This window comes from Corvus moneduloides, chromosome 3 (genome assembly GCF_009650955.1).
Source record: "Corvus moneduloides isolate bCorMon1 chromosome 3, bCorMon1.pri, whole genome shotgun sequence".
Classification (NCBI taxonomy): Eukaryota; Metazoa; Chordata; class Aves; order Passeriformes; family Corvidae; genus Corvus; species Corvus moneduloides.
In genome coordinates this window covers 87,450,433-87,505,194 of record NC_045478.1, presented here as the reverse complement: position 1 = coordinate 87,505,194, position 54,762 = coordinate 87,450,433, and the positions used below count along the sequence as shown (strand labels likewise).

At 42.1% G+C, this 54,762-nt stretch overlaps 1 protein-coding gene across 1 annotated transcript; it reads right to left on the bottom strand.

Moving 5' to 3' along the window:
• Nucleotides 1-4,865: 4,865 nt before the first annotated feature.
• On the bottom strand, nt 4,866-46,336 carry LOC116441081 (protein ELYS-like). Its single transcript, XM_032102619.1, has 36 exons — nt 46,234-46,336; nt 41,096-41,222; nt 39,695-39,948; nt 35,954-36,134; nt 34,946-35,153; nt 33,991-34,107; nt 33,190-33,274; nt 28,643-28,793; nt 27,785-27,917; nt 27,516-27,697; nt 26,988-27,049; nt 26,101-26,229; nt 24,737-24,827; nt 24,561-24,650; nt 24,234-24,374; nt 23,357-23,461; nt 22,804-22,897; nt 22,381-22,504; nt 22,213-22,269; nt 21,056-21,202; nt 20,138-20,325; nt 19,807-19,951; nt 19,580-19,711; nt 18,909-19,056; nt 18,673-18,823; nt 18,008-18,115; nt 17,348-17,543; nt 16,278-16,472; nt 14,662-15,091; nt 14,030-14,132; nt 13,000-13,106; nt 11,662-11,822; nt 8,831-10,631; nt 7,928-8,061; nt 7,395-7,501; nt 4,866-6,888 (listed from the first exon to the last, which is right to left on the bottom strand). The coding sequence occupies exons 2-36, from the start codon at nt 41,214-41,216 to the stop codon at nt 6,699-6,701; spliced, it is 6,768 nt and encodes a 2,255-aa protein (XP_031958510.1). The 5' UTR covers nt 41,217-41,222; nt 46,234-46,336; the 3' UTR covers nt 4,866-6,698.
• Nucleotides 46,337-54,762: the final 8,426 nt, after the last annotated feature.

The window sequence follows — 54,762 nt, the reverse complement described above, 5'->3', positions numbered from 1 at the left end:
ATCTGCTGTGGTTCTTGTCTGACACAACTCTACTTTCATCCAAGAGCTGCAGTCTGTCTAAGATAGCTGAGCAAGCAAAAGTTCCTGAAGCCTGTGCTGTGCCAATCTTGTCTCTACATTGCTTGCTTTACCCGGACGGAGAGACATAGGTGCCAAGGGTCTCAGTACAGAACTCCGCAGAGTGGTATTTCACTGCTTGTCCCTCCCAGCGCAAGTTCTAGAATCTTGGGTTCGTCACGAAATTCTAGAAAGGCCTTCTGGAACCACTGGCAGTCATCTTGTCTGACTGCCCTGCTGCTCAAGCCAGCACCCACAGCAGGCTGCCCAAGCCTGTATCCAGATGGGTTTGGAACATGTTACTCTCCAACAGGCTTTTACAGCCAGCAAGCTGACAAGATCAACTGCAGAAACACCTGCAACCCATGCAACAGGCCCTGGCAGTCGGTGATTCTCTCCTAACTACTTAAGGATTCTATTCTCCCCACCACACCAGTAAAACAGTGTCACAGCAGGAAACGCCTGTCACCACTGTTTCTCCAAAACTGTATGTGACACCTTAATTCCCAGAGCAGCAAGTCACGCAGTCCTTGGCTGTCATCGCCCAGGCCTCCCGCAGACACGGCCCTGCCTGGCTAAGCAGCAGCCATGTTGTTGTCAGGCGCTGCAGGGCGCAGTTCAGCCTCTACCGGCCGGGCGTGCCCTGAGGAGAGGTCGTGTTGGCTGCCTCCAGAAACAACGTATCCATCACCTGCAGCAGGGTACCCTGCGGGTTTGGGAGATACGCTGTAAGAAAGACATTAAACTATTAGAGACCATCCAAAGGAGGGCAACGAAGATGGTAAAGGTTCTAGGGGGGTAGCTGTATGGAGGAGTGGCTGAGGGCACCTGGTCTGTTCAGTCTGGAGGAGACTGAGGGCAGACCTCATTGCAGTCACAACTTCCTCCTGAGGGGAAGAGGAGGGGCAGGCACTGATCTCTGCTCTCTGCTTACCAGTGACAGGGCCAGAGGGAAAGGCCTGAAGCTGTGTCAGGGGAGGTTTAGGGTGGATATTAGGAATATTAGGAACAGGCTCTTCACCCAGAGGGTGGCTGGGCACTGGAACAGGCTCCCCAGGGAAGTGGTCACAGCACCAGCCTGACAGAGCTCAAGAAATGGACGATGCACTTGGGCACACAGTGTGACTCTCGGGGATGGTGCTGTGCAGGGCCAGGAGCTGGACTTCAGTGATCCTGTGAGTCTGTGTGAGAACATGCGCTACATTATAGTGTTCAGATCATACAAGGGTCCCAGTGCCAGCAACTGGTGGGACCACAGGTCATTGTGTGAGTGTCAGCAACCAAAGTCAGGTCCCAGGTGACCTCGGGTCCAGGTCCGCAGTGTCAGCAAGTGATGGATGGTCTCAGTGCCAGAAGCTGGGCTGGAGACCACAGTTACGGGTGGTTGCATTCTTCCCTAGCCAGATGTGCATATATAAATTGCTAGCAGACTTCAGGTGGGCTAGCCAGTGAACAGGAGGAAAACCTGTCTCTGGGACGATTCAGTGTCTCAGCCAGAGGTCAGGGAGGCAGCCCAGGGTGGGGGCACAGAAAAACTGCCAGGCTTGAAGCTGTGCTGATCTTCTGGAGCTCTGTAGACATGGTGGGGTGGGAACCTACAGGCGAGGGAGGGGAATTATGGTGAGTTGCCACAGTGCTCGAAGGCAGGTGTTAGAGGCACAGCCCTGTCTCCAGCAGCCTGCAGAGCCACACGTGCTCTTGTCATGCCTGTGCATGGTGCATGTTCAGCCTCGCTACCCACTGAACCTGCCATGGGGAAAGCAGCACCCACATCCATGGGTCTGGGACAGAAACACCCCAAAGTATGGACTGCACCAGGACAGGCTCCTGGGGCAGGAAGGAAGATGCCCTGGGTTAGCAGATTTGTAACATCCTGCCACTACTTAGGCAGGCACTGACATCAAATGTTAAGCTTGGCTATAATAAATTCACTAACTTAAACAAAATTATTTTAAGGTTTATCTGTAAATCTAGTTCTAATACATCAACATTTTGTTCAACACTAGTTTATAGGATTCACTATGTCTTGTACTCTTAGAAACTGAGTATATGGAGCAACTGTTTTTGCCAATTTGAAAGCAACCGTGTCCTTTACAGTACAACCTGGAAAGGTCTTGGAAATAAATGACACTTTGTGCAAATCCTATATTACTTGTTCTTTTTCCAGTGTTGTGCAATTTTGAAGAGCTCTTTGCACACAAGAGGTGCCAGGCCTCTGCTTGCACCATAACTGATCATTGTCAAGTAGCTCTTCCCTGGGCTGGTCTGACTCTATGCCAGCAGAGCTGCATTGCAGCCTGGCCAGGTGTCCTCCAGCACTCCTTGCCCAAGACCACACAAGACCCCTCTCTAAAAGAACAACCAAGTGCATCCTCTTCATAGGTGTGCAAACTGCTGTTCAGTAGGAGCGTCCCCACTTAACAGTTCAAATTAGGAAGCAAGATTTGTAAACATGCTCGAAAGCAGCAGAGTTCCAGGATGACAGAAGTGTAGGTGACACTACGTAACACTTCAAACCACCACCAGACATGTGCCTTACACTGAAGTGAATGTTAGTAAGTAGAGATAAAAAAACCTGACCGTTCTACAACAGTGTATTAGCAAAAACTGATTTTAGTTGCTTCTTTGAATAAAATCTTACCTGGCCTGTGTAACTGTTGGGTCCTGCTGAGATGAGTACACTGTTCTTGTCCTTTAAGGAAGACACCATGGTCAGAAGCTGCAACAGGTCAGATCAAAAGCAAAGGTTTTCCTGTGCAATGGAAGCCTATGGTCATAGACGGTGGTGCTGTTGGTTTTCACAGAAATCACACCCCCATCTCCTGCATCCTTCTCTTACTGTTACTACAATCCCAGCTGTAGTATCAAAATACAGGCAAGCAGTCATGCACTACTAATTGATGTTTCAGTTCAGATGTAAACCAAGTTCTGCACAGCACATCAATGACTGCCGTGGGATGAGCCTGCTCTTGAGTCACGACACAGTCAAGGAGAAACTGACCTGAACAAACGGACACATCAGTAACCATAATTTGCAGTTTTCCCTCTACCTCACATATTGGTCATGCACACAGCCCAGTGCTGGAAAATGCATTTTATTTTGGCAACAGCTTTAATTCAACAGGAACCACAGAACGTTTATCTTCAAGCATATCAAAGAGACTCATCATGACTACTTTGGTGAAAAAAGCATTCCTGGAACAGAAACTCAGAAGCTTGCACAGAAGACAAAAGTATGAACAAAAGAAACAAACACTGTCCTATTGCCTAAAATTCTATTATTTCAGTATTTTCAGACTGGCCTAGACTAATTGGTGGCAAGCATTGTCCAACTATTCATGAGAACCTATAGATTGGTTTCTGCCTGTAGCTTTTTTCCCCACCAGAAATCAACAACTTTGCTATATTATTAGTTACATGGGAAGTAATGAAATTGCAGCAAATAAATCCATTGCACTGACAACCCTGAGAGTAGTCTTCCGTGAGAGGAAGTTCTGGTGGGGGATTAAAATAGTTATCTGTGCCCTTACTTGCACACTGGACATGTACAAATATTAAGGCAAATAAAGTCAATGTGAATCAATTGGCGCTTCAAGCACTGAGTGGCTATTGAAAGTAAAATAGGTTTAAATCTCCTTTGTGTTATAACCTGGAATGAATACTTTCATCAGCCTTAGCTAACAATTGAAGAAAAACAAGTCTTAGGAGTATTTATGTTAACCCTCTGAAGTAACTCAAGAGAACCATTTCCACTGTGACCTTTCTTTTCTTTACAAAATACAAAATACAACAGTCCTTAATGTTATTCATACTCCCATCACTAATATCCTCCTGTGTGTTTCCTGGAAATAAAACCTGCCATTACACCCCATGTTACTCTTTCTGAAAGGTAAGATTCTGGCTGTCCCAAGGCCTTCAACCTTCCAGAGGTACAGATGCACAATCCAGCTTCATCTTTTGGCCATCCAACAGTGGATTAAAGCAGATATGTGACTACACTCCTGAGAAATTCTAACCTTTCTTTAGGGGATAAAAACATACACCCTTCAAGCAATTACTTTCCTATAGAAAAGCTTCAGGATGTTCTATTTAGTGATGAGCTGTAGTTCCTGTGAAATTCCCATCTTGTTTTCAAGAAAATTGCAGCTCTATGCCCTTACAGCCTCCTGCATCCATCCATAATACATCCCACCTCCTCTCACAGGCCCCTCCTGTCCTTCCCTGCCACTACAATTCTCTCCCTCTCAGATACATGTGCAAACTGCTGCAAATCATCTTTTCCACTCATCCTTCACACATGTGTAGCAAGCCTACACAGAAAGCACCCACATAAAATCTATTTTCTTCACTTCATTATAAACCCATCCTTGACTGAGGATGACAGAGTTCGTGCCTTAACACTGTTCTCCAGCTTCTTGCTTTTCTCAGGCTCTAAACAGAAAGTCACAGTGTCTGGTTTTGCTTCCATTTCCTTCTATGTCCTTTAAATTTCTCAGCTCCCACTCCTGGTTACACATTATGCTCACATTCCTTTTTAAACTGCTCCTCGGGGAAACTGGTCAGACTGGAGAACTATGCACTGAATCCAAGTTACAAAAAAGGGGAAGAAAAGAGTAAAACATTTTAACATGTAATCAAAACTCCTTTTAAGTAAAAAAATTACTAGAAAATTGCAAACCTTTAGGAAGTTATTGAATCTATATGACAATGCCAATTGTCTTTTATTGCTATTGCTTGCTTTCTTCTTAAGCACAGCCAAATGAGGATATTTTAGCTGAGGTGTAAATAAAATAGACACTAAAAATTAATAAAATCAGCTAATGCTGTATTTTCATTTGTTCCAATTAATTTTCATACCAAAAAATATACACATATAAGTATAAATGACAGAAATGCATTAAAACCCTATTAAGCAATCCTTACTAGCATTTCATCAGTCAGTTCCATTTGACAATAATCAAAGTATTTTACAAATATTCTTGCACACTACAAAAAACAATCAGATGTGCCATCTGTATGCTATTTCAGTTTTGAAAATCTGACCTTTTACCCCATTTTCTGAGCTATGCACTGCACTTCTGTGCAATGTGAATATAAAATAATATTGCTAGAACTTCCCTCCCCTTTCCTCTTTGACCGTATTTATAGTCATTCAAGTACAAAATATACAGAGAAAATGATTACTAACTTGACTCAAAGGTCTCAGTCAAACTGCCACTTCCACATTTTAAACATCTGACTTTTTTTAGGCTTTCTTTCAGTAATGAATACTTCCCCAAGGAGAAAAATATCCAAGTGCATGCAATTGCTTCTCTAGAATGATCTGTTCTGAGATAGAAAAATCACAGTCCCAGAACAATCTTCTTTCACAAGCTTAGTCTGTTATGAATACATTCATTCACTATGTACAAGCTGTTAGTTAATAAATAAATTATGTCTTAAAATAACTGTAGTAGTTTTTACTAATGGAAAAGTTTAATATCAGGTTCCACCGTTCTGTAGTCTTCAAAGTTGCATCCATATATAAATTAACATACAGAAAAATAATCCGTTGTCTAAAAGACTGCACATCAAAATAGTACTTCCATGTCTGCTTTTAAAAGAATAGGTTTGTGACTTTATTTATACAAATTGAAACTTTATAGGGACATATACTCCTTAACCCAAGACTGTTAATGAAATAATTATTCAAAAATACGGTTTGTAACTAAGATTTCTGTACATTTTTGTACCTTTTTCAGGCTATTACATTAGCTTCACCATCAGGTTTTCAGTGCTGTGATATGCAGGCTTCAAATACTGCAAAGCCTGTTTACAGACAATAAGTATTGAAATTATAGTAGCAGTCACATTAAGAAAATAATTTTGGCTCAAATTCCGAAGTATCTGGGTAGTATCCTTTTAAATCTGATATGCTATTGTAAGCATCACACCATCTGTACAGTTAACTTTTTGCTGACAACAAATTTTAAGAAAAAATGACACATCTGAGGTGTGATCTGGTTTTATGAACTGAAGAGCAGCTTTCCCAAAGTTTAAGAAAATACAAAAAAAAATATTGCACAGCTTAAAACACAATTGTTTACATTCTGACTTCAATACAGTACAACTTAACTGTGAATGTAAGGAATTACCAGTTTGTATTTTAAGTCCAATTATTTGTCCCAGAAGGTAAAACATAATTTTAAAATTAAAACTAGTATATTTAAAATGTTTACTTGTTACAGGAATTCTAAACAAACTTTTAAAAAGCATTTGGAATCACTTTTGAGAGTCTGTAACTCCCGCAAAACAACAAAGTTCTGAGCAATACAGGTCATTCAACCCAATATTCCCTCAAAAAGCTATCAGACAGTAAGCACATTGGGAAGTATACATTTTTATTTAACATTCCTAAAATAACCTGTATTTACATATTATATAAATGTATGAAGTCTTAATATAAAATAGAAAACTGCATTGACTGAGGAAATCACACTCCATATGGAGTTACTTACTGAAGACCATTTTTTTTATGAAATTTTACAATAATTTATATAAATTATCTCTTCCAAATTAGATGATTTTTCTTCTTTTTACTAATTCACACAATTTTGATGACTTTACAAACAGTGGTGTACATTATAAACTTAAAAAAACAGTTACAGCATCTTCCGGCGCACAACTGGCTTTGGAAAATTAGACAGTCTCTTTTTGTTCTTTCTTAGGGTCTTCCCTGCTGCATCTGTAGTTTCCTTCTGTTTTGTTTTTGTTCCATCCACTGGACTTCCAAAAGGAGAGATGAATTTTATTTCCACTGGTGGAGGTGACCAAGAACTTTCTTTTGTGGTTCTGAAAAGAAGGATAGGCATCAAATCAATTACTCATTACAAGCAGTATTTAATCGAGGAAAAAACTGGCATTACAAAATCAGTTCCCAAGAAAAACACATGGGCTTCTTTGTAGATAGAATTAAGGCAGAAAAGGCACATAAATAAGATTTGTTTTGTTTTTATTCCCTTTACTCACCGTCTGGCCACTTCCCGGCCTTGTATGAGAAACTAAACTGGAAGAGTGGGGTTTCACAAGGTGTAGTAAGATAATGTTAAGAGCATTGCAATGTCACCACTTGCAGTAAGTATCCACCTGCCCTTTTCTATCCCCTCCCTCTTCTGTTTCCATTAGAAAACCAAACCCTTAAATGGGGAAAAGGTGCCTATTAGACTAGCAAGCTGGACAGTCTGATAGAATGAGAGAAGACCTGCACAGCCAAGTGAGGAAGAAGTAGTTAGGTGCTCAACAGGTGAATCACCATCACATTAAGAAATGCAAATAACTGTTCAAAACTTATTTCATACTTGCTTGCTTTCTTCATTTTTGATTTTGGAGTTCTACCTCTCTTCAATTTTTGCTTTCCCCCAGACTCTATGGATTTGGTATCCTCTTCCTCTTTAGCGGGAACCTCCTACGTTAAGGCAACAAAAATGTTACCCATGAACAAGTTCTTACAATTCTACAGAATAATAATGTTTTTTCATTAAGAAATCATGCCAAAGTTACATCCCAAAGCATGTGCAAAAACAAACCTTCCACATCAAATTATTTTACCATTCCAAAAGTTCAAACTCTGAAATTAACAGATGACATACCAAGTAAGTTTAAAGAAAGCCACTGTGCCTTTTGTTAAAGGCAAAACAGTATTTATCAATTCTTGAATTACATAGATTCAAAACTGACTTTTGTAGCTAGTTTTCATGAAGAAAAACAAATTTTAGCTGATTCATTTGAAGCTCTTTTTAGATATGTTTCCAACGAAAAAGGCAAAGCATGATCTCAAAAAATGGTACAGAATTAAAATCAAGAACATGGGACAACTGGAGTTTTTACTTACTGCTTCTTTCACAATCCGGGGAATGCTAGCTACAGTTTTTCTCCTTGACCTCAAAAGAGGGGGTGAAAAGACAAATTGAGAAGACAAATCCGGGTCTAAATCGTTAAATTGCACAGGATGGTCGGTTTTTCCACCTGTAATGACAATGCAGTGTTAGCATGCACACAGGTTATACATGAGGGACAGTAATACTAAATTACAGCTGACAAATAAGAGCACAATAGCTTCCTGAAATAAAGGTCCAATCAGCTTTATAAACACCTCATGCAAAGGCATTTTCCCCCTAGTAACTGCCTCTTCTTTTCTTTTACCATAAATAGTGAAACAAAACTAAGCCAGTGTAGTGATTTTACCTGCACTTACCGAATCAAAGATACTATACTCCAGAGGCATCAACAGTCCTTAAACATCTCAAAAAAATTTATCATGTATTCTGATTAAAAGACTACTGTGTACACTGATTTCACTGACGAAATATACACCCATGAAAAATAATCACATAATTAAACAGATGTATAGTTTGTTGCAAGATGCAGCTCATCTGAACTTGAAAACTGAACAGAATTTGGAAGCACACATCCTTTATTTCTCCTTTGCGGAGGGAAGGGATGGCATATTCACAAATAATCTCTGGTTTTCAAAATCTGATAGAAATTAGGTTCCTCACAAAAATATAGCTAAGTTTCATTTCACTGCTTAGACTGGCTTCATAATCTGCTTCTGCCAGAACTAAGCAGGCAGTCACACAGAGTTCAGCCAAAAGATGAATTGCCTCTTGGCAAATTTTTTTTTTTTGCATGCTTCCATTCTTTACAATACTTGTAGCCATCCTCGCAGTTTGTTTTCTGTGGTTTAAAAAAGAGGAAATATGCCCTATTTTGCATATAAACATAATGCACCTACCTTCAAATTTCTTAGTCAGCTTTGTGAGAGGAGGAGAGAAAAGGAAAGCCTCATTTTCCTCAGCAGACAGTTTCTGATGGATGGCAGTTCTGCGGGATCTGGTTCTTGTAACACGATCTGTCAGAGCTCTTGATGTCTGATCATGTCCTGAGGGGTTTATGTCTTCGAGCAGCAAAGGACTGCCACCAGGTCCCTGGGAGGTCTCCTCGGACATTGATCGCCTCTTCCTGCCCCGACGTCCTGTCCTTACCGTAGTCCTAGGTGTGGTTGGCTCCTTGCTTGGCTCTGCAGGTGCTTGCTCGTGAGTATCCACTTTTTCTGGATTCTCATGTGGCACTCTTCTAGTTCTTCTCTTAGGAGTATCAAGGACTTCTACTTTCTCACCTGAATGTGTGTCTTCCTGAGCAGAGGTAGACTCTGGGTCTGCCAAGAGGTTTTGTGCTGCCTTCCTAGCACTTCTTCTAGGTGTGACAGGAAGTTTAAATTCTGTTTGAGGAAGCAACGATTTAGACAGATCAAGATCAGAATTTTCTGAAACTTCTGATGAACTAATCTTTCTTCTTCTGCCTCTTTTACTTGGCACAGGTGAAAGGAGTTGGTCACTAGGCTGCACCTGTTGATCCTTAACAGTATCTTCAGTAAACTGTAAATTAAAGCTTTTCAATTTTCTTGCACTTCTACTGGGACTGACTGCTGTTTTTACCTTATGATCAGTATCACTCTTGCTAGTTTCTGGATTTCCAGCTGAACTTTTTCCTCCTTTAGTCCTTTTGGAAGCGAAAGAAGTAATAATGCTACCTTCAGCAAGAGGCGTTTCCTCAGTAGTAGCCTCTTCTTGGAGTTCAGGCGCAGCTTCCTTTGCTCTCCTTAGTCCTCTTCTGGGAGTAACAGGCCGCATACTGTCAGACACATTTTGTCCATCAGAATGGCTGCTTTCTGTTTTTTCTGCATTTGACACTTTAGGTTTCCTACCTCTCCTAGGAGTGACAGGCGCCACAGGTGTTTGCTCCTCTTGAGCATTTTCCTCTGATTGGAGACTGGGAGTCTCAGGCGCTTCTTTTGTTCGCCTGGTACTCCTCCGAGGAGACAGTCCAAGCAGAGCTGGGCTGTCTGTCTTCAGCAGCTGCTGAGTGCCTGCTGACAGAACACCTGGACTTCTACTCAGCTGTCCCCTTGTGCGTGTTCTTGGAGCAATGCCATAATGATGTCTGCTGGTTTCCTCTCCCACTGCTTCCAGCACAGGCGTTAAGGGAGCTTTTGCCTTCTGGAATCTAGTTACCTTTTTACCTATGGTTTCATGAATAGATTGTTCTACAACTTCAGATGTAAATTCTTTACTTCTTGTGTCTTTAATTACATCCAGTAAGTTCTCAGCAATGGCAACCTTAATAGGTTCAGGCACATATGGGAGTGACTCTGCAATATTTTGAGATTCCTGATCACCAGTTACAGTGGACACTGAGTTTGTAACATGTTCCTGGCTTTCATTATTTCCTAAATTGGTCACAGGGTTGACCTGTTCTTCTGTTGTTGTCTCATCTGGTTTAGAAGCATCTACTGATGTAGGGTCTCCCATCTCTGCTTCCCCTTCTTCTCCTTCCAAAACTAAGGTAAAATTACTCTGAGATAGAAAAAGGTCTCCATCTCCCTCAGCTGCATCACATTCACTATCTTTATTATCAGGAAAATCACATGCAAACTGTTGCTCGATATTTTCATAGCTATAATGAAGATCGCTTGATGGATCTAGTTCACTATATGGAGATGTTTCAGGTGCTGGTTCTGAGGTATCTTCGATAACCTAAAGTTAAAAAAAAGTCTGTTAATACTTCACTCATTACCAAACAGACTAATTTCACACCGAGCTAGATGAAACTGAGGACATTTCCCTTAAGATCACCCCAAATTGTGAAACAATGTGATTTTGTACGACAGATGAGAGTTTTTGTATTTGAGGCACTGAGATCAGAGCAGTCCGTGTGTGCAGTTCACAGGCTCTGGTTCTGGTATTTCTGTTCAGAACTGACCATTTCCCACTGCCCATGACCAGGCAGCAGTGTTCCAACACAAGGTGTGTATGTAACCAGCAGTGACCATCACAATGCAGTGCCCTCTGCACTGCTCCACAGCCAGAGTGACCCACTCTGCCTCGGACAGGGTAAAATACAATTGGCTCCCCAATGCTTAAAGCCTCAGTCATGACAGTTGTGACTGCAGCACTTAGACTGGCCAGGGATCGCATCCAACAACTCAACACTGCACTTTAAGGAGTCACTTGGATTGCATGAGATAACACATTTTCTAAATACCTCCATCTCTTGAAGAAGTATCTTGACACCAAAATGAGCTCATTACTGGAAATTCTGTTTGTGTTAAGAAGGAACAAACAGTAAAGGACCTAAGCACCTAAATAATTCGGAGTTTGGTTCCCACATCTTTTTGTCATTTGGTAAATGATTTCCAGTACAAAGAAGCTGCACTCCTGTAACTTTCTTATTAACATTAAAACTATTTTTTTAAGTCAAATAAAAAAGTTTGAATTCAAGTAAATCAAATTAATGCCTAGCTATTTAAAAAAATAGTTTAGGCATTTATTTTGGTTTTGTTTGCTGTCAAATGCCTAAGTTTAGACAGATCCCATTCATGTTATAGGAACAGAAAATGCAGGAGAGAAAAACATATCTGCCCTTACAACATCAAGGTTTTAACTTGTGTTAAGCAGCTCAAGAAATGGACACATTTTTTATTGTCTCCTAATTGTCAGAACAGGTCTGTCCTCAATTTGCAAACTGTTTTCTATTTTGTAGGAAATGGGAAAATAGTTTACTTACATTAATTTCCTCAGTTTTAGGAGGATTGTTAGAAACATGGTCTTCTTCAACTTCAGCTGCCTTAGGGTTACATTCTTCAGGTAAATCCACACACTTGCCCTCAAGGCGATTTTCAGACGGAGTACTGACCCTGTCCTCACTGTCAAGGATACTTATCACAGCTAGAAGAGATTTATGTAATTTTACATTAACTGTTACATAAATGACACAAGTTTAAGCAAAAAGAAGTAAAAGAGGTAACAAGAGCCAACAATATGGTTCTCCATCCTGCCACATATATTGGGCTTTCTCCAAAAGCTAAAACTATTGAGCTGGTTTTGGCTGGGATAGTTAATTTTCTTCATAGGAACTGGTACTGCTGTATTCTGGATTTGTGCTGAAGGCAGTGTTGGTAACAGGGAAGTTTTAGTTACTGCTAAGCAGAGCCTACACAGAGCCAAGGCCTTTTCTGCTTCTCACACCATGCCAGCAGTGAGTGGGCTGGGGCTGCACAGGAAGATGGGAAGGGACACAGCCAGGACAGCTGACCCCAACTGACATCCCATAAAATATGGCATCATGTTCAGGACAAAAGGCAGGGCAAAGAAGGAAGAAGCAGGAGACATTCGGGTTATGGTGTTTGTCTTCCCATGACTCATCTTCCTGCTCTCCTGGAGATGGCTGAACACCTGCCTGACAATGGAAAGTGGTGAATGAATTCCTTGTTTTGCCTGACTTGCATGCAAGACTTTTGCTTTCCCTATTAAGCTGTCTTTATCTCAACCGTGAGTTTTCTCACCTTTAGCTCTCCCATTCCCTCCCCCATTCACCCATGGGAAATGAGTGAGCGGCCGTGTGGGGCTTAGTTGTCGACTGGGTTTAAACTGCAACAACTACAGATCTGCTAAAGAATGCAGCCCCACAGCAAGAAAGAAGGAGGAGAAAATCAGCTGCCAAGTCCATAGATGGAAAATAAAAGAGGAAAATGTGGCTGGAAAGACATGGTAGATAATTTCTTCAGTCTGAATACTGAGGATGTATCACCTTTTAAAATAGTAAATCAAACAGCAGATCCCATGGCACACAAATTGGTAGTGGTGTACAACATTGAAATAAATACTGGTCTTTCCTTGTAATACTTTGAGTTCTACCAGCATCTAAATATTTTGATCAAGAAGATTCACTATGCACTTTTTACAAGGACTTTCTTGAAGGAGTGTATTTTCTCTATAGTTTAATGAAAGTTAGCAGTAACATGCTACTACTATTTCAATCTGAGACACCTATAGCAGTATGGAAAACTACACACTTCACTTGAGGAGCTCTGCTACTTTAACACACAGAGTATTTCCAACATACGTTCACTGTCTGCCTCTGGGGATTCAGAGAGCTGTGGATTTGTTGCAACCAGTATGGCTTTTTCTTCTGATGAAGAGGTCATTTCAGACTCCTGGTAGGCTGTTTCACTTCATGAACAGAAAGAGAGAAATTCATCATAAAGCTTGAAAACAAACTTTTAAGAGCTTTACAAGTTACTTGCTCACTGTAAAGTCTTCAAGTTTCAAACCAGAAAAAATACAAGAAAAATTAGAAATTCTTCTTTCAACATAATCAATTTGTGACTCAATTTGTAATTCACTTTCTAACTCACTTTATGCAACGAACCACGTACTTGGCATTCTTTCCAGCTATCTAACACTAGTTAATAACATAACAGATGTGTGTTACAGAATAATGTATTATTTGTCTTCTGTAGAAAGCGGGCAACTACAATAACAGAGGTTCAGAACCAACCGAACAAAAGTCTGTACAGGTGAAAGTTACCACTTGAAATTAAGGGTTCTCTCATTGCTGACATCCTGTCTTTATGAATAAGCAGTTGCAGCTTTTAAAGTACCTGGTGAGAAATGGCTTCCCTTTCCATAAACAAATAGATGCTAATTGAGCACATACAGAAAACAGAAATTAAGTGTAAAAAATACTGTCAGAAAGCATTCAAACTCCAAAAGAAACCCACGGAAGTTACAGGATCTCAGGATTAATTTTTAACTACACAATTTTCATAAAAAAACAGGGCTTATGTTCACAGTATCTGCTTAGTAACTCTCAAACTGTAACAAGGTCTGTATAGACTCTTGAATGGAGTCTTTATCATCATACTTTGGGATCTGCAATGATTTGAGAAAAAAGGCTCAAATTGACAGCTAGTCAGTGTGCATTACATTCATGCCAGATTACTTTTGCTCAGAGACAGAATGGAATAGACAGGCCCTTATATATAAGAACACAGGAAGGAACTAATCCCAGGTCAAAATCAGTTTTCAAACACAGAAAAGCCAGCAGCTGAATGTTGTGTGAACCCAAAGATGTATCTACTTCATAAGCTCACCCTTCTTTTCCAGCCCTTGAAGTAGCAGCCTCAGCAGCTTTAAACACCGATTTATCACCCTCAGGAAGGGTATGACATGTAGCATTTGATTCTTCCACAAATCCTACAAAAACGAAGAGATGGATGACTTCCCCATTCCACTCAACATCACTTCTTTTAAACTGCTCATATGAGTTCAAAGTGATCCTTTATGCATTTCATCTAGGACAGGCATTTAGCAAAATAATGCTACCAAGACTTCAAAGGCACAGAAGGTCCGAGTTCTTCTTTGCAGTAGAACAAGAAGCCTGATGCACAATTTCAGTCAAACAACGTAAAAAAACCTGCAAACTACAGAAGTACCTCTAAAACATAACCAGAAGCCCAAGCTTTAAACATGTATCCCTCTTAACATTCCCACAAATCACTGCTGCCTTTCAACTGCCACTGCACACAAAAGAAATGCCAGCCAAGGAAGTATACATTCATAGGTCTGGGATACTTAAAAAAGGACTTAAAACATAAGAGGTAATTTTAAAAGCATAGGGCACTTGTGAAAACTCATCATTAAACTGCTGCACTCATCAATAATTTAATCTTTTGAAGACATTTGAAAAATTCAGAAACTTAGGTTATCACAGGATGAAACACACCTGCTTCTTTTCTTCGTTCTGAAGGATCTAGTTGTTTCATCTGGAAAGGTTTATCTTCGACCATTTCAGTTTCTTCCTCCTTCTCCCATTCTTGAACATCACCAGTTTGTTCAGTGGAAGAATTAGCTGGTTTAGCAGCTATAAAGATGACATCATCTTCAAAATCACCAGGTGATTTTGCATCATGATACTCCAAAGTAGTCTGGTCTGATCTGACAGAGAAGTTACTATTTTCTTTGCTGACATCCATCTTCTCCAAATCACCTCCAGGTAAGCTTTCCAAAGACTCCTGCAATTCAGCACGATCACCCCCAGGATTGCTCAGAGTAAACAGAGTTGGTTTCTCTCTACTTTCAGACCAAGAATCCTCCATCAAGCCATGATGATGCTCAGATGAAGCTCCAAATAGTGCTTTATCATCTTCTGTCACCTAAAACACAAGTTCAGATCAGCAACAGGAGTCTGCTTTTTGCCAAAGCAAAACAAAAAACCCCAATAAATACTGATATTTCTAAGTTACACATGTCCCCTTAGAGAGGCAATAAAAAATTCTCATTCTAGCACTATCTTAGATTTAAGGCTAAGTGTAAAAATTAATCACACTTTAGATTGCTTATTGAGTTTCCACGACACTGAAGAATTAAGATGAAGTCAGTCTTGCTCATAATGTCATCTCAAGCCTCTTCAATGGGCTTACCAGTGTGTTTTCAGGAAGACAAAGCTTTGCCTAATAAAATCTTAACTCCAGATTTCTCTATTTTATGCTTGCCCTTTCAACACACATGCACTACTAAAATATGCTGGTGTTCAACTATGGCTGTGACATGGAACAAGTAAATTCATCTGGCCATAGTGCCACTATTAGTAAGAATTTCATACAGGAGAGAGCACCTCTTGTTACAATTGAGTAGCTCCTTGTAACATACATGAGCTACTCACACATGGGATAGCAGCACATGCCCCTGTTGTGCCCCTGATTTGGGTACATTATGCTGGCAACTGCCTGATGGGCTGAACCACAGAATCCAGCTACACAACTGCAGGAGCAGAAGGGATCACAGCTGGTCAGATGGACCCACTGCATTTGGAAACTACATGGATGCTACCCGGGGTGCAAGGCAAGAAGCAAACCCGAGAACTTTAGGGCTCAGAGAACAGAAAACACTACAGTTCTCTTCATCAGGAGTCTCTTTTTACAATCATTTAAGTAAACCCAACATTGCAAAAAGACAGGTTGAAAGTCAATGCAGCTTTATGACTTGTTGCTTTCCCAGATACTCAATTTGCAAAATGTAACAAACCCAAACAAGAGGCTCGATCTATATTCCTTACCTTCCTGCAACACTACCATTTGAAAAGGTAGAGCTGAAAGCTGAACCACCAGAGGTCCTAAGAACATCTGAATAAAAGCCACCAAGGTCCCTGATGTTTGTTAAGAATATGTTCCTGCAGGAACATGATGCTACAGAAGGTCTAGCATAACACAATCTTTTTTTGACCAAATTCTGCCATTCTGATTCACAATCCAGATTCTCAGTGTAAGGAGTTTTGGCAAACTTTAAAGTCAAAATATCACAGCGTTATCTGCAAAACTCGCTAACTGCAGCCCAGCTTACCCCAACAGTCCACTTTGCATTCGAGCTCTCTTCCCTGAAAGATATTCTAGGTTCTTTTGCTCGTAGAGGAGGAGTAACTGATCGTCCTGGGGATGCAGAGGGAGTTGCTAGGGGTGTAGTGCGAAGGCTGGACCTGAGAATAGACTGAGGAGTAAACCCAGGAAAACCAGAAGATGTGGCCAAAACTTTAGCTCTCTAGGAAAAGAAATAAAAACATTTAATTTAAAACCAGTTAAATCTTCAAAACGGGAAGACTGTGCTTACATTACAAAACTTAAATTAGCTTAAATTATGAACTGGGTTTATAGCAGCAGAAAGTTTTGCCTCTGCACTGTTTTTTCCAAAAATACCAACATTTTAAAGACAAAAAAGCATCCTTTTTATATTCCTCTTGGTTTGTCTTTGTAATGGCCAACCAAATAGAAGTTATTTTTCAAAATTACTTCTTCAAGAAACAACGATATGACATCTTGTTTTCTGCAAGGTTATCTCTTATCCCAGTAATTTTTGCAATTTTTACGCTGCTCTTATAAAAGCCACACGACTTCAACTTTCCTCTGTACTGCAGCGTTTTCAGTTGCTGCATTTGACAGCAATTCTGCAAAGCAACAGTCACAGCTTTTTTTTTACTAGTTTATCAGGTGCACACAAGAGGAAGTAACGCTGCTTTAAAAATACCTACGTATCTTCATGTAGAAGCATTCAGGTGTTCTTAACTCAGATTACTTTACAGTACTGAAAGGGTTTCAAAAGAGGATGAAGCTAGTTCATTGGTATGGACGGTATTTCATAAGAAAAAGGTGGAAAATGGAATTGCTCCATACAATAAATTTATTTCACAAAGCTATGGGACAACCTGTCCACTGTGATCAACTGAGAACTAAAGTTTCCTGCTTAAAAACCGTTCCCAGCTTACTGCTTTGAAAAGGACTGTGTATACAATAACCACATGCATACTGAAAATTTCAATGCAGAAGTGCTTCTGCTAAATACTTTTTTAATTTCACCTAAAACAAACCTAAGAAGTTTTTTGGTTTGGTTGGTTGCTACTCACTTCTTAAAATACAAACCTTGACCACAAGAGGAGTTTCCAGTAAATTCAGCTCTGATGCTCTTGGAAGATTCTTTTGGGAGCTGGAGCGATGTGTATTTGATCTCAGGGGGCTGGATGCCATGGAAGAAGTAGAAGCTCTGCATGGGGACTGCTGGCTCTCATCCTGTGCCACAGAGCGGGAAGGAACAGGACGAACCACCAAATCCAGTAACCTGTTAAAACACACAATTTAAACTAGGAGCACAAATAAATGAAAAATACCATGCTGTGATCATCTCAGATGATGCAGAACAAAAACAATGGATGAACAAGAAATACAACCTCACCGCTGGGGGTGATCTATCAGTCCCACAAACAAGCGACAGGCACATTGGAGCATTTTTTCATTATATCTTTACATTTCGTATCTAATTTCCTAAATCCCTGCCTCTGACATAAGAATACCCCAATTTTAAGTTGCACAAGTGACCTAATTCTCAGCAGTGGAGAAAACTAATCTACATTTCAATGCAGGGACCATTTCAAATTCTCCACTTAATTTTGACCCTAAGTTGACTTTTGAGATACAAAACTAAAAGCAACAGAATCCTTGGTAAACCAAAGAAGTATACACTCATGCACATGTATTTACATGATAACACCTTTCTGAAATATAAAGTCTGTAGCTCTACTATACCTTGAACACTTTTGAGAAAGTTTCGTAATAGGTGTCCCAAGAAATGCATCGGGCAACTCTGCAGCAGGGAGAGGATGGGTACTGACTGCTGGCTCTGTAGTTCTAGGACTAGAAGGAAAATGAAAACGTAACTGATTTTCATTCCTTCCAAGTCCAGCTATACCAGAATTCAACTTTATTTGTCCATATCCCATGTAAGACAATCACCTGACAATTACAAGCCTCTTTTCCACTCTTTGTAAAGATTCTGCTTATTTTTAAATAACCAAGCAGGAAGTGGTAAAAGACTACGTGATCACGCAAAAGTCTGTAAAAGTCAGTACACCAACAGCTTCATGGTAGTGACAAACAGCTCAAGTTTCAGCTGTCTTAAATACTGTAAACATATGTGCCATAATGTAAATACATGGATTTGTATAGAGAAGATTATCATAGCAGAAAAACTCTCCCAACACTGCATATGATTGATTCTTAAATGTTATATACTATATGAGCAAAAAAGCAAAACAAAGCTTTATTCACATGCATCTTCCCACCAAAATATTAACACAATTCAAATAGAATTCTCTTTCTCGCCCCCTCCCACTCACTCTCTCTCTCCACCTCCTCCTCCCTCCCCCTCCAAACATGTAGCTCAAGACTAACTTTTTAAAAAAGCTGCTTACCTATCATATTGTGAGATATTTGTTTTCTGCTCATTTCCTAACCATACTTCCCCAATTTTGGACAACACTTTACTGATGAAAGTTGCTCTTGTATGCACATTTCCTGCATTGCCCTGCCTTGTTACTGTTGATAAAGGCTTTGGCCTTGGCACTGTAAAGCAAGAGGGAAAAATATCAGCCTTGTGTAATCAAAGTGATGGCCGGCTGTACATCGTATTTCCCTTCTCTAAAATTACCTTCTCTTAAGACTGATGAAGGCAAACGGTACGGCTTGGCTCTCTCTACTGCCAGCTTCCTTTGAACTGTGGGAAGCACCTTGCCATATTGGTCTAATAGAGAATTTCTGGCAACTGCTCTCTCTCTCAGGTGAGGATCACGGTCATTCTGACAACGGAAATGTGTAAAGCACGACGTTAACAATTACAAGAAGTTCATTGCACAGAACTATCTCTGCTCGTTCTGACTAGGGCCTAAATTTGCTCTACAGCTACAGGAGAACACCTCTGCTGCACACAGCAAGTGCCACCCAGGAGCACACATCAAGTTCACCAATTTCAGTTTTGGCAAAGTGCAAGACTAGTTAAAAAAACCAAAATATAAGAATCCCGAACAACTCTGAAACTCGCAACTAAAACCCACAAGGCAAATTTTACCTGTGGAGCATCTAGACTGCTCTCAGGCAAAAGCAAGATACAGGATATGACATACAACATACTCTTCATTACACACAAACAAGTAAATCAACTCCCATAATCTAAACCATACATAACAGAGGGATCTGAGGAACTGAATGAAAAGACAAGATACATATTTATTCCTCAGATGCAAACAAACTCTTTTAACTGGAGTCAACCATGGTCTGTAACATATAATTTGTAATTTCACACAGCAGGATGTCTACCCTTACTGTCAGATTGGCCTTCATGGACTGATTCAGCTGGAGCGCTGGGATGTAGTTGGCACGCTGCAGATGGTGGACTAAAAGGAACTCACGATTCTGAACACCAGCATTGGTCTGTAAAAACTTCTCCAAACACTCCTGTGAGAAAGAACACGTTTCAAACATCTACTACAATTCTGCCTCTTCTCTTGCCAGAGACGATTAAGATTTTTTTGTTTCTTCTCCAAACTCACTTTTTCCGTGTCTGTGAAGGGCAGCTTCAGCAAATCCTCCATGAGCCCCATCTCCTGACAGATTTCATACATGTGCTTGAGCAGCTCTTCTACGGTTAACTTCGTGGTGTGCTGCTGCAACAGACCCCAAGCCTCCACCATGCACCTGGAGGTAAGTTTTTGGACATGGAAAGGAATAGGAACACTAGAGCCACCAAGATGCCCCACAGTGATGCTATTCATTCAAAGATCAAATGGATCAAATGGAAATGGAGGGGAGCCCCATTTGTAGCATCAGTTCTCCACATTTCCCAACATGCGGATGCCAAAACGGCAGGAGAGATTTCCTTACCTGTTGGACAATAACACGGTGAGGAACAGCCGCACTTCACCGCTGCTGGACATCGACGGCTTCATCATCTGGATGTACCTGAGGGCTCGCCTGTGCTCTCCCTGGCACATGAGGGATTGAATTATCCTCATGTGTTGCCATGACACAGTCTTGATTGTAGCTGGATGGAAGAGCAGGGCCAGGGAATTCTGGAGAAGTTGAGAGCAGCTTCATTACCACAGACTCACAAACCCGTGCAACAAACACGGGCAAAACTTTCTTCAGCAAGGCTGGAGGGGGGTTAAACAAACTTAGATGTCTAACTAACAAAATGCTTGATCCAGGGCACATCAATAAAAGTTCTTCAGTATTTGCAGGAAAGAAGGAATCAGCCAGAGAGAACAAAGTGAATGCTTTAAGAGGAACATTCAGATTTTTCTAAGTTAACAAAAGTCTGTGGACAAACATTGCTTTTTATAAATATATGAAATAATAAGTTACTCGACCAACAAATTGATTCTATTGACATGGTGACAAGTAAAGAACAACCTTCAGCATCAGAAGAACAGGTTGAAAAGTCACTTCTGCAGTCTTCTGTCTCAAATCTTGCTGCTACTTGCAGCACAGTTTCCACGGTTAAAAGTACCCAAAACACTCTTTTAGAAACAGTGCCCAACCAGTCTGCTGAAAACCTAACCATAGATGGCTTTGAAAATTTAAATATTAAAATTAATAAAATTGATTATGCCTTTGTTTTAATCAATTTCCTGTCAAAATAGTTAAAGCAAAATTTCAAATCATAACTTATTGCCCAAGATGTCAGAGCAGTGTTAAAAAAAGTTTCTAATGCTTCAACAGCTCCTAAGTACCAATCTTTAAAATACTTTTATTGATTAAAGCTCTGCACTGCAATGTCCAACTCAACTGTTTCATACTTACTTCATAATCATTGTGATCTAGAAGCCAAAACCCTTGAATAAGCTTAACGAGACCCCAAGGAATAGCAAAGGCAGTTGGAAAGGAGTCGATCGAAGTTTCTGTTTTATTTGGAAAGGAATGCATGATATCCAGCAGCAAGTAAATTGTCTGAAAGTATCTAATTAAGGTGAATAAATTGCTAAGGCCAAAATTTATCACATTTAGCAAAACATAGTAATATGAAAATGGTAGGAAGCAGAACACCCTAATGTATTGATCTCGCCATTTTAAGGTATTGCAGCCTGTTGTATCGATAGTCACGTCCTAACCACAAATCAACATTCTGAATAAACAGCCAGAGAAACACTTGTGGATTTCTGTAAGGAAATCAAAAAGGCAGATATTGCATATTTAAATACTGCTGTTATAAACTCAGGCTCCTGTTGGACATTTAAAACACTCGATGTCCAATGCCTAATTATTAAAAAACCCCCAAATTCTACAGCTGTTTTGTTTTTCTCATTCTTAATAAAAGAGAAATTTTAGTGCCCTTACAATGCAACTTAGCACTGTCTGATTGAAACTGTGTTTAAAACTGTATGTGGATCCCTCACTCAATGTCTCATCTTCCCTTTCTGACATCCTTTGTTAAGGACGTGTTCTAGTAAAGCAGCCCTGGAATACTACAACCATTTTTAACCCCCTTGCTCTCCAGGCTCCCCTCATGGTTTAGCCAACAAAGGCAAGCCTGCATGTTCCAGCAGCTCAAAAATTAGGTTTCTGCCCAATGACTGTTCTCTCCTCCCTCTTTATTATTCTGTGTGCCTGCACTTCTAACACACACAAAAAAGCAAATATTGTTAGCTGGGCTGCGAGACAAATGATTTTGGCAAAAATCAGCTACTGGAAAACCACTGTTACAAATCCTTTTGCTCTGAAGCAGCACATTTCAGGGCACCATTCTAACTCACAGTCCTTTGCTACATATAGGAGTGCTTTAAAAAATTATAAACTGTGTTGAATTTTGAGAAAAACTAAGGGAGGATTTTATCTTGAATATTTTAGGGAACATATTTTCTTTATCAGAAAAGACTTTGCGAAAAACACCTGGTGACAAACGTGGAAGAACATTCATGTGCACACACTGAAGAGGTAACAACAAAATCTGCAAAGGATACAATTGCATGTTTGTCACTTTCTTCAATGCTTTCTAGCAAATAGAGATCCAGCAGTGCCTGAAATGAAAGATGAAAAGGTTTTCTAATGCTCCTGTCTTTCAGAATCCCTGGCTTTAGGGGACTGCTGCTGCTGCTGCTGCTGGGGTTTTCAGTGAACAGAACACTCACGTGTAAACTGACAGGTGGGTATTTCCCAGTGCCGCCTTCATCTCTCTGCCACAACTTCTCAACTTGCTCTCCCAGCTGGGAAACCATTCCATCAATCATCAAACAGTCAGAATCCCACTTTCCTCTGCAACAAAAGAGAGCAAGGGTTTGGACAGAGGAAAACACTCATTCCAGCCTCTCGGTGTCACAGATTTCTGACACGGAGGAAAGATGCTCCTTAGGTCACAATGAATTAATGAGGCAGTCCAAAGCAGAAATCAAGAGAAGAGCTGCAGTGACTGTTTGGGTTCCAGGTTTGCTTTCCTGCTCTGTTATGTGGAATGCCAAGGAAGTGCAGACAAAGGGTTTTAACTGCCAAAGTAACCATGCTCACCCAGTCTAACTAACAGTGCAGGCTTTCTAGAGATTTCCTGTAAGTCTTACCTTGATAAGCGCTGGAGTTTCTGTCGGTGACCCGTATAGTAGCTCTGAATCAGAGGGTAATTGTAGAAAGGTCTGGACAAATGCATATGGTCATCTACAGGTGATAAAGTAAAAGCAAGTTAAAGAAGTAAGACCACGTTTTTCAACTACAACTTTGGACTAGACAGACAGAAACTACACAACCTCAAGAAACCTCCAACTCTCAAAGAATCCATGTTTCTGCCTTTGCTAAAAGAGAACTAAGATAAAAGGCTCAACTACTTCTTCTTGTCTCAAGATCAGTTTCAAGTTTGCAGCTGATGCAGCGTTCAGAGCACGCAAAGTAAGCTCAGGTCGCTCCTAAATAAACAACTCTTTTGTCGGTTTGGAATGGTTTTTGAATGTGTCGTGTGAGCATCTGTCAGACAATTAAGGCTGACAATGGAATTTATAAGGTGTCTAATTTCAGAGCATTTCCAAGGTGTATTTTCACCTCCAGCAATACACAAAAGGTTCCAAACATGCAGGTACTGCTTTTACTCTCAAGTGTTCTGGCAATACAGGTTCTGCTTACCTAAACCCTCAGGCAGGAGACTGGATCGACAGAACCAGATCACCACTTGTGCATACAAAGAAATGAGGCTGGTTACCACCTGCTTATTTGTCAAGTCTGTAAAACCTGAAAAAAAGGCAAAAGATTATTTGGATATTGCAATTCCTCTCCTTTTTACAAAACTCCCTTCAGCAGAACAAATAGAAAGCCTAAAAAAACACGGTGGAACTCTTTTTACTTGTATTTGTCCCCCCAGATCACTTCTGAATTTGAAAAAACGAAACACCATTCACCCACCCCCAAAAGAAACCAAGCACTACAAAGAAACAGACTCACTAAAAATTAAAATTTAAAAAAACCCAAACCTTATCAATTAGATTTACTCAGGAAAAAGACATTTGTTTCCCGTGTAGCAGAGATTGTTACTTCAGCAAAGAGAGTGTCTTCTTTTGCCCACAATATGCCAACAACAATTAATAAAATCAGAAGCCAAAATAAATCAAGGAACTTGCTTTTACACATTACTCATTTCGGCTTCCTTTATATTTTCCAGCAATTTGCACACAGCTATCGATCACGAGCTAAGAACTAGGAACACTTCTCAGCACTGCCACACTCAGTTGCTGTAAGTGCCACCCAGGTGCTTACTCAGCTCACTGCTGAAGCAATGCAGCCTCCCCTACCCAGCCTCATGACCTCCACAACAAGCTGCTGCCCTGAACTCAAAGCATCTTAAATCACAGTCCCAGCTTCTCAGACTTAAGCCCCTCCTCCCAGCTCAATCTGACACTCTCCCAGCCATCCAAAACAACAGCAGCTCCTGTCTCCACAGTTACAACCCAAGCATCCTTCCAAACCTTAACAAACGGACCCAAGGCTTCGCAGTGCTTTCACCAACCTTTCTCAGTAAGCTCTCGGGCTTCTGTTAGAAAACAGTTCAGGACTGTGCTGAGGTTGCTCAGAAGCAGCTGGCAGTGCTGAAGGGACTGTAGTGTCTGGGGGTCAATGAAGTTGCAGGAGCCGTCAAACAGCGGAACACCTTGTCAAGGATGAATATCAAATCATCAGTCAGCAGAGCAACTGCAGACTTCCAGAGGACACTTCAACAACCACACAACACTTAGAGAACACTTAAAGAAGCAGTACCATATACCGGCAGATTACTGAATAGGATCCACTACAAAGAATGACCTGAGCTTTCAAAAACGACCACACCAGTACTCACATATTTGGTCCAGTTCATCTTTTGTACAGATCACTTTGCTCCACGTCCACTCAAGAACAAACCGTAAATTTACAGCAGAACTTGGCTGCTCTGTAGAAAGAGAAAACAAAGAAGATGTGAAGCCACAATTTCTCACCAAAATAGAGAGAACATAAAAACACTGGAAGCAGCATTACCTTCAGAAGTCCAGTGTTTAATGCATCCCGTCAGAAGTTCTAAAGAACCTGTCTGCACAGCAGCTGACAACACCGCTTCTAACTGCTCCTCCTAAGCACAACAGACAAAAGCAAATCACAACCTCACCTACTTTTCATTCCCGAGCCATCGACACAAGTGTTTGTTTCTAACTGGATACTCATTCAGACATCACAAAGTCCACTGGTGCAAACGCAACTAATTCCCGATTCTTGATTCTTTCTGAATTCCAGCCACGGGCTGGACTGATTGCTGGTTTGAGGAACACAGGAAAGTTTTCCTCTGACATTTCAACCTCACACAGGCTAATGTTAATCTCTATTTCTGTGCCTTGGGGTTTCAGTCTCCATTTACTGAGTCCCAGTTAACTATTTGCAGTAACATCCTCTGCTCACACCCATGATGCACTTTGGGCACCCCCCTTTGCCATCAGGAACACGTGAAGGGGACAGAGCAAACACAACTGTGTTTGCATGGAAACAGTGAAGCTGAGGCCAAGCAGCTCCCAAGACCAGCAAGACATGAAGCAGCTTTGACAGCCAAAACATTAAGCTACAATTTGTTGAAGTACCATAAAGAAGGGAAACATTTCAGTTCCAATAGGCAGAAATTTCTGTTCAAATTCTGTATTCTAATGCCATGGCAATCCTCGAGAAGGATAATGCACAGGCATGCACACACACGGCAAATAAGCTTATTTCAGCTGGTGTTCAGACATTTCTTTCAGGTGAAATGATCCTGCATACGATTTTTCATTTTTTCTTCCCTCTATTTTTTTTTAAACAAATCAAAAAGTTTGTGTTCTAGGTAAAAACATTACATTTAAGAGCAATTTCTACATATTAAAAGACATACAGATATTTCCATTGTTTTCTGAAAATGCATTTCAGGCAAGGAAACATGCCAACTACCTCTTAGGGTACCAAACAAAATTCCAAGCTTCTTGACCCTAATTCTGAAATTTTTCTTTCTAGTATTCAAAAGCAATCCCTGCTCAATGCAGTCTCTGAACAATATAATCACAGTTCAGCAAAGGTCATCATAAAATGTCTTGCTTTCCCAAGTAATTTCACACCAGAGTTGACATCGGAACATCTAATCAGAATGTAAGAGCCTACATCAGGCTTGCAAAATAAACATTCTCTGGGCTGGGTCAGCTTGCCAAGAGGGCTGTTCCCAGTCAAACTTGGAGTTTGCATATTATTACTTCTGCTACTTAATGTCAAAACCTGCCTGTCAGAGCAGCTTCCAAGTCACATAAAATTCAGATGGCAATGTCTTGTAGCCTCTAGAGCCTTCAGATAAGATGGATGTATTCCCCCTGGATTCCCCAGTGTACACTCACCTGACTCAAACTGGATGGCTGGACATCAACCAGTCTTGGAGACAGCAAGCCAGCTACAAGACACCGAGTGTAGCTGTCACGAATGGCTTCACTTATTAAAGGACCAGATTTCTTCAAGAACTTCAAGGTCTGAAACATCAATCAAAACACACAGATTTAAGACAGCATTCAATCACTAGGGCTCTGTCTTAAAAACAACAGACAAACTAACAGTTTCAGTTTATAGACAGTATCCTGTGAAAGAAAACACTAACCCTTGCAATGCTAAAGGAAGTATTTTCCAGCCTGTCTGTCAATACTCGAGCCCTGGTATTTTCCCTGACACAAATTATATTCTGTAGAAGTTAAAACTAACACACAACTTTAAATCACACTTCTGTGCTTGTTTGTGCCAAAGATGATTTACATGGGTATATTTAGTGAGCTGGAACTTAATTTGAAAGGATTTGTCACAAGCTGTGCAGTGGCTCAGAAGTTATAATTTGGCCAAGGTTGGGAGAAAAAACATGCATTTCCTTAATAATTCTGAAACAGTTAAATAACTTCTCCCTTTCTCCATGCTGTCCTCCTTTCTCAAGTTCATCGGGGTCCATACCCTAACTCCACGCTGTGCAGACAGTACCAAGAAGAAAACGCTTTCCCCAACTTCCACCACACCCTTTCTTCCTACTACAGCAATGCTGCATTCCTTTCCAGCCATTCAATCCCTGCTCTGCCTCCCTAGAACAGCACTATTTGCATGAAACTGGCAGGATGTGACTGCAGTTATGCATGTGGATGGGCTGTGTGAGCATAAAGTGGTCTCTGACACTCAAAGCACTGCAAGAGAGAAGCTTGAAAAGGTTCATCTCTGGACAGTCTCAACAGAGATACAGCAAAAAAGTCACCTCCTTCTGGAAGCCGGTGCAAGTCATGTGAACAACTCCCGAGCTGAGCAAGCATGTAACATCTGCAGAAACAAGAACGTTTGACAGACATTGTTACCTTATCACCAGTTTGTGCTTTTTCAATAGTGCCCACTGGAAAGACAAACCTCGAGCAGCCCTTGCCTTCAGCAGATCACCTACAAACTTTCTTTAAAAAGTAGTTACTGTCTGACCGTAGAAACTTAAGCTCCAGTGCCACCCAGATGCTGTGCTTTGGGCCTCAGCTCCAAGTCATTTCATTTTATGACCATCACCCCTTCCCAGGCTGTGTTACAGAAGTCCCAAAACCCAAAAGTCAGCAGCCTGTCAGATATGTTGCACAAGCTAAATACCTTGTCAGGACAGGTAACCAGGTTGGAGAAGGTTTGTGGGGGTTGTTTGGTTTGGTTTTTGTGTGACAAACAATGAACAAGAAGGAGAACCCCTAAGTGGCATTTGACCTCAACTGAAGCTTGTCACTATTCAAATGAAAAGCACTGAAATACCTACCAAAATTATAGGTGCTTGGATTGAAAAACTGTTCAGGTGGTGGATAAGAAGGAGGAACCCCCCGACTTAGACTACGCTCGTGTACCAGAATATCCAAAATGAGGTTTGGAGAAGTCATGCTTATTACAGGATCCAGTGACCACAGTGCAAAATAGGGGCAATCATGACGGAATTCTTCTGGCCTTAAAGAAAACAAGTGCATAAGCTCAACAGAGACTTTCAAATTAATCCTTTGTAGGGATATTGAAAGCAACTTAACTAAAACCTACCTCAGTGAGTCTGGCATTTGAGCATGATACCAGCGATTGATGTCAAACACACCCAAGTAAGTAGATGGTTTTCCCTGACCATAGGTATTCACTTGCCAACTGAAGATTGATACACTGGTGTCAGGAGAGATTACTGTCAAAGAAAAGACATTGTTTCTTGTTGTAGAAAATATGAGATCTGGTGTTTTTAAAATATTACTTTCTGTTTTGGCTTAATTCTGTTATTTCACCCATGAAACATAATTCTTTCTTAACAATGATAAAAACAATATACAGAATAGCAAACATCCATGTGATAGGTTTTAGTCATACTGCCTCTTTTTCTTGTTCAAATTGTATCCTTTCTAAACCAAACATACAATTATTAGCTAATCAAGGTTTTCATCCAGATCATCTAAAAAAGATATCAAATAGACCTGGCTGCAGTACTGAGCCCTGGGGAACACCACTAGTGACCAGGTGCTAAATGGATGCAGCCAAGCCATATGTTTGATCAGGGAGAAGAAAAAAAAAAAAAATCAGGTAACATTCCTAAGCAACAGACAGATTGATCTTACTGTGCAATGAAGACAACTGCCAGAACAAACTGACTGACCAGTATTATACAGATGACCCCATACACTGCTCTAGCATCCCAGCAAACATAAAATAAAACCTACTTTTTCCCTTAAAGAATGATGTCCAGAGGGATAAAAAAGTCCCACAGAACTTAAGCAAGCGATTTTTTTTAAATAAGCCCAACAAGGTTAGCTAGACGAATATTTAAGACTTTAAGACTGTGAGTATAGAACAGCATTCATTGCTTAGATTCCCAAATCATGTAGTTTAGAATAACCAAACAGGGACATCAGAACAAACCTTCATTAATGCTATCCTCTCTGTCAGCATGGTTGCGAAACTTTTCTATGGTCTGACAGCTGAGTAATTTAGTATTGCTGGTCTGCCCTCTCAAGGGAAAGATTCCACCAGTGAGGTCTAAACTGTACCTTTCATCACAATATTCCAAACCCTGGGCAGGAAAAAAAATTAAAAAAGAAGGTAATTTTCATTAGATCTACTATGAAAGAAAGTATATATCTAATATAACATGTATATGGTACTGTTTATTTCCAATGAACTTATTTCTGATAGCAAATAAAAACTACATCTGACATTCAAGAGAATTAAGTTTCAAACTGGAGCAGGTAAGTTTGGCTGAAAAGGCTTTGCACATTTTCAAAAACTATCAATTCCCTAGCAAAACTTTGCTCTGAGGCATGCACAGTCCACACTATCTTATTCAGGAACTTTGGAAGTAACAGGTATATGCAGGGTAGACAAGAAAAATCCAAACCATCTCCTTGAAAAACTAACATGAAGCCTAAGCAAAGAACCTCACCTTCACTGTAGGATAACTAATCACTAAAACCAATTTTAAAAGAGATCATGTCCTGAACAAGAAATTCACCGTTCCAAAGGACAGTTCCACAAGATAAAGCATGAAAATTCCATAAATATGTCCAGCATTAATTTTAATGACTAGAAATTTCAGCTGTCATTCATACATGAAGAGGCACACCCACACAAAGTTGGTGCAGAGAAGAAGGAGAAAAATAATACCAAATAGTTCCTGCTGAAGACAATTTCCTAGCCAAAGCCGCATGCTTTAAATTTTCCACACTGCGGCAAGCAAATCTAAGTTAAGGAACTCCAGTGCAGAGAAGATACTAAGTTATGATGTTCCAGACCAGTTAAATGGGACAGTTTTCAAAGGAGTTGAACTGGTCAGACTCTGGTATCAACGTAGAGACTATACACAAGCCTTGTGCAGGACAAAGTTAAGGATATGCTCCATGACCATGAACTGATCCACAAGATACAGCAGCTGCTGAGATGATATAAAAAAGGCCTTTGAAAGCCTAATTTCAGTGTATCTTTCAGTTTTCTTACTTGAGCAGATTTAAGCAAGCCTTGAAGACAATGGAGACCCAAGTTGGACCCGTTTATAAAAACACAGTGCCACGTGTTTCAGAAGTTCCATTTGTGACTTTTACCGTAATACAAAGTGCAAGCTTTCATGGCCTCGAGTCTGATTCCTGGGACGTAAAGCACTGATGTAAGGGGACAAGTGTTTCAAGATACTGTGACTTCTACTCAGTGAACAAGAAGCAGCAGTAGATTAATTTCTCCTCATTTACTCAAGCTTGGCCTGGTGAATGGGACAACTCTTAAATTTGCTGTCACTGAAGACCAACAAGAAGCTTGATTCAGTCATGTAGGCAGAGAGCCATCATGTCATACTGACCAATCTATGACCACAAGAAGTAATCCAAGACTTAAGTGTCTACTGGAGAGCACAGATCCTGTCCTGATGCATCCTTTGGGGAGGGATTCTTGGCAGTAGATGCTATCAGATCTCAGCATGAAACTACACATGCAAGTGGTTTATCTGGAAGCCAGCTGAAGAACCTGTCTTTCCTCCTCAGAGGGTGCAGATGTTCAGCTCTCCTCAACAGCCTTCTAAGATTGGCTCCTTTTGTGATCTTTCAACACACTCATCATGGGGAAGCAGAAACAGCAGGGAAGGAAAAGATCTCAGATCCAGGGAATGGTGCCTGACACCACTGATAAGCCTGTGAATGTACTACTGGTTGTATAGCCTGTAGAGGGTTCCAAGTCTTACTTTAACTACACCACAGGTTTTCCAAGTCACAAACACAATAACATTTTTTAATCGCTTTGTGTGTTTTTTTTAAAGAGTATCAGCTGGAATTTCTAGTAGATCCATTTTTAAAGGCTGATGAAATATTTCAACCCTCTGAGGTACAAACTGACATTTGTCACATCTTGTTCAGAAAAGTAAGACAACCAAGATGAATAACCACCAAATAGTTAAAGGTCCCACACTTTTAACATCAAATTGTTCAGATGGAAAAAGTAGTAGCCACGAGAGAAATAGAGACAATTGCTTTTTTCCCAATGCAGCACACAGGAAAAGGTATTGTCTTTGTCACTGCTAAGACTGTAGCTAAAAAAAACTTTTAAAAGAGGATAAAACAAAACAGAAATTCAAAAGTGAATCTTGAGAAGATTAAAGAAACTTTCTCCTATCAACCTGCCAAAGTGCTCAGAGCACAAGATGCAGGAGTGAACCGCAATGAAAGCTGTTTTAAAATAAAAAAACGCCACACACACACAAAAGACCCCCAAACAGGGTGCTCTGTTCCTCTAGAGCACTGTGTATTTTTGTCATTAAAAAACCGCACACGAAGATATGACATGCATATTCAGACATGTTGAACCACTTGAAGGTATTTCTACTTCATCACCATGACAGAGGACAGGTTTTAAAGAAACACTACCTTCTCCAAACACCTAACCTCTATCTGTTCAAAAGCAACACTTCCAAATGAGGAAGGCGCTTTCCTATAGATAAAAGGAAAAAAAGAACAAAATTTAAACTCATTCCAAAAAATTCAAAACTCAAAGTCCCTGTTAAAAAAGTCTTTGAACCACAGTCCAAGGTAATCCATGGATTACCTCAATTTCATTTTGTACTACTGAGAACATACAAGAGCAAGTGCCAAATAGGAGGAAAGACTTACTCTGAATTAAGATTACTTTCTCACTAAAAAGATCTTGGAAGAGTTTCGTGCATACTGCTGAATGGAATTAAAATTCTACAGGTGCCTCCCATCTCTGCCAGATATCTGAGACCTAATAATATCTCTTCTATATTTTATCTATTCTATACCACAGCATCTCTGGAACCAGTTCTAAAAATTTACGGAGACTCTTCTGACCAAATCATACCACCTTACATTGCATTTATATCTTTTGCTGGCTTTAAGAGTAGATTTCAGAGACAACCCAGCCAAAAAGTAAAAAAGAATCATCCTTAAAACTATTGAGTTTCAGAATCAAGACTGAAGAGACATTGTAGGTATTTTTGTAGGTGTATTTGAAGTCAGGCTGACAGAGCTTAAAAGAAAAACAAGATTATAAAACAGAGATCAGAAATCTATAAGATGTATACATGACCATATTTTAAGAAAGGGAGACAGACAGAGGCTTCCTCAAATCTACAGTTCGGTAACACAAAGCTATTCAACAAAGCCCTGTCTTCTCTTCCTATATGCCATTCATGTGATGTTTAAATTGAGTAATTTCATTTGTAACAGCCATTTCCTCTTCAGGAATTGAATGTATAGGGGCTCTCTGCAGATTAATCTAGTTGGAACACACGACACTGCAGTATAAAAGTGTATGGCTTCAGTAAAGACAGATTGTGTCTGACCAATCTGGTCATTGTCTGTGATGGAGTGACTGCAAGAGTTGACAAGGGAAGACTGACTGATGTCACCTACCTAGACTTCTAAAAGGTCTTTGACACAATCCCACATGACATCACCATCTCTAAATTGAAGAGACAGATTTGAAGGGTGGACTATTCAGTGGATAAGGAATTGGTTGGATGGAACAAGCCAAAGAGTTGTAGCAAACAGCTCTATCTCCAGGCATAGGCCAATGTTGAGTGGTGTCCCTCAGAAACCTGTGTGGGGACCGGTGCGCTGCAGTGTCTTCATCAATGACACAGTGAGATCAAGTGCACCGTAAGCAAGTCTGCAGATTACACAAGGCTGAAAAGTGCAGCTGACTAAACAGAAAGCCAGGATGTCATCCAGAGGGACCTCAACAAGCCTAAGAGGGGGGCCCATGAGAATCTCGTGACATGAAGGTATCCAAGTCCAAGTGCAAGGTGCTGCACCTGGAACAGGGCAATCCCAGACATGACTACAGACCAGGAGAAATGACTGAGAGCAGCCCTGCCAAGGACTTGGGGGTGCTAGTGGACAAGAAGCAGTATGCACTCACAGCCCAATAGTCCAACCTCATGCTGGGAGACTTCAGTGCAGCCTTTCAGCACTTAAAAGGGAGCTTGTAAAAAAGAGGGAGACTGACATTTTACAAGGGCAGATAGTGAAAGGACAAAGGAGAAGGGGTTTTCAACTAAAATAGGAGAGAGATTTAGATTAGATGTTAGGAAGAAATTTTTTACTGTAAGGGTGGTGAGGATCTGGAGATCTGGCTGCCCAGAGATGCTACAGATGTCCCATCCCTGGAAGTGTTCAAGGCCAGGATGGATGGGGCCCTGAGTGAACCGATCTAGTGGGGGGCATCCATACCCATAGCAGGGGATTGGAATTAGATGATATTTTTTAAGGTCTTCCAACCAAAACTACTCTATGATTCTATGAATTGTTTTGAAAAGTATGGACCAAACAATGCCTACAGAGACTCATCAAAAGACATTTTTTCTTTAGTCTCACTGATCTGTCATCGTAAATATTAACCTGGTCAACTTAACTGATATTCATTTAGACAAAATTACTATTTTCATCTTCTCACATATAGGCCTGTCTTACCTCGTACATGACTTGTCCTGATGCCAGACGTTTTCTGTCACCAAATGCTAACTGCAACAGATGTAAACTCACAACATCACCTTCACTGAAAAAGGTATAAATGAGGAGATTTGATTACAAAGAGGCTTTACAATCCTCATTAGCATTTTATTAGATCTAGGCTGAAACTTACTTAAGAGCATGCTCTTGCTGAAAAGAAAAACACTGCTTCCCAAAACATGAAAATTGGTCACATTTAGCCAGTAAAACAGAAAGCAGGAAATTTTGACACTAGCAGCTTCAGGGGCCAATGCTAACTACATCATTGGAAAGCTTTAATATGCAGTATGGAGAAAAAAATTGCCGAATTGCTGGAAATCACTCACAACAGTAAAGCATTCTCCATGAAAACTGCTTTAAAGTCAAACTTAAGAAGACTACCACTCTATGAACAGCTGGGCTGATTAAGTAGCTTGCTGATGATGTTTACTGTTCTGCATCTGCAGCCTAAACCACTTTAAATGGTATTGAATATCATGATGGGAATACCAAACAAATCTTGAAGCAGTCATCAAGAAACAAGGGAAATCATTTAAGACTTAAAGCACAAAAATATAGGCACTGTTCCTTTGCCTTCTTTCACAAGGTAGGAGTGAGTCGACCCCTCTCTACAAGTGAAAAATCCTGAAAAAACTGCACTGTAAGCTTAATACTTTTCATCTCCTGTACAGTTAAATGAACAAAATGAATACGCAGATATCAACTGAATGTGAACAAGTATTATAAAAAAAGATCAGTGACTTATGGCAAGATTTTATTCACCTTTGCTGTGTAGACTGAACAGCCCACAAGTAGCAACAATTGCGAGGATCATTCTCAGGCTCTTGAAAAGTAACTGCATAGACAGGAATCCTTCCTCCTTCAAGCTGAGAGTGGTGCCTACAGGTTTAAAACAAAAAAATGATAAAGAAAAAAAGCCTGCTGGCTCTAGCTGTTTGTAGAAGGGTAGAGGCATCTTCTGGGGAAAAAAGCACCTTGCACGTTTATCCTCAAAGTGCAGAAGGTTGTACTTCCATCTTAAACAACTGATGACTGACAAGCCACTACTTCTTAAGTATTTGTCTTCCCAACTTCTGAACTTCAGCTGTACCTTCACAATCTTTTCTTGGCATCTAATTATGGTCCACTGTCTATTTATGCATCCATAATTCATCCATAACACATATGTAGTTTCCGGTGAGGTGCTGTAGATTTCCTTACGTAAACCCCTATCTGAATGTGGTCAGATATTTTAAGTGGCAGATTTAAAATCACCTCTAAATTTTACTATTGCTTATAAAATTACATGTCCCTTATACTGACTCCAAGGCTTCCAATCTTTCATTTGCATGCACCCTTGCCTTGGAATGAGTCCACCACCAATTTCCACTAAGACTGAAATGTAGGAAAGAATATGCTTTCAGACACAGATCAGCTATTGAATTACCATGTCGCACTAGTTTCGTCATGGACACTTTAAAAAATATTATCACCAAAATCACATTATTTACATAATGAAGGCTTTCAGTAACTTCAGCCTAATTGCAGTACCTGGTTCTGAAAAATCCTTTCTAATACCTGGAAATACACACATTGCATAGTTTTACTGAATACTCCTGGACAGAACAAACTGACTTAAAAAAACCAGTTTTATCACAGCCCTACTGCAGCACTTCCTGAAACAAAAAATTGAGACCACTGCACCTCCAAGTGTGACCAAGTGGAAAGTATTACTTACTCCCTCTTCAAAGTTTTCATATTCCATAGTGACAAGTAGCCATCAGAAAAACCCACAACGAGCTGGTTGCTTCTGCTTATGTAGCACAGGGTTGATACTGCTGTTCCTGAAGGACTTCGTAATTGAAAACAGAGATGCCTCCCTTCTCTGGTCACAGCTTCTCTTCTCTGTGGAACTTCAGCAGGAATTCTAGTGACAACTTCTAGATCTACACACATAAAAGCAGGCAAGAAATGAATGTATTATGCCACTTCAGCTGCATTTGGAACTGATGTGATTATACAGTGTGTATAATCTAATTCTACTGTCCCAGGCAAAACACCCATTTCTGCAACACCTTTTTTGCTATTTCTGTTTCTGCACCTATTCAGAGAAAAGAAGGACTCTCCAATGGGACAGGTATTCTCAATCCTATTTCAAAACTGGGTACAACTGTAACCTTTCTAGACAAATTCTGCTTGGACTCTATAAATCAGGAGTTTGGGCCTCATGATGAAGCTATTTGAAGGGACATGAACTCCTGAAACCACTCTTACAATACCCAAAACAGTGGGCACAATCTGAAAACACAAATTGCAGTATTCATTCACCCAAATGCAGGGCTTTGATAAACCAGATTTATTTCAAAACACAAGCCTAAAATTTGCCCAAAGTCATTAATGGAAACAGGAGAACCCTCTCAAGAAATATGGTACCTCTGACACAACTTCCTATCAGGCAGCTGCACGGACTCAGATGGAAAAATTCCTACATCCCACTGACAAGAATCATAGGGACAAAGGGATCTGGGCAGCAAGAGGTGTTCTTAACAGCAGGAGGGGTATTGAGCCACTCCCAATTTTTGATCAGTTCAGGACCACACAATGCCAAACTGCCATCTGCAATCAGCAGTGTCAGAAACGTCAGCAGTCAGTCAGCACGCTGGGATCTTCACTGGGGTACATGCTGGCTTTTGAAAAGAAACAAATTTTCTTACTTCTAAATTCAAGTTTAAAAACTGCAGCTTACCCGATGCTTCTACTTCATTCTGACTGCAAGATAAATCATCCAAACAAAGGTCAACCAGAAGGACATGGCCAACGTCTGTAGCCACCGCTGCCACTCCAAAGAGCCATCGCAGGCTCTGGTGCAGGTGCCGGGTGCTCACACTGGCTCCGCCGTCACTGCTGATGGGTTCGATGGCAGTCACCTGCGGGAAACTGCAGTCAACAGCAAAGCTCTTCTGACAAGCTCAAGAGTAATCACTCAGAAGGGAAGCTCAATTCACTCAGAAGTGAAGCCAGCATTAGCACATCAGAAATAAGAAAGTAAATACAGGTTCGTAAGACTTAAAAACAAAGCATTGTTCCCAATTATACCAAGCAAAAAGGAAATTCATAGAAAGAAAGCTCTCTCCACTTAAATGGCCCATTCTGTCTTTACAGCTTACCAATTTCCATTTCCTACTTAGAAATAATTACATCTGAGAAGACACATGAAATCAATTACATGCTAGAAGCTTTACTGTATGTACGGGACTTAAGTAAGAAAGACAAAGCTAAATCTAGTCCTTCCACTGCTCACAGCCCATCGGCACTGTGATACAGTCCAGGTCCTCTTTACCAAACATTTCACAGGATAAATCAGGGCTGCAAGGCAAACAAGGCAGTGGCCATGGGCCACAGCAGACACACCATTTCCATGGGAATGAAACATTCCTAGAAAGGCTTGGAGGGAGATGCTGGCTTAGTAAAATCTGTGCTGGTCCTCACTTTGACTCATAATATCCAACAAAAATTTTAAATGCGTGCCAGCACTGTCACAGATGGGAAGGAAAACTGTAGAAGGCAGCCTAAACCAACAGCAACAGACCAAACAGGAACTTGCTCAGCCTGAGGCACGAGCTCTCTCTGCTCCCGGACAGGACAAGCATTCCCCACAACCTCAGGACAAGGTGAAGACCCTTCAGCACCCACAGCACACCCAGCACAATACTGACTGCTCCAGCAGAGACCCAAGCACACCAAGGCTCCTGCACTAAAGCTGGACAACAGAAGAACAGGGGCTATCGATTGGCCTCTTACAAATGCAGCACCATGAAAACAGGCAGCTTTACAGCAACAACAAAGGTTTGTCTGAAAACAAAGCAAAGAAGTGAGCATCACAAGGTGGTCCATCTTTTTTCTCCTCTCCCATATCAAGCATTTGCTTACGACTGCGCTGCCTGGACATCTGCTACACAATCCACCTTTTACCTTGGACACAAGAATTCCAATCTTAGAAGTACCTATAGTTATTTAGGAAACTCGGTTTTCTTTCAGAATTTTTATGATTCAAATTAAATCTCCAATCTTCTCTGCTCCTCAGAGGACTAGCAAAAGTATTTTGATTACTCGGATTCTTGAGCTCCAAGTCTTGGTGACTGTGATGAGGAAATACAGGACACATCTTGCTGCACAATTTGCCAAGGTTCAAGTGTTGCTTCTAACTTCTTTTCAAGGTATTTTTTTCATTGTACAACTGGCTCCAAATGAATCTTTACTAGTTTTGCATAGAGTCTTCCAAAAATGTTCCCCGGTTACTTCTATTTTCCATGTAGAAGCTCCTGAAATGACATATTTTTCCACTATGCTATGCACTGCTTTTTCCTATTCTCCTAGTGTACTGCCAGCTCATTCTGGGAAAGAACAAAGAAAACTTTTCTCAGCTCACTGAATCTGAATGCTGCCCTTCTGCCTCATAGAAACCGGGAAAAATTGGGAAAATACCACGCAACAGTTCTTAAACATGCAACTGTTATAAACCAATTCAATGTAATTCATGTTTTTAATTCAGAATCCAGTTCAAATCATACTCGTCAACATTTTCAGTTTTCTGCTGCATTTTATATATCCAGAGGGCACTGAGAGACACTCACAGCCATTATGCTAAAATTCTTTCTAAGCTCCTGAGTTTGGGTTTTTTAACTCACCTCTGTATTCTCTGAAAGATTCAACATCCACTGTTACACTAAAAGGCAGTCACACCGTCACAATAAGCACCCTGTATTAGTACACTAACAACCTGACACCGAGGAGCAGAATTGCTCTAAGTTAGTGTTAAACTGTACAACTTAGCTGTCCACAGTTATATCCATTGAGAAAACAGTCCTGAAAACATGCTGCTCATTAAAGGTTTAAAAGAGTAATGACAAAACTGTAGAAAGTGACATTAAGATCCACATTTTACCTTTAAAAATAATCAATCTGAAAAGCAGAGAAACATATCAACCCCCCCAAACTATACATTACATAATATGCAAATATGAGTTTCTGAAAGAATTCAAAACATATGGACAGCAGCCAAGTGGAAGTTTTATCTACTTGGTTTTGCTTACCCTTACTCCCACTCACAGTCTGAGAGCTGACACAGTCCAATTAGCAATACCTGTGTCCTGACTATGCTGACTTAACTAATGCAATATCAAAGACATAGGAAGCAAAACGAAAGCAACAGACCAAACACACTTGTAATCAAAAGCTTTCAGGGCATAAGAGCAAAACTTTCAGAGCAGCTTTGGCTTTATTTCAAAATTCATACCCTTCATCACACAACAGCCAACTCTTTCCTGCAGGGCTTCATCATCTTTGCTCCTGAACCAGTTTTTGTGGTATAGAACAACTCTAATACAACTGATTGTTGGAAATAGCTTCTATTTCAAAACACTTCTGTAGATACAGATTCGACACGACCTAATCCTTACTTCTTAAACTTTCCTAGCTTACTTAGATAGAAGAAATAAAATCTAACACACCAACATCACTTATCAGAACATAATTTACTTACTGATTATATGTTTATGCTAGCACACAGCCTGCCTCTCCCTCTAAAACCCGTGCAGATAGCAAAACAACACACTGAAACACTGACCCGACTTGTATCTTTAAAGTTACCACACCACAAATGCTTACTACTAGTAAGCACACTTCCACCTGTATTCTAGCAAGTCAAACCAAATAATGTTCGGGAAAGCTGAGCAGTAAGTAAGTATTTATTTGTTGCAGATTAAGGTGATGAAAACACAGTGAATGTTAATGTTCTGATAACTTAATCTGATACTTGTTTCCATTACAATAACGAGACACAGGGATACTACATCATTTGAGTTCAAGGGTTACAGAAGGCAGAAAAAATTAGCAACATTACACCACTGTATCCCATCTACACAAACACTTTATTCAATAAGCAGAGATTCAAGGACTGCAGACAAAGTATATCTGCCAACAATCTGACAGATAACTCACTAAAATCTCTTTCTTCCAATCCTAAATTAAAGGAAAAATTTGTTCTGCTTCCTAGTCTGAGATTGAGGGGAATGTGTCAAAGTCATTAACACCACAATGATGGGAGTCTGAGATAGTTTAAAGACAGTATTTCTGACAGAAATTAGCTGTTCAGAAAAAGTATATTACAGACACCGTAACTGGGGTTTTCTTTTTTGCTCTGACAAAAAAAGAAGTTTGCAATGCCTTTTTTTGTAAAAGAAGAGAATTAAGTCACTATGGGCTCTACAGCATTTTTTTTACTATCAGTAAACTCAAAAGATAATGCTATTGCTAAGTCCAAGATTCTACATCAAGGCTCTCTTGACTGGATACACCGAATTGACAATACGTTAATGCAATATAAAAAGTGTAAGTCCTACAAAGCGATGCACAAGACCTTTTCCTCAAGCAGGATTATGCAGCACCAAACAACACAAAATCTTTGTTTCCCCAAAAAGATACATACCCTTCCTGGAAGAACAACTGCTTTAACCACTCTTGAGATCCCAAGGTCATAGAGACAGAGAACACTTCCCTCTGCTTCCTCCAACCCAACCAGGAGTCCAGTCCTCTTCTGCCAAGAAAACTCGGTCACCACGCGAACAGCGGGAGGCTGCTCGTTCACTCCGCTGAAGCGATACGCAGAGAGCCGCTCTCCCGTCACAGAGCTCACCACCTCCAGCTGAGGGCCACACGCCAACCACGCCAGGCCACTTCTGCCTGCAAGGGAAAAGAAACATGACTGAACAACTCCCCAGCAGAGGAACTGCAACAACAGCGAGGCCGCTGTCACTGCGCCTTTCCCTCAAACGCGCCAAAGGGAGGAAGACCGAACTACCTACTTCTGGACAATGCTTTTAAATCACCCACTGCAGCCCTCAACCAGTACATCCTAAAATTAATAACCCCGTTCCTTTGCATTTGTACTTGTCATTCCTGCACTCAAGAACGTTGACTGTTTGGGATAAAGATTACAATAGACTGATCTCTAGCGTGTACATCATACTTGCCTTGCTTTTGCTAGAAAACACCTACATATGTACAGGAACACAAGTCTCAAAGCACACTTCAAATACAGCCCATCTAAACCAATTCATTTCCAGTTTAAGAATTTTGCTTGACACGTGACTACTCTGGGCAGGGATTTGGACAGGAAATTATCTTCAAATGGGCACTGCATTTCAACTTTTACACTTCAACAAGTGTTGTTTCACTGAAGAATTTAACACTTGTTCCTTCACTGGAGAACATCAAGCTCAAAGGAAGGATCAGCTCCATTACTGCACTTACAGTCAGGTAGGTAAGATTCTATCTGGTCTTAACACAAGCCCAGACATCCAGACAGGCATCCAGCTCTACCTTCAGATCACCTAGAAAGTCAGCTAGCTAATCTGCTTAGCTGCTTTCAGCAACTCTCACTGGGTCCTCATCTGCATCCTATTAAATACCTTGGAAATACATGGGCAGTGCTTAACAGAGCTGTCCTCTTCTTCCCATATTTTATTTAGACTAGAGAAGAAAAAGGAGCATATTGCATCTCTGTAACTATTTCTGCATGGGATGTTATGATGGACGCAGAGCTTGAGCTGGTAGAAAGAAATCCATCCCAAAACAACACTATCTCTTCTTTGAAAACTGTCTCCTATTTCATTCACAACTGAGGAGGGCATGGTCAGCTAAATTATTTTAATAGCACACTAATCTACTTCAGTAGATTGGAGCAGGCTGTTGCAATTTCAATGCTTAGCATTTCTAACTGCTCAAATATCCTTTTAGCGCTATCAGAATCTGATGCATTTTATTTAACAGAATCAACCTGATGTTATGACCCTTTATACCACAACAAAATTTAAAGGAAAATGCTCACCTCCAGAAAACTTCCCACACAGCACAGAGTCTAGGGTGATCTCATCTTCCCCAAGTGCCTGAACAGTCACCTCTGGAAACTGCAGCAGACTGCTCGTTACCTGAGCCGTTAGGTCTCGCATTCTTCACTGTAAATAAAGGAATAAAAAGGCAAAAAGAAAGACTCATGTCAGCCATAAATATCTTTGAGACTGACCCAAGCTTCATCAGTATGCAGTGACAAATCTCCTATACATCATCTGTAGCTCTTTCTGCTTAAAAAAAATGGAACTCAGGACAGTTTTTCATCTCACAGCAGAGCAAAAGGAGAATCTTGTGCTTTTCTGATGCCTATGAGATCAACAAAAAGTGACATAGAAGGATGGACAAGATAAATAGTAGGAAAGAGAACACACTGAGTTCAAGCTTACTCATCCAGGTAAGCAAAAAGTGATCTCAGAAAAATCACATTTTAAAAAGCTTCTCAGTAAGAGGTATAACTCTCTGCCCTTTCCCTTGATGTAATACTTTATTACTTGTTGTCAATTGTCTTCTAATAGATGTCACAGATCAGCCATGTCTTGTCTACTTTTTGCATGCTTAGTTTTGACATTCAGGAATACAAAGTTCTTTACTAAATTCATCCTCAAATTCTTCCAGAAAACATACTGCTGTTAATTTCAAGCAATACTGACTTTCATAGCACATCAATTAGCAGTACTTTTCCATACACTTAAGAGGTAAATGTAACACAGCACTTCAAACTACTTGGTTTTTCTCTACTGAAATAGTCATATTCTTTATTCCAGTCCCTTCCTTCCTACTGCCTTTCCTTATCACATCTCTGCAGTATTAGACAAAAAATTTCTAGCCCTCTCAGACAGTTTCACACCCATACAGGTACTCCACAAGAGTTCACATTTCAGTGTGTCAAGACAGACTTTTTCTTGTGGAAAAATTGAAGAGCTGAACTGATTTACAGGATTAAATAGGTGGCTAAATATGAGATAATCCATATGCATGGAAATACAAATTACTTTAAGTATCTATGTTTTGCAAGTCATCTGGCTTATAGAAAAGGCCTCTGAAAGACAAGACAAATTCAATTGTCTTGTTCAAACAGTACTGCTTTCTTCGTGGTATCTCAAGACATTATACACAGGTCACTAGTGCTGGGTTGCATCCCTGTATCTGCTGCCAGCAGGACAACAACGAGCATGTGAAACACAGGAAGGGTCAGTCAGGGTCCTGCACTAAGCACAGGTCAACATTTTGACAAAAATGTTGCTGATGGCAAAGCCAGTACTGCAGGACACTGCTGCAGCCAGCCAGCCTGACCACTGCCAGCATTCACTACTAGCACAGATCAGGTTCCAAGTGGGACAACTTATTTGCAGTAGTTCTGCTGAGTTTCTTTTTTGGTACTTGCCATCAGTTTCAAGTGACAACTTCTGCACTGTATCCAGGGGCTCCAGAGAGTAAAAGGCCTCACAATTTGACCAGCATTCTTGCTTATTTTAATTGCAATTTAGTGGATATATTTTAGGAGTAACCCGTAACACCAACTACTAATTCAGACACATCTGGTTGGTGAATAGCATCTTTGAAATGTTTCAGTGTGTGCTTGTGTTCCTGTCACTGGGCACCACTGGAATGTTCTTGGTTCCATCTGCTTTACACCCTCCCTTCAGGTATTTATGTGCACTGATGAGAACCCCTGAGCCTTCCCTTCTCTGTTGGGCTGAACAGTCCCAGTCTCCCAGCCTTTCCTCAGAGAAGAGCTGTTCCAATCTCCTCTAACCCTCTTTGCAGCCCTTCGATGCAGTCTCTCCAGTACCTTCATCTCTCTTGAGAGACTGGCAAGCCTGGACCTGGACACAGCACTCCAGATGAGGCCTCACCAGTGCTGTACTAGAGGAAGGATCACCTCCCTCCACCTGCTAGCAAAGGTTCCTCCTCATGCAGCCCAGGCAAGATACCACCAGCCTTCTTTGCTGCAGGAGCACAGTGCTGGCTCACGGTCAACTGGGTGTCCACCAGGACTCCCAGAGCCTTTTCTGTCAAGCTGCTTTCCAGCCGGGCAGGCCCCTGCACATACTGGTGCCTGGGGTTGTTCCTCCCCCAGTGCAGGACTGTGCACTTCCCCTTATTAAACTGCTTAAGGTCCCTGTCAGCCCATTTCTCCAACCTGACAAAGCACTGACTGACAACATATATTAAGGAATTTTAGAGAAGTGCACAAAATTCCAGAATTATTGTAGTGAATAAAAAAATCTTTTTTTTTTTGTAAATAGGCATGGAGAACGTCTGTGTGGTAAGTAAATGATTGTTAATAAAATACACCACAATAACAGCAAGATAGCTTTAAGAAAAGAGTTAACAAGTATCTTCCAGTAGGGCAGGTAAGAGCATGCAAGGAAACTTCTCAGCTGTGTGCTCTCCATGAGTCACCCTGAGTGACCCTGCCTGGGTCACTGCCTACCTGCTGTGCCAAGAGCACAGAAACTTGTGTGCCCAAATTGTAAATCAAATTAAAACATCCTCTACTGGGGAGATTTGAGTTTAAAAAACAAACTGCTCACCATCCCAAATTCCCCACCATCTCAAAAAGAATTCTTCCCTGATGTAAAGCTCATACATTGACACAGTGTACTCCTGCCCTCAATATTAAAAAAATGTGCTTATCAGTCCACGAACACCAGTAAGAACCATCAAATAAGTAGAACTCCAAGACCTGAACCATTTTTGTAAAAAATGAAAATACTAGAGCATCAGGCATCCTCAGGTTTCCTCCAGTAAGGCAATGATCATTTTAAATACTTTTTTTTTTTTTAATAGGACACGGAACAAGACTGATAAACTTCATAACAAATTATGAACAATATATAGTGACCTGTCTATCAGGATGTTTTCCTTGCATCACTTTGCTAAGTTAAACCAAGAATTACTAGGAAATCAAAACGGAGGGGGGAATACTTTGATCTAGATTAAAGGCATGAAGCCTTTCCTTTAAGAGATATATCCAACAGCAACTGCATTTCTGCTCTCTTTGAAACAATAACTACAATCACATTCCTATTTCTGCCTGTTAGAAATCAGATTAGGGTAAAATGTCACATGCTTACTCCATTTTCAGGAATAAACCAGAATTCAACCTCCCCGCTGTATCCTACAGCAATGCAGCCTGTGGGCAACCTGCCAAAATGACCATTCTTCTTCACCCTAGGTACTTATAACTTCCAAACATCATGAACTACTTCCAAAGACAGGAATATCGTAGATTTTTGGATTAAAAAGCTTGGGAGGATGAAAAAGAGAAAGAAAGAGAAATTGCATGTTCAAGCAGAATTACATACAGCCAAGTCAGAGTTCTGAGATGTTGGTTTTGACTGATGGTATTACATGAAAATCAGTTTAAAAGCCCAATAATGTTATGGGCTCACTGAAGAAAATGCTAAAAATATGGTCAGTCACAGCTGAAGACAAGATTTCACAGGACACGTTGACTTCACTGACGTCAAAGAGAGACCTTGCTGCCATCTCTCATCTCTGTATTTGCTCCTTTGTTCTACTACTGTATTTTGGAAGACCCTTCCAGCATACCACACTGGTATGCCATCACACCACTTGCCCCTTCCAGCACAAATTCCAGAATGACATCGAAGAGAAAGACCTGCCAGAATCACAAGCGATCACCTCTTCCAAACCCGCTGCTCAAGCCGCCACCTACAGCAGGCTGCCCAAGCCTGTATCCAGATGGGTTTGGAACATGTTACTCTCCAACAGGCTTTTACAGCCAGCAAGCTGACAAGATCAACTGCAGAAACACCTGCAACCCATGCAACAGGCCCTGGTGGTCGGTGACTCTCTCCTAACTACTTAAGGATTCTATTCTCCCCACCACACCAGTAAAACAGTGTCACAGCAGGAAAGGCCTGTCACCACTGTTTCCAAAACTATATCCAACACCTTACTAGGTCTAAGACACAAAATTAATAGAAGCTTGATCACACTTGAAAAAGCCAACACTAGGCAAATCGATGCAGGAAGGAGAGCTGAGGCAGCACGCGAATGAGGAGCTGTCCTCCCCAGGATCCAAAGCTGTGTGCCCAAATGCATGGGACAGCTGCCAGCCAAGGCTGACACAATCACCCAGACCGACGGGCCCTCCAAAGGCACCTCCACGGCCACGCTCAGCCCTGTACCCCGAACGGGGTGGAGCCATCCCAACACAATCAAGTCCCTCAATTTCCTTTAACTCCCCTACACACGATCAGGAAGCAACCGTTAGACCTGAAAGACTGACACCAAGCATTCTATCGGCAGAAGCTCCACACCCGGACTCCGTTTATTACGGAAGACACGGAGCACTTTGTTTAAGCCAGCAGCAACTTTGCTCCGCGATGTTTTGCTTCATGCAAAGACCCAAAGACCCCCACAAATCGCACTGGATTATTCTAAAGCTGTGGCCTCCCAACTGCACCCATCCCTCGTCCCGCAATCGCCGCTCTACGCACAGACCGCATTTCCCGCCTCCTCATGGAATACAACCCCGAAGCACGGCGGGGGAGGGGGAGGCGGAATTAGAAGAAAGTAATGAAAAACCCTCCAAAAACACGACCGAAAGGGCAAGAACAGAGGGCGTGTGCGGGTGGCCGGGCAGTAGCGAGAGCTCCCGGCGGCAGCCGCCGCATCTCCCACGCCCCCCAGCCTGGCGGAGCCTCCCGGCTGCGGAGCCTCCCATGTGCGCTGCCCAGGCCGCGCCGCCGGGGCCTCCCCCGCCGCCGGGGGCCGGGGCACGTGCGGCGGACACGGCGCCGCAGCCCGGGGGTCACTTACATAAGGGACGGGCGGCCGGGCCCGCCCGAGGCCCCCGCGGGCCCGCGCTGCGCCAGCAGTGGTGCCGGCCTATGCGGCTCGGGAGCGCCCAGTACCCGCTGGTACGGGGGAGAAGGAAGAAAGGGAGGAACGAAGGCAAACGGGCGGGCGGGGGTCGCCGCCGCCACCTCCGCCGCCTCCTCCTGTCCGCGCCGCTGCCCCCAGCCCAGCCCAGCCCAGCCGAGCCCGCGCTCCTGGTACGTGCCGGTGCCGGTGCCATCTCCCTCCCGCAGCGGCGACAACGACACGGCCCGGCCCGGCCCCGCGCGCCCGCGCACCCACCTCGCTCGCTCACCCGCCGCGCGGGGGGCGGGACGGGATGGGGGGGGGGGCAGGCGGAGTTCTCGCGAGACCCGCCGTGAGCCTCCGCGGGAATTTTCAAATGCGCGGGACGCGGCCCTGGGCTGTGGCGGCGGCCGCCTCCAACTACGAATCCCGGCGAGCCGCGCGCTACCCGCTTCCGGTCCCGCCCCGTCGACTGCTGTCTCTCGCGGGGTACGCCGGGAGCTGTAGTTCCCGGGCCGCCAGAACCAGCGCTCTGCAGAGCCCGTTCCTGCCCCCGCCCCGGACCTCGTGGGCACGGCTCTGCTCCCCTGCCCCGCCAAGGGGGAACTCCCTGGCAGGGAGAAAGCTGGCCCTGCCTACCTGTGTCCATCTCACCGCAGGAGCCGCTCACCCCCTTCTCCCCTTTCCTCCCAGTCTATCTGGATTTAATTGAATCCAGAGTGGTTTGGGTTGGAAGGGACCTTAAAGATCATCTAGTTCCATCCCCTCTGCCATGGGCAGGGACAGCTTCCACTGGACCAGGTTGCCCCTTTCAACCTGGCCTTGAATACTTCCAGGGTGGGGCATCCGGAACCTCTCTGGGCAACCTGTTTCAGGGCCTCATCACCCTCACAGTAAAGGACTTCCTCCTACTATCTAATCTAAACCTACACTCTTTTAGTTTGAATCCATTCCCCCTTCTCCTGTCACTACATGCTCTTGTAAAAAGTCCCTGTCCATCTTTCTTGTAGGTTCCCTTCACGTACTGGAAGGCCAGTCATTAGGTCACCCATTTAAAAGGATTTTAAAGGGGTAGGCTATTTAGCTGCAGTTTTTCTGTTATTTCTAATAAGAAAGTATATGTAAAATCCCAACAAATTAATACAAAATTTATGTTAGTCACTGAAAGGAGAAAAAGTGAGTATTAAGTCAAAAGTGCTAGATGCTACTCCTTTCACTGTATATATTGTAATGTAGTCAAAACATTCTTTGACTTTAAAAAAACATTTTCAGGTATTAATAAACATATAGTCTAGTAGAAGGCATCCCTGCCCATGGTAGGGGGTTTGGAACTAGATGATCTTTAAAGTCCTTTCCAACCAAAGCCATTCTATGATTCTATGAAGTTTGCAATACTTCTAAGAAGTGGCAGCACCATCAAAGGGGTGACAAAGAAATTTAATTTCTCCCAGCATACATTATTTCTAAGTTAGAGCTATGCCTCTTAATGTTGAATCTGCCATTCTTTATATTATTATGCAAATCTTTATTGTGACTTGGTGGCTGCTGTTGCCATTTTAGAGCTATTAATTTGTATCATACAAGAGCACAGGTCATGGACAAGGAACCCACCACACCAGGCAAGAAGATTGCAGGGGCCAGCCTGGCTGCTGAGCTTAAGAGGAGGTTGTGCCCAAGTCATGGGGTCTCAGTGAGACAGCATTTGCCTGCAAAGAAGGAAGCCTGGCCCTGGTCACCAGCTGATGTGTGATGGCAAGGCTGGCTCTGTTACGCATGAGAGGCTGTGTTTTGTAGCGGTGCAAGTGGCTGCAGCCACTCTGACCCCTGAAGATCCATCAGACACCAAGTGCTGGTGGTCAGGTACGAAAGCTTAATACCTCACTCCGTAGTTAGGGTGAGAGACCATAAGCCCTCGGTTCCGCAGTTTACATATTTTTATGTGATAGGTTCATGTTTTCCCCTTCCTGTTTTATGTATAAGTTTGTTAATATTAATTTCTCCGCCGTTAATATGTATTAATTCTAGAAAGTTCTGTAGTACTCGACATCCCATTGGTTCCTTCCCTAAATCCCTCCTTTGTGTTATTTCCATTGGTTCCCTTGTCCTCAACCCTGGCTCCTGTCAAGTATCTCATTTGCTGTATCCCTTATCCCCGCCTTTCCTATCCCCACTATAAAATCCCTGAACACCTCAGCCCCTCAGTTCTGTCTCCTCCCCCCATTGTTTCACTTCCATAAACTTTCTGTGTGGAACTTACACGGAGAGTCCCCTCTCTCTCAACTTACTCGCCTCTTCCTGCGTGCCTTCCCATCAGCTCAGGGACAGCCCCCTTGGGTGGGCAGCGCACCCCCGTCTGCCTGTGCCTTTGCGTGTGTCTGTGCCTGCCCTAGTGCAGTCAGGTTGCGGCTACACCTCCGGGCTCTCTTTGAGCTAGCACGCAAAAACCTGACAGTGCTTGAGAGAGTCAGATCTGGGGTGGACTATGGAAGGTCTTGAAAGTGAGAACAAGCAGCTCTCATCTAATGTGACAGAGAGTAGGGAGCTAAGAGAAAAATGCAAAGATAGGCACGGCAGCACCAAAGGACCAGCTAGACACGTATCCTTTGCAAAGACATTTAGAGTGATTATGTGCAGGACCGGGCTACATTTATTAAGGGAAGGACAAGTGCTTTGGCAGTAAGAACAATTCAAAGTGGCAATTCAGCATGGATGAGAGGCTTAGCTCCATGCTTGGAGACAGAAGGGCTTCATGTCAGGAATTATTTGTAGAACAATGCTTGAAAGGCTTGGGCATGGTCTGAATAAGGACAGGAGGAGAAGTCTGGATCAAAGGTGTCCCCCCCCCATCATAGGCATATGTGAACATTGGCCTAAACAGCAGCAGAGGGGCAGTGGAATGAAGTGGGCTGGTTTAGCTAAGCTTGAGCTTCGACTGACAGCAAAGCTTAATCTGAGCAGACATCAGGGAGCTGGGTAAGGCCTATGACTCATCCTGCCCAGTTTTAAGTGTCTACAGTGTAGTCATCAGTCCATTCAGCTGGACTCCCTTTCTAGGTAGGGAAAGGAAACCGCTTTTTCCTGAGTGCCATTCATCTGGCTAGCTTTAGATTCCTCCTGTAAGATTAGCTGTAATGAAAACCTAGATGGCATTGCAGGTAGAGACATCCATGCTGTACCCTTTTACTTTTGGTTAGATTGATCTGTCTTTTAGAGATTCATCTGAATAGAGCACTGGATTTTTAAGTTGCTCGGCCAGCAAATTTATGTTTGTGGTAGGGATAACACGGATATAAGGCACAGAAGAGAAAGAGGGCAAGAACAGAATTTTACACCACCCATGCTGCAGTCAGGGGAGTGAGATAAAGAGGAACCTCCAAAAGACACGGTGGTTGAGTGAGGGAAGGGAAAGGGGAGGGTAGAGCTTTGAAAGACAGAGAGAAGTGCAAGCTGATTCGTGGCAAGTGCCTGACAGGTGAATGGAGGCGTAAGGGAGAGCTGGAGCTGCCTAAGAGGAGGTCATTTCGAGGCTCCCACAAAAACAGTGCTGACTGAATGTGGGGGCAGAGGCCAGATGAGGGAGGAGGACTTTCATGAGGAGGAGTCCAGTCTTTCACTGAGCTTACAAAGCAAAGAGAATCGAGGTGCATGTTTGTACTGGGTTTGTGTGGCCAGGTTTTAGTAGTGGAGGAGCCTCAAGGGTGGCTTCTGTGAGAAGCTGCCAGAAGCTTCCCGTGTCTGACAGAGCCAATGCCAGGAAGCTCCAAGCCAGCCTGCTGCCTGCTAAGGCCAGGTTCATTAGCAACGGTGGTAGCTCCTATGGGATAACAGATTTAAGAAGTTAAAAAAAGGTGCAATTCCAGCCAGAGAGAGCAGTGAGAACATGTGAGAGGAACATCCCTGCAGACACCATGGTCAGTGCAGAAGGAGGGGGAGGAGGTGCTTCAGGCACTGGAGCAGAGATTCCCCTGCAGCCGATGGTGAAAACCATGATAAAGCAGCTGTCCCCCTGCAGTCCCCTGAGGTCCATGCCAAAGCAGGTGATTGTCCAAAAGCAGGCTGTGACCCCGTGGGAAACCCACACTGGAGTAGGCTCCTGGCAGGACCTGTGGACCCCATGGAGAGAAGAGCCCACACTGGAGCAGGTTTGCTGGCAGGACTTGTGATCCTGCAGGGAACCCATGCTGGAGCACCCTGTTGCTGCAGGACTGCACCCCTTGGAAAGGGATCCACGCTGGAGCAATTCATGAAGCACTGCAGCCCATGGGAAGGATTCACACTGGAGAAGCTTTTGGAAGACTGTCTCCTCTGGGGGGGACTCCACAGTGGAACAGGGGAACAGTGAAGTGTCCTTCCCTTGAAGAGGAAGGAGCAGCAGAGACAATATGTGATTAACTGGCTGCAACCCCCATTCCCCATCCCTCTGTGCTGCAGGAAAGGCAGAAAGTAGAGAAAATCAGGAGTGAAGTCGAACCCTGGAAGATGGGAGGGGTGGCAGGGAAGGTGTTTTAATATTTAGCTTTCATTTCTCATTGTCTCACTCTGATGTAATTTTTAAGAAATTAAATTCCTTTTCCCCGAATCAAGTCTGTTTTGCCCATGACAGTCACTGGTGAGTGATCTCTCCCTGTCCTTATCTCGACTCATGAGCTTTCATTGTATTTTCTCCCACCTGTCCAGCTGAGAAGGGGAATGATGGAGCAGTTGGTGGTTTGTAAACAATAAGAGTATTAATAGATGCATTTATTGAAATGGTAAAGAGCCAGAGAAGAGTGAGCAATTAAAGAGGTAAAATGAGAGTAAAGCAATTAAGGAGATGAGAGAAAGTGGAACGAACAGCAAGAAAAGGAGCAGGATGACAAAACCAAAGGAGAGAGCTCTGTGCCTGTGGCACCCCCGAAGACTGGGAGAAAGAGAAGTGGAAGTGGGTTTGAGATGAAAGGATTACAAAGTCAAAACACAGGAAGAAAGCAGTGAGATCTTGTGCAAATAGAGAAGGATGGAGGAAGGAAGATGCAGTGAAGAGGGAAGATGCTGCAGCTGAAATTGTATGCAAAGTGTATGCGAATAGAAAATGCTCAGCTGAGCTGGAAAAATTAGGCTGCTTGGTGTACCAGATGTCGTCAGGTTTCATGCAGTTAAGATTGCTGAAAACCTGATGGACAAGCTGTATTACAAAGCTAATGTTCTTACTCAGCTAAGTTAATGATTGCCAAGTCTAATTGTTAAGGCTGGGTAGGGAACCAGTGAAGTCACAGCTGCAGCAGCACAGCAGCTTGGAAATGGAGCTCCCGAGACTCATGCACCAGTTCGGCTGCTGTACAGCTGCAGGTGCCTGGACACCAGGTCCTGATGCACCTAGGAGGGTACCTGGCCCTGCAATATCCCTCCCCAGAGGATTGGGAAGCTTGGAACACAGCGCTGGGTGCAGGGAAGGGCTCTACTGAGTCAGACCCTCTGCTTTGGGAAAGCTGGGAGAAGACCCCAAATGCAGTTTTTGAATTACAGGGAGCTGGAGGTGGTGTTCAGGCTCCCCAGCGTCGTTCTGGGCAGCACAACATTTCTTCCAGGTCGATAAGTCGATATCTAATTACGAGTGAGACTCACGAGCTCTCTGCTGCTTTGTGCTGCGCGGCACTGCTGTGCAGCTGTTGCTCCGGTTGGCATCCAGTTGGCATCCACTTTTGCCTTTGTGTTGCATTTGAGTATCTGTGATTCTGCCTCAGAAAGTTAAAATGGAAAGTGTTGCCTTGCTTGATAATATTTTTTTCAAATAATTGTGAAGAGCACACAGTAGCATCCTCTACAAGGACTTCTTGGTCCTCATGGTCTGACCTTTTCAATAGGCTGTACCAAAAGTAAGCAAATCCTCAGATGAAGAAAGCCCTGTGTTAAAATGAAGTTCATTCTGTCAGCATGTATCAGAGATGTAAAGGTGAAACAAAGAAGAAAATGCTGCAGTGGGGTAATAACAATCCTGTCAAGCACAGGATTGTTTATAGAGACAGGATGCTCAACGATGTGGCTATACTTATCCAAATTACAAGAGTACAAGTTTAAAAACAAGGATTAATTACTGCCTTTCAGTAATTACATAGAAGGAACTGATTTGGAAAAAGTATGTGGTGTTTTTAAACCCAAATATTAAAAAGACTCAGACACAACAGACAGGTGTTCGGGCTTTTTGAGAGGTTTTCACTGTGAATTGTTTCAACGTATGGAATTGTTTCAGCTGAGATTTTTGTAAGGTTTAAAAGTATGATCTTAATTTAATTTTCTGGACTCAGAATGTCTGGTTGTGTGATACTAGCAATTGGTTCTATACATTTTTTACTCTTAAGTAATTTTTAAGTATTCTCAGCCTTTAAGTCTACTATATATTTCATTGGGAATAAATATTTACAATTTTTCCTTTAAAATTCTATAAATTCAGTTGTAGGGCTTTAATAATATTACATATTAAAAGCATTAATTAGTGCTTTTCAACATCAAAATCAAAGTAATTAGAAACGTAATGAGCCGAAAATAATACAACGGGATCTCTTCTATTCTCCACTAGAGCAGCAATAATTTAATATGAAGAGAGGCACTCCAGAATTTCCCAGAGAAAGAGAAAATTAAGTGGTGGTTGGGTTGGAGCTGTGGTTGCTTAAGAGTCATGCAGTCACAAAAAAAAGGAGGGACAGAAGTGTCTGCATTTCAGTTTAAACAGAAAAAGAGGGACCTTAGGAGACCTTGAAAACTGCATTCTTGAGCAGCATACTGAGTATTATCACATCTCCGTTTCTCCTGTAGAAAATGTTACAGCTTGATTGTCAGAGCTACTCCCAGCTGCGTTTTATGCATTACAGCATTATATACTACTAAATTTGAGAATTGCTTTTTTTTATGTTTTGTTGTTATTGTTGGATTTCTTTCCATTGTGGTAATCTGAAGCCTAGACATCTTTCTCTTGCAGACTGAAAACATGGCTTTTCTTCCCTTAAATCATGTTAGGACAGGAAGGTGTTTTCTTGGTCTGGTCCTCTGTCACCCTTCCGCTGTGTGTAGCAATTGGGGAAGTACTGTGGTTAGTGGGTTTGGTGTGGGCTGTGACACTGGGAAGACTTGTCCGTGCACCAACACTTAGTTTGCATACTTGTGTTCCTAAACGAGCAGAAGAGAGAAGACAAACACTGCAAGGTCTGGCTTCAGGCAGATGGGAATGTGTTGGTTTAACACAGCCTGGTTTTTGGTGGGGGCGGGAGAAAAGCTGCTCAAAATTTCTGTGTCCGGCACAGAGTCAGTCACTGAAGGCTCTGACGATGGGCGGGTTACTAGCCCAATTAGACAAGTTGGTAACACCTCTGTGATTGCATATTTAAGAAAGGAAAAACCACGGGAAGTCCTCTCTTTCTTCTGCCGAGGGGTGTGAGGTGGCCGCCAGGGACCACGCGGCTGGAGCCCTCCTGAGGCCGGGGCCGGCCGTGCGGTGCCCGCAGGGACCAGGTGGCCAGCAGCGAGAGACGTGGCGAGCAATGCCCCGATCCGGAGCCCGGACGAGATCAACCTCTTAATTGCAACTTACAGACACCAACTTTTTTCCAAGCCAGAGGAAAGGGAAAAGTGAGGACACGTGAGGAAAACCAACATGGTGGCACCAAGGTCAGTGAAAAAAAGGAGAGAGAGGAGGTACGCTAAGCGCCGGAGCTGAGATTCTCCTGCAAGCCATGGTGAGGACTGTAATACAACAAACTGTTTCTCTGTGATTCATGAGATACATGGGGGGTTGCAGAGATCCAAGCACAGCCCGTGAGGAAGAGTACTCACACTGGAGCACATGGATACTGAAAAGCTATAATCCAGTGAGGAACTCGAACAGAGAGAGGTAACCCTTGCTTTTAGAGGTAGAGGAAGAGAGCCGTCACTTCCAAACTAGAACAGCTCATCCTTAAAAGACTAAACCCCATTAAGTAAAATGACTCACGCTGGGCAGTTGTGGGAAGACTGCTTGGCCCGTGGGAGGAACTCATGTTGCAGCAGGTTTGGGCGGGACTGCTGCTTGTGGAAGTTAAACCACTCTATCTCCCATGGGAAGGATCCCATGGCACGGCAGAAGAAACTCTTTTCCTTAAGCATACTGAAGAAAGATTTTTAAGAAGTGAAATACTGACCAAAACCCCATATTTTGTTTCCTTGTACAGTCAGTGGAAGGAGGGAGGGACTGGGAAAGAAAGGTGTTCTGAAGGTTTGCTTTGGTTCTCATTACCCTTTTTACTTTTAATTCTGTTAATAGTAAATCTTCTCAATACTGTTTAAGTTTTGAACCTGTTTTGACTTAAAGTTTTTTTTTCAATAATCTTTAACTCATGAAAATGAAATTTCCAATTCCCCCTCCTCTGCTCAGCTGTAGCAGAGGGAAATAAGTAGATGGTTTCTTCGTGGGTGCCTGGTGCTTAGCTAGCATCAAACTGCATCAGGGAACCTCTGAGTAGTATTAGTAGCTTGACTAATGCCATTCAGGCTTTTAATTTCATAATTTATGGGCATCATGTCATTTATTGAAATCTGCACAAAGCAGTCAGAAGTGAAGAAATGAGGGATTTCAAATATTTCACATTGCTCACATAAGCCTTTTCCTCCTAAAGTCGATGCATTTCTTCACAGTGCAATAACCTTCACGTTAACCCAAAATTAATATGGTTCTGTCAATAGCAAGGCTGAGAAGGAATGCAGATGTATCTTCAAGGGAGATGATTTCTTCTGGACACAAACTGGTCATTATGATAGGATTTATCTCATCTGACTTCAGATGTATGAAAAACGAGT

Coding starts and splice junctions, on each gene's coding strand:
- LOC116441081 (XM_032102619.1), bottom strand. CDS start 41,216: ATGCGAGACCTAACGGCTCAGGTAACGAGCAGTCTGCTGCAGTTTCCA. Junction 19,712..19,806: donor CCTTCACAGACACGGAAAAA/GTGAGTTTGGAG, acceptor TCTTTCTCACAG/GAGTGTTTGGAGAAGTTTTT. Junction 15,092..16,277: donor ATGCAAAGTGGACTGTTGGG/GTAAGCTGGGCT, acceptor CTTGTGTTTTAG/GTGACAGAAGATGATAAAGC.